This window comes from Delphinus delphis, chromosome 10, assembly GCF_949987515.2.
Source record: "Delphinus delphis chromosome 10, mDelDel1.2, whole genome shotgun sequence".
Taxonomy (NCBI): Eukaryota; Metazoa; Chordata; class Mammalia; order Artiodactyla; family Delphinidae; genus Delphinus; species Delphinus delphis.
In genome coordinates this window covers 6942936-7015024 of record NC_082692.2, presented here as the reverse complement: position 1 = coordinate 7015024, position 72089 = coordinate 6942936, and the positions used below count along the sequence as shown (strand labels likewise).

At 37.2% G+C, this 72089-nt stretch overlaps 1 long non-coding RNA gene across 1 annotated transcript; it reads left to right on the top strand.

The window, feature by feature from the left end:
* Window positions 1-24097: 24097 nt before the first annotated feature.
* On the top strand, window positions 24098-36744 carry LOC132431820 (uncharacterized). The gene is made up of 3 exons (XR_009520803.1): window positions 24098-24262; window positions 36149-36295; window positions 36383-36744. It is a non-coding gene; the product is annotated as an uncharacterized lncRNA (long non-coding RNA).
* The last annotated feature ends 35345 nt before the right edge of the window (window positions 36745-72089 follow it).

Sequence of the window (72089 nt, the reverse complement as noted above, 5' to 3'; positions counted from 1 at the left end):
ATGGTCCTCTTGAATAATCAAGATTGCAAAAATGGAAGCAAATCCAGATATGATCTGCTGTGAATTCATAAATCTCCCATTCCTATATTTCCTCACATGCCTTTTCCTGATGTCATTGCAGTTACCATGAATTCTTCAAGGTTACATTCACCACACAGTTGATATTGCTGGAAGCTGTGCTTTGAATGTGCAATTTTGGCTCATTAATGAAGGAGCATCTGCAGGTCATTGCCAGGGAGCAGTGAAACTAAAATATTACTAATAAGACGTCACAGAACTATGAACCTGCTTGAATTTTAAAAATCATTGAAAGTACCAAATATCCTTGACAGTGAATCTGGCATTTATCGAGCCACTGCTCTTTCCAAAATTGCAGTAAATAGCTTGGAGGATATAAAGACATATAAAGTATGTAGTAAAGAAGCTTACTAGCCAGGAGTGTGAGACAAAAATTAAACACATAAAACAATCATAGAGCTAAGAGTAGCAGTTATAATTAATTGCTCAATTGTTTGGTGTGGTTTAGAAGTGTATCTGTAACTCTTGAGGAAGTATGCATGCCCATGCAATAGGAGACATATCTACATATCAAAAACTTTCAGAGGTAATATCACTTTCCAAAGAGTCTGTTCATATCAGAGAATTTATTTACCTCCAAATGAATCAGTTTTATTATCACCTGAGGAACTGTTGGAAGCAAACAGTCCTTAGACTTGAGCTCACTAAAAAGAGTGCACTGATAAATTTTTTCTAGCCCTTTGGCATAGCTGTTCTGCCTGTACAACATGTGACCAACAGGATTCAAGACCGTACTCCAAATCACTCCCTTCCGCACTGACACTGGCAAACCCAGTGCAGGGGGTGGGTCTGTTCTCTGAAAGCTGTGAGGTTGCTTGTTTCACCCTAAAATTAAACATAATGGAAATAAAACACACATCTTGAAGGAAGTTTTCTTTTCATGAACTCTGTCCTTATTCACACAGCATACTTTGGTAATGTGCCTGGGCTGTAATACAATGCTCAATAAATATTATTTGAGACAGTGCATTCTAGGAAATGGTATCAGGTTATTTCTGATAATGCCTGCAAAGATGTAGATATCTTATGATTAGAAGAAAGGCACTGATAAAATGTAGCAACTTGGTTTTTAGAAAGTCATTACAATAAGGGAAATTGCTAATGGGGAAATATTATGAGCTGATAATTTGTAGAATTCCAACTTCTAAGTCAAAAGGGCAAAATTATGACTTCAAAATGGAAATAACAATTTATCACTTAACTGGAAAAACATCTTGGGGCAGTCCTCGGATCTCTCATTAGTCAGGGTTATGGATTGTGGAGAAAAGAATCCCCCTGGCTACTTTAAGAAGAAAGGAATGTGTAGAGGGACTTATAGCTGAAAGGGGGTCTGGGAAATACACTCTTAGATTTTTCTCTACCTGTAAAGGGTCTGGAGTGTATGTTGAGTGAGCCAGTCTGCAGGATCCAGCACAGAGCACCATGTAATATGCTTAGTTAACCTAAATTTAGGTTACTTAGAATCTTGATGTCTAAGAATCATTTATGTTCTTTTTAATCAGTTTTCTATAATGTTCAACTTTTGCTGATATATCCAATAGCAAAAATAAATGTATGAAATTTAGCTCCATTAAGCATTCATTGATCTGGAAATTATTAACAAATATGTCATTTTGTGATCTGAAGGGAAACAAAGAGGAATTGAATACCCTTTCTCCCTTTAAAATGCTTCCATAGAAGAAGTGTTGAGTTTTGAACATTTTGATAATTAGTCTCATGTAGCTTTGTAATTGACAGTTATAAACTTTATGGCATTCTATTCATATGTATATACTTTGGGATGTAGTAGAATTCTTCCCGTTGAACATACGATTTTGGGTGTGAAAGCTGGTGGAGATGTTTCGAAGGAAAAGCAAAAACCATTTTCCCGGGAAATAGGTAGTCAGACCATGATAACACTCGTTGAATGGTGAAGAACCAAGTCATTGTATAGTTTGTGGGTTGCTTGAATGAATTATTATTTATTAAATTTATTAATTACTAGATAATACATTTTACTAAATTTTCCAGTTATTATCCCCTGCTTGAATGTTAAAAAACAGATTAAAATTAAATCTGTCAAGTCTGGAAGTCAACTAATTTCTGTTCTTGACTTTAACTAAGATGATGTTCACCTTAAAGTAATCAGATTCAGAGTCTCTGGCCAACATTTAGTAGATTCTAGAACATATACTAAGTCACCTGGGCCATTCTGGGTGGCAGAATGCAGTAGAATAAAACTATAAGCAAAGGGCTTTGCCACACAGAGCGCTCAACTGTGGCATTTTTTCAGATTCTGTGACTCAGGCACCCGCCAAGCAGTAGATTTGTGATGAATAGCGCCCGTATTGATTTTTCCATAATGGAATGTAAAAGAAAAATGGACAGGTTTTGTTGCAGGTATTTTCATGGGGTACTAAATTGGAGGATTAGTTGCAAACAGCAGTACTGATAAAGTCTGCTGTCCATCTTTATGGTTGGGTCTTTCTATTAAAATGACACATAAATAACCTATTATATCCTCCACCCATGGAAATTCAAATGCACCTGTCAACTTGATAAAGCACTTGCCTGGAGGGAAGCATTGTTTACATTTTCACTCTATTCTTCAGAAAAAGTGAGATTCTAATTATTTCTCCCACTGTAAATTAACGCTGACTATGATGCTTGGCGTATCTCTACATTGTTACATCTTTTGGAAAGTTAAATGATGGAGCTGATCCATCATGTATGATGCAGCATGTGTTTTATGACAGTCTTCCCTGGGCTTTTTGATGCCCTCTCTAAATGCTTATTTCTTCTCTAACTTGTCTTCTCTCTGCATCTGTCTTTCTCTTTTCTAGCCCATGAGAAATCTTTGTTGATACCCAGTTAATTCCAAAATTTGAACTTCCACCCTCTTTAGCTTGCCTTGTTTATTTCCCTTATTGAAAAAACATGTTTATGATTTTCAACCCACAACTACTTGTTTTCAATGATCTCATGTCATTTTTAGTCTCCTCCTGGGATATTTCCCCCATTCGCTATATCATGTCTGAAGACATATCTTTGGTTATATTCAGAATTTCTACCTTGTAAGTAATTGGGTTGATTTTCCTCAGAAAAACTTCACCTTTTCCTTGTTCTTCTTGTTGTTATCTCTTGGTTTGAACTTGTGATAATAATTACATGAAATAATGCCTCTGATCCTAAGTTCTTACCGCTTTCCGCAACTTACTCCGCGTATTTCTCCGTCAGCTACTCCTTTTCACTCACCCTTGTCCACGCACCCTAATCTCTTCCAAAAAATAATTTCTTCATGTGCAGAAAACACATAGGAAAACATTGTCTCTATGAATTCCTATAGCAACCCAAAATGGTTATCTAAAGTAACCTTAGGTATAAGCTTACCTTATAATCCTGAATCCAGTGTTTTTTATTGTTTCCTATACATAGACACTCATTAATCTATTCACCTATTGAGTACTGTGTTCACTAAACTCTGTGTGTACATTAAGTGATCTTGGAATTAAAGCAGCAGAAAGTTAAAGATTCAAAAGATCAAGTGTAGCAGCCCATCTGAAGACCTCAGTACAGCCATTTCTAGAATTGTGGCTGAGACGGAATCCACCGCATGCACTGTGCACACAGCTTTCCCAGTTATTTTCTTAAAGTATCTCCAGGGGATGAATTGATTCCCTAGTTGCTCTTCTTCCCCAGTTTGTAAATCTCAAGCCAATTTCTAGCTTAATCTTCTCTAATGCCTATTTCTTCCACAAGTAAATTCCTGCCTGAGTTCGAGGTATTATACCGCAAAATCCCTAGGAACCTTAAATTGGGCATTTTCAACATAAATAATCTAAGAAATCTGTAAATATCCTCCAACTGAGCTAAGTTAACAGAAGCTAAATTAATGACAATATCTCTTAGCTAAAATAGTAAAGCAATTTAACAACACTGTTAGTTTTAACTGTTTTGAAATCAATTTTTAATAATTTATATGTCTTTAAAAACTTGTATCCGACTTTCTTATTGTTTGAGATACTAATACATTTATGATTTCCAAGGAGTTATACTAAATATTTTGAAAACCAGGTAGTATATTATGTCAGTTACTATTTTATTTACAATTCTTTTGTATTGTCTTGAAAATTATATTTGTTGTAATGAAAATGGGAACATGAGTTTTATTTCCTCTGTCTCATTTTTTTTTTTTTTTACAGAGGAAGTGGGTAGATTGTACTAGTTGATATTTTTGATTCTCTTAGTAAACTTAAGAGAAAAATAACAAACCTGAAAGAATTGACTGATAATCTGAGAACTGGACAAAAAAACTCTGAATTGTGAATTTGTGTCTAGCTGCTGATCAGGCTGTCGATAAAAACAAAGGGGTAGTTTTGACAGAGATAGTAATAGATTATTACTAAAAGTTTACTAAAAAGTGTTTACTGCAGCAAAAGCTTCTATCAGTCTGACATCACTTGAAACGTGAATTAGAGTATGCCTTCATTACCCAGAAAATGAAGGTGCTCTAGTGCACGTCTGTGTGCATATGCATGCTTGTGTGTGTGTTGTGAGAAAGACAGAGACCGAGAGAGAGAAGAGAGAGCACTGATATCCCACTTTTATCCAACTACTTATCTGTTTGTCACTCACTCTCATGTCAAGTAACTAAATGAATTCGAGAAACTAGACAATGCTCCATGTCATCATAAGTCACCTGAAATAAAAAACCCACAAGTCCGGGGCTTCCCTGGTGGCGCAGTGGTTGGGAGTCCGCCTGCCAATGCAGGGGACACGGGTTCGTGCCCTGGTCCGGGAAGATCCCACATGCCGTGGAGCGGCGGGGCCCGTGAGCCATGGCCGCTGAGCCTGCGCGTCCGGAGCCTGTGCTCCGTAGCAGGAGAGGCCACAGCAGTGAGAGGCCCGCGTACCGCAAAAAAAAAAAAAAAAATCCACAAATCCAACTAGTCCATTCTGTTTGTATACAGAGAGATGCTGACTCTAAGTGTACACCTAGTAGAACTCTACAGCAGAGGAGTTTCATGCTACTCAACAAAATTCTTTGAAGTATTTCTTATCTCTAGACTCCAAGTGAGAAGCATTTGGTATCATAATTCTGTCACTTGAGCCTTGATTTTCCGGCTTCTAAGATGGACACATTGATGGGTCACATTTATATATTTTGACCTTGTGCTCTTTCCGATTAGAACAGAGTTGAAGAGGAAAAGTTCTGTTAAAAATTGTGTATCATGGTTTGCTGATCTCTAGGAACCCAGAAGACTGGAAATATTGACTTACGTATGATTGTATCCCACAATCTTGGATTTCTTATGTATTCCCAACCTAGTGCATGTTCCTTACTGTATTTTATTACATTTCAGAGATTGAAATTCTTTTAGAAATCATTGTTCAATAACTCCATTTTACTATTTAGGAAAGTGGAAAATGAAGAACTTTGAGCAAATGGTAAGAATCCAGATCTAGAATTTATTTCTCATGACCACTGCGGAAGACTGCTTTCTAGAGATAAGAAAGGATGATAAGTCAAAAACACTGGCAAGAATCAATGGTGTGTTTATATTAATGTTAAAATAATATTTCCTCTGTTCACAGAATTTGTGATCACAGTGTGTATAATCAAACAATCCGATGTTTACATTTTATCAGTGTTTGGGGTTCGGCCTCGGTCTAAGAAAACAGCAGGAAGGAAATATTTGCTTGATATTGTCTCATTTGCTTTTTAAAAAATTTAACATAAGTTATATGCATTAAAGAACTAGATGTAGGGAACCCAATGAGAATAGCTTACAAATAAACATGTATAAAATTCTGCATTAATATAGGTAAACCTCTTAGAAGTCAAGAAATACCACATTATGAATTTCTGTTAACCACATCAATAATTCTAAATGCTTTTTTTTATAGTTACTAGGATGCCATTCATCCATTAGGTATATATTAATTTTTTAATAATTACATGCCCACTGCATGCCAGGTATCTTCGCATATGAAGAGGTTACAAATCTGATTTCATTATTCTTAAAATTTAGTTTTAGTAAAATAACAAATTTTATTTTACAGGATTTTTAATGGTTTTAGTCTCGTACATAAAACACTAACATAATGCTTGATTAATCTACCTTGAATAAATAATTTGTGCAGACACATTCTGCATGCAAGGAATTTCTGGAATGTTAGCACAGACAAGCCTCTTGTGGTATACATTTTCAATGAAAAAAATGCAGGAAAGCCTCGTAGAATTAAAACTAATTCACCTTTGTCATAGTAACGTTAAGTATAATTTCAAATTTCAGGAGGGTCTACAATACTGCCTGTTTTACTGGAAATTTCCACCAAGGGTAGATAAATCATCATCCTGCATCTTGAAAAATAAAATAGAATTGTCTTCCAAGTAACTTCAACCATGTACATATTCATTCATTTTCTTTTGCTTGTTATGCTAAATAATTCTAAATGTTCTGTGTTTTAGTACTGCTCTATGCAGTTGCAGAATGGGTGCACTAGTAAGCTCAGTTTCTACCACAGGGTTACTCTGCTGCTTCCTCACCTGCCCCACCATAAATTAGTAACTTAAAGAAGAAAGGGGGCTTATAAACCTCTCACGTGTCGCTCTGAGTTGCGTGCTCTTAGCTGGAGGATTGCTCTTGTCTGTCAGAACACACAGGAAGACCCTGTATTGTAAAGTCTTTGTCTTGAAGTTTATTTTCTCTGTGTAGGTTCATCATCTTTTTTTTTTTTTTTTTAACGATGGTTTCATTTCATTCACATGTAGTTGCCATGAAAAGGTTAACTCATTCATAAAAATATGTTTGCTATTCTAACATCCTTTATTTACAAATAAATCCCCACCACAGAGCAGAAATGTTAGAAGTTATATCACAAGTGAAGCACATTAAGTATTTTTAAAACCTTTAAAATATGGCTTATGAACAATTTTACACAGCAGGTTACCTGTTACCATGTTACATATTAAACAGATCTATGGTACCATTTTGGACAATCAGATTTCCTTGATATTAAAGATGGAGTTGGCATTTTTGTCAAAAAGGTATTTTAAACCTGTTAGGGAGTTTCTATAGTGTGGAATTTCACTTCTTTGTAAAGTGGCATCTTAAGTATATCATTTTAAAATCAAACAAGAAATTAGATCCATCTCTGGGAAAACACCAATTTTTATTGTATGCATCACGTAAACTCCTTGCTATTAGTGACTATACAGATGCTCTTAAATAAGGAAAAAAAAAACCCAGTGTGCATAATCAAACAATCAAAACATCATCTTTTTTTATGCTTATTGTTTACATGGTATTTTTCCCCATCTTCTTCCTTTGAATCTGCCTGTGTCTTCACATTCAAAATTCATTTCTTGAAAACAGCATTTGTTTGGGTCTTAATTTTTTAATCCAGTTTCACAATGTCTGCCTTTTCATTGGAGTTTTTAGTCTATTTACAAAAAATTATTGATATGCTTAGGTTTATGTCTACTGACTTTCTACTTTCTAAATATTTTCCATTTTTCCTTTCAGTTTTTCTATTCCTCTTTTTGTCCTTTATTGTCTTCTTTGGAGTTAATCAAATATTTGATTATATTGTGTTCCTTTACATTTCCTTTATTAGTGTTTGTGTTTTTCCTCCGGCTAACAGGATGCATCTTTAACTTTTGAGACTCTATTTAAAGTCAAGGTGTCAACATTTTCCCTCTTTATACTCCCGAGCTTGCATCTGACACGTCGTATGCCTACTTCCCTCTTCCCCATTCTCATTTCACACCTACCACATTTTACTTCCCACATTCTGCTTCACAAGTGTAGTAAACTTACAAAAGGGTAATTCCATTTACTTTCTCCCCTCACTCTTTATAAAATTATTGTTATAACTTTTATTTCTACATGTTATAATCTCACCTTTTTATTTGAACGGTTACTTGTCTTTCTTCTGTTGCTGAGCCCAGCCAATAAATTTTTTTTTGACATTAACAAAGAAGTCCCATGTTCAATATTAGTTATCTGTTTTATACATATTAGTGTATATATGTCAATCCTAATCTCCCAATTCATCCCACCACCACCACACCACCCACCCCCGCTTCCCCCCTAGGTGTCCACACATTTGTTCTCTACATCTGTGTCTCTATTTCTGCCTTACAAACTGGTTCATCTGTACCATTTTTCTAGATTCCACAGATATGCGTTAATATACGCTATTTGTTTTTCTCTTTCTGACTTACTTCACTCTGTATGACAGTCTCTAGGTCCATCCGTGTCTCTACAAATGACCAAATTTCATTCCTTTTTATGGCTGAGTAATATTCCATTGTATATATGTACCACATCTTCTCTATCCATTCATCTATCGATGGGCATTTAGGTTGCTTCCATGACCTGGCTATTGTAAATAGTGCTGCAATGAACATTGGGGTGCATGTGTCTTTTTGAATTATGGTCTTCTCCAGGTATATGCCCAGTAGTGGGATTGCTGGGTCATATGGTAATTCTATTTTTAGTTTTTTAAGGAACCTCCATACTGTTCTCCATAGTGGCTGTATCAATTTACATTTCCACCAACAGTACCAGAGGGTTCCCTTTTTTCCACACCCTCTCCAGCATTTGTTGTTTGTAGATTTTCTGATGATGCCCATTCTAACTGGTGTGAGGTAATACCTCATGTTGTTTTGATTTGCATTTCTCTAATAATTAGTGATGTTGAGCAGATTTTCATGTGCCTCTTGGGCATCTGTATGTCTTCTTTGTAGAAATGTCTATTTAGATCTTCTGCCCATTTTTGGATTGGGTTGTTTGTTTTTTTAATATTGAGCTGCATGAGTTTATATATTTTGGAGATTATTCCTTTGTCCATTGATTCGTTTGCAAATATTTTCTCCCATTCTGAGGGTTGTCTTGTTTATAGTTTCCTTTGCTATGCAAAAGCTTTTAAGTTTCATTAGATCCCACTTGTTTATTTTTGATTTTATTTCCATTACTCTAGGAGGTGGGTCAAAAGGACCTTGCTGTGCTTTATGTCAAAGAGTGTTCTGCCTATGTTTTCCTCTAAGAGTTTTACAGTGTCCTGTCTTACATTTAGGTCTTTAATCCATTTTGAGTTTATTTTTGTGTATGGTGTTAGGGAGTGTTCTAATTTCATTCTTTTACCTGTAGCTGTCCAGTTTTCCCAGCAGCACTTATTGAAGAGACTGTCTTTTCTCCATTGTATATCCTTGCCTCCTTTGTCATAGATTAGTTGACTATAGGTGTGTGGGTTTATTTCTGGGCTTTCTATCCTGTTCCATTGATCTATATTTCTGTTTTGGTGCCAGTACCATATTGTCTTGATTACTGTAAGTTTGTAGTATAGTCTAAAGTCAAGGAGTCTGATTCCTCCAGCTCCGTTTTTTTTCCTGAAGACTTCTTTGGCTATTCGGGGTCTTTTGTGTCTCCATACAAATTTTAAGATTTCTTTGTCCTCGTTCTGTAAAAAATGCCACTGGTAATTTGATAAGGATTGCATTGAATCTGTAAATTGCTTTGGGTATTATAGCCATTTTCACAATATTGGTTCTTCCAATCCAAGGACATGGTATATCTCTACATCTCTTTGTGTCATCTTTGATCTCTTTCATCAGTGTCTTATCGTTTTCTGAGTATAGGTCTTTTACCTCCTTCGGTAGGTTTATTCCTAGGTATTTTATTCTTTTTGTTGCAATGGTGAATGGGATTGTTTCCTTAATTTCTCTTTCTGATCTTTCATTGTTAGCGTATAGGAATGCAAGAGATTTCCATGCATTAATTTTGTATCCTGCTACTTTACCAAATTCATTGATTAGCTCCAGTAGTCTTCTGGTGACATCTTTAGGATTCTCTATGTATAGGATCATGTCATGAGCAAACAGTGACAGTTTTACTTCTTCTTTTCCAATTTGTATTCCTTTTATTTTTTTTTCCTTCTTTGATTATCATGGCTAGGACTTCCGAAACTATGTTGAATGATAGTGGCAAGAGTGGACATCCTTATCTTGTTTCTTGTCTTAGAGGAAATGCTTTCAGTTTTTCACCATTGAGAATGTTGTTTGCTGTGGGTTTGTCATATATGGCCTTTATTATGTTGAGGTAGTTTCCCTCTCTGCCTACTTTCTGGAGAGTTTTTATCATAAATCAGTGTTGAATTTTGTCAGAAGCTTTCTCTGCATCTATTGAGATGATCGTATGGTTTTTATTCTTCAATTTGTTAATATGGTGTATCACGTTGATGGATTTGAGTATATTGAAGAATCCTTGCATCCCTGGGATAAATCCCACTTGATCATGGTTTATGATACTTTTAATGTGTTGTTGGATTCTGTATGCTAGTATTTCGTTGAGGATTTTTGCATCTATATTAATCAGTGATATTGGTCTGTAATTTTCTTTTTTTGTAGTATCTCTGTCTGCTTTTGGGATTAGGGTGATGGTGGCTTCATAGAATGAGTTTAGGACTATTCCTTCCTATGAAATTTTTTGGAAGAGTTTGAGAAGGATGGGTGTTAGCTCTTCTCTAAATGTTTGATAAAATTCACCTGTGAAGCCATCTGGCCCTGGACTTTTGTTTGTTGGAAGATTTTTAATCACAGATTCAATTTCATTACTTGTGATTGGTCTGTTCATATTTTCTGTTTCTTCCTGGTTCAGTCTTGGAAGGTTATACCTTTCTAAAAATTTGTCCATTTTTCCCAGGTTGTCCATTTTATTGGCATAGAGTTGCTTGTAGTAGTCTCTTATGATGCTTTGTATTTCTGCGGTGTCCATTGTAACTTCTCTTTTTTCATTTCTAATTTTATTGATTTGGTGCTCTCCCTCTTTTTCTTGATGAGTCTGGCTAAAGGGTTATCAATTTTGTTTATCTCTTCAAAGAACCACGTTTTAGTTTTATTGATCCTTGCTATTGTTTTCTTTGTTTCTATTTCAATTATTTCTGCTCTGATCTTTATGATTTCTTTCCTCCTACTTACTTTGGGTTTTGTTTGTTCTTCTTTCTCTAGTTCCTTTAGGTGTAAGGTTACATTGTTTATTTGAGATTTTTCTTGTTTCTTAAGGTAGGATTATATTGTTAATAACTTCCCTCTTAGAACGGTTTTTGCTGCATCCCATAGGTTTTGGATCATTGTATTTTCATTGTCATTTGGACTTGGGTGGCTATTTCCTTTCCCATGTTAGGGAAGTTTTTGACTATAATCTCTTCAAATATTTTCTCGGTCCTTTCTCTCTCTCTTTTCCTTCTGGGACCCCTATAATGTGAATGTTGTTGCATTTAATGTTGTCTCAGAGGTCTCTTAATCTGCCTTCATTTCTTTTCATTCTTTTTTCTTTCTGTTCCATGGCAGTTAATTCCACCATTCTGTCTTCCAGGTCACTTATCTGCTCTTCTGCCTCAGTTATTCTGCTCTTGATTCCTTCTAGTGTATTTTTCATTTCAGTTATTGTATTGTTCATCTCTATCTGTTTGTTCTTTAATTCTTCTAGGGGTTTGTGTTTTAATTCTTCTAGGTCTTTGTTAAACATTTCTTGCATCTTCTCTATTTTTGCCTCCATTCTATTTCCGAGGTCCTGGATCATCTTCACTGTCATTATTCTGAATTCTTTTTCTGGAAGGTTGCCTATCTTCACTTCTTTTAGTTGTTTTTCTGGGGTTTTATCTTGTTCCTTCATCTGGTACATAGTCCTCTGCCTTTTCATTTTGTCTATCTCTGTGAATGTGATTTTCGTTCCACAGGCTGCAGAATTGTAGTTCTTCTTGCTTCTGCTGTCTGCCCTCTGGTGGATGAGGCTATCTAAGAGGCTTGTGCAGACTTCCTGATGGGAGGGACCAGTGGTGGGTAGAACTGGGTGTTGCTCTGGTGGGCAGAGCTCAGTAAAACTTTAATCTGCTTGTCTGCTGATGGGTGGGGCTGAGTTTCCTCCCTGTTGGTTGTTTGGCCTGAGGCAACCCAGCACTGGAGCCTACCTGGCTCTTTGGTGGGGCTAATGGCAGAGTCTGGGAGGGCTCACCCAAGGAACACTTCCCAGAACTTCTGCTGCCAGTGTTCTTGTCCCCGTGGTGAGCCACAGCCAACCCCTGCCTCTGCAGGAGACCCTTCAACACTAGCAGGTAGGTTTGGTTCAGTCTCCTATAGGGTCACTGCTTCCCCTGGGTCCTGATGCACACAGTACTTTGTGTGTGCCCTCCAAGAGTGGAGTCTCTGTTTCCCCCAGTTCTGTCAAAGTCCTGCAATCAAATCCCGCTGGCCTTCAAAATCTGATTCTCTAGGAATTCCTCTTCCTGTTGCTGGACTTCCAGGTTGGGAAGCCTGACTTGGGACTCATAACTTTCACTCCAGTGGGTGGACTTCTGTGGTATAAGTGTTCTCCAATTTGTGAGTCACCCACCCGGTGGTTATGGGGTTTGATTTTTTTTGTGATTGTGCCCCTCCTACCATCTCATTGCAGCTTCTCCTCTGTCTTTGGATGTGGGGCATCTTTTTTGGTGAGTTCCAGTGTCTTCCTGCCAATGATTGTTCAGCAGTTAGTTGTGATTCTGGTGCTCTCACAAGAGGGAGTGAGCTCATGTCCTTCTACTCTGCCATCTTGAACCAATCTCCTAAATTTTTCATTTTAGTTATCATACTTTTCATTTCCAGAATTTCCACTTAGGGGTTTTGTTTTTTTCTTTTAGTTTTCATTTCTTTGCTGAGATTCTTTATTAGTCCACTCATTAGACCATATTTTTCTTTAATTTTTAACTTTTTTTTTAGTTCTTTAAACATTGTTACAATAGAGGCTTTCAAGTCTTTGTTTTCTGAATCTAATATCTAGACCATCTCAAGGTTAGCTTTGATTGACTCTTGTTTTTCTTGATTCCATCTCTTTCTGTTTGTTTATTTTTTGATGTATTGTGTTTCAGATATTGTGTATTTTAAGTTGTAAGTTGCCTGTTAAGGGTTAAGAGTTAAGGGTTGCTATTACAAAGTTCCACAAACTGCGTGGTTTAAAAAAACAGAAACTCATCATATGACAATTCTGGATGCTCAAAGTCCAAGGTCAAGGTGTTGGCAGGGTTGATTCCTTCTGATGGCTATGCGGAAAAATCTGTTCCCTGATTCCCTCCTAGCTTCTTGTGGTCTGCTGGCAATCTTGGCTTTTAGAGGCATCACCCCAATCTCTGCCTTCATGTTCACATGGCATTCTCTTTGTGCATGTTTGTCTCCATGTCCAAATTTCCCCTTTTTCTACAGACACAGTCATACTGGATTAGGGTCACCCTATTGAGTCATCTTAACGTGACCAACTGCAAAGACTTTATTCCCAAATAAAGGTGAATTCATAGGAACTGGGAATTAAGCCTTCAATATCTTTCAGGGAGACACAATTCAAGCCATAACATTGTCCCCATCCCCAGTTTATCCCTCAACATCAGCCTGAGTGATTCCTTTAATAATGTCTTATATGTTACTCCTCTATTCAAAAATGTTCAGTGGTTTCCCAATTCATTCAGAGAAGAAGCCCTACTCCTCAGTGGTCAACACACCCTTCCATGCTCAGCTCCTCCCTCCAGTTGTCCCTGTTCTGATCTTTTCTATTTCTCCCCTTGCTCACTTTGTTTCAGTTCTTTTGGTCTCTTTGCTTTTTCTTGAACATAAGGCAAGTGGACTCCCCTGAAAGCCGTGGCCCTAGCTGTTCCCTCCTCTAATTGTGCTACTCTCCCCATTAGATACATGATTCATATCCTCACTTTATTCAGACATTTATTCAAATGTCTCCTTCTCTGAAAGGCTTTCCATGAATAAAATAAAAACTCTAAGTAAAATAGCAATGAAATAGCCCTTTATCCTCCCCAACTTCACCCACTGCCAATTGATCCCCTGCCCTGTTTCCTTTTTCTCCATAGCACTTATGATATATTTAGTTATTTGTTGTCTGCTTGCCAGCTTAAGCAGAGCAAGGGTTTTGTCTCTTTGGTTCCATTCTGTGTTTCCATAATCCTCTGGTGCGAAGTAGGATTTCAGTAAATAGGTTCTGAGTGAATGGTTGAATGAATGAACTAATGAATGAATGTGCTTTGAACAGAGCCTTTTACATAATGAGTCCTAAACAAGTATTATTTATAATTCTTATTCTTAATTAATCTTTCCCAAAATAGTTACTGCTGTGATCAATTTTCTATATGCTATTTTTCCTCTTTCTTTATTCTGCTCTGGAAATTTCAGGCTCAAAGGGAGAACCATATTCAAGAAAAGGGTAAGATCTAATGTTCAAATGTGACAATGAAATTGGGAAACTGAAATTAACGCTCTGGAAACCTAGACTCGCTGAAAGTCAACAAATTAGAATTTGGCTAAAAGATGAACACAAAATTCTCCCATCCTTTTATTTTTCAAATAAAAAATATCTATCTTCACATGTGTGGCCTTTTCTCACACTTCTAAGTCTCCGTGCAGGGGAGGCGTCCCACATGATCCATCTGTTCTCGTCACTCCCAGCCTTGATTTATCCCTCCTCAAACCCCTTACAGTTTTTACTTCCTCCTTGGGCATTTAAAACTTACTAGTTTTAAATTATAGTTAATTTCATCTGTTCTCACTCTTCCTACTAAATTGTAAGTTTCATAGAGGCCAAGAAAATATATTTTATCCTGTCTATCTCGCAGCATCTAGTTTGAATGAGTGACTCAAAAAGGTTTTGAATAATGAAAAAGAACCTAGTTTTAAAGCAAAAATGATACATACTGATTTTTTTATAGTCTTGAAAAATAACCAGGAAACAATCCCTGCTCCTATAAGAGGGAGGTATTAAATTAAATACAATCTTTTTTTTGCCATTAAACCATTAACAACCCTATCAACTCTTTGCCTGAAGACGGACTTGGACTTAGTTCATCTTTCCTTGTCTCTTCAGTACTCTTATAAAAGGTAGGGATGTAATTTTTATTTCCTTTATTTCACATTTATCATCTATAAAGTCAAAATAATACTTTCTTACTTGTAAGGCTGTTTAATGAGGCAGTTAATTATTGTATAATGCATTGTAACTCCTGGAGTAAAGGTTTTATATGTGTGCAAAGGGGTATTATTCCAGGAGAGTTATGACACGGGCAATCTTTGGCTTGTGGGTGGAGTAGGTGGAGTGATGCGATAAGATAGCAGCTGAACAAACTTCAGTAAATTAAGAAATAGGGAGTTCAAACTTGCATTGTGGAAAGTTGGTAGAGAGTTCACCTCCCTGATGCTTCTGAAGGAATGGCCTTATGTTGTTAGAAAACTGACATAGAAGAGCAGTTGTCTCACACATCAATTTTGCAGTTGGCAAAAATGAATCAATTTCAGTAGCTTCAAAGATACATGTGACAAAACCAAACCAAACCCAGATTGCCTTCAATATTGAATCCATTTATTTTTTTAAATTTGTATTTATTTATCTATTTTTAATTTTTTTTAACTTTTAATTTTATATTGGAGTATAGTCGATTAACAACGTTGTGTTAGTTTCAGGTGTACAGCAAAGTGATTCAGTTATACATATACATCTATTCCTTGATATTGAATCCATTTAAATCACATAATTCATTTATTTATTCTTTCAACAAATATCCATTTAGTGCCTCTTATGAGTCAGACCCTATTCCCTGTCCTCATGAAGCTTACATTTGTGTGCGGAAAGACAGACACAAACAAGGAAATATACAGTGTGTAGGGTTGGAAGTAACACTTATAGTGTTACCATGAAAATAAGGCACAGGGTATGGCTAAGGGTGGAGATACTATTCCACATTAGAGGGTCAAGAAAGACCCCATAGTTAAGGTGACACTTGAGTAGCACCTTAAAGGAAGGGAGTGAGCCCAATAGGTGGCGGTGGCTGGGAAGATTCACGCAAGTTCCACTGCGAAAGCCCGCGTAGGGCCATGCTCGATGTTTGTAAGTTCACTTTTGCTGTTACCAATTCTCCTTCTTAGATTTTCAGCCAATTTATACAACTTAACTTAGTTTTTGGAATAAATTTGTTTAGCGTGTAAAGACATTACAATTCACATAGTATTGTTCATTTTAGGTAACACAAAAATATTTGGGCAACAGAGTTTTGGGGTAATTTATCCTGAAAGTAAGGTCAAACACAAACACACATACATACACATAAAGACAACCATCCCCCCTCCCCAATTTTCTGCTTGTCTTACACTTTGTTATTTCTCTATCATTAGAGAAAATTAAAGCAAAGGATGAGCTAAGAACCAAGTATTAGTCACCAGCATGGTGGTGACTTTTAGGTGAAAAATCCTCTGACAGAAAGGAAACGTCTTCTGCTTCACTGCCTTTCACATCAAAGCAGAAGTAGAGGTGTGGCTGAATAATTTTTTTTAAAAAGTTCAAGTGATCTTTATATTGGTAGACATTTGAAGTTCCTTTTACTAGTGATTTAGTGGCTTACTGGCTTTAATGGATTTGAGTAGACTTTAGCCAGAGCTATGCACCACATTGCAAGCCCACTTACCTGTAAAAGAAAAAAAAATGTCAGATTTCATTCCTTCTGATAATTGGACTAAAACTTGTTGTCTGAACTAAGTCAGTCCAATTATTTTTCTTCAGTTCTGTCGGACCAGGAACTAAAATATTAGAGCAAATAGATAGATAACCTCCAAATTCATGGAGTTTTTTTGTTTTTGTTTTTTTTTCTTTTTTTTCTTTCTGGAATTCAGGAGAAGAAAGAGGCTCTTTTAAAAATCTGAGTATATTGTGAAATTCTCTGGTCTTGATTTCTACGTGTTACACAATCTGACTTTAAAATTAAAATTTTGTGTGTGTGTGTATAGAGTGGAGTGTATAAGTGGAAAATACTGCTGGCCACGTCATTATGACTATTTTACATTTAAACAATGAATTCACCACCTGTAGGACTTATCTCAAGGGGCAGTGGGTGGCTAGAGCAGAGAAGTCTTCCTTTCTTCCTTTTTCCTTTCTGTCATCTCAGATGTGTGGTGGAATGTTTCACCCTCGTGGTCCACTCTTCATGTGGGTAGCCCGTGCTTCCCAGGCAGGGTGACAAGACAGGGAGTGGCAGAGGCAGGGCGCTCTCTGCTTCCACTTACTCTGAAACATATCCGTAGCTTGTTCATATGTAGCTGTATTGCTAATAGTATTAACGTGTGCATACATGTCCACAAGCGAAAACCTCGGGGATACAGCTAAAGACCTGTGACTTTCTACTTACATAAAATAACCTACATCTTTTTCTTGCATTTATTTCTATTGCCAGGAGCTTTGAAAAGTGTCATAACGAGAAGTCAAGTTCTTTGCGGTTTCCTATTACGTTTCTTAAGAATTGTGCAGTGGTGATATGAAAAACACACATTTCTGGTAACAGATACAAGCTGTTGAGGTTCCCAAAATTAGAGATATTCAAGATAAGAAAACACTCTATATTGTGTATACAAACACATGTGGCTATAGATCAGCGTCCCCCAGATGGCATTATTTCTATCTGAATTAAGCACAGGTAATTTTGTTTGGAAGTATGGCTTTTTGGCAACGTAACATTTTATTACCTTCCTTCAAACTGGTTCAAATTTCCTTAAGTGCTTGTCCTATACTCCTAATGGCTACGTTAAAGAAAAAAACATCAAGGCATAATCGTTTTACCTGACTAATTTATCTGTTGGTAATCTTCTATTAATTTGTTGCCCTTTTATTTCAAGGCAACACACAAAGTAAAGAATTGTGCAGAATTGCTGACATGCATAGGCTGCCATGAAAATAAAAATATCTAGAGGAAAATTGAAAACACTATCAAGTATGTACACGCTTCCAAAGCTTCTGATGTTATCCACGGTTTTCATATCTAAGTCAAGGTCATAAGTTAGATTCTTATGTGAGCCAGCTATTCTTGGACCAAAAAGTAGAAACTATGGATAGGTCAGGGAAGAGGCTCCACTTTTACTATTTGGGAAACCAACTCCTGCTGTGTCTTTTCCTTCCTGGGAAGAGGAGTTACCATTTTTTACTAGACACAAATCTTTGAAATTTTGACTTTCTTAAAATTTACACTGGAATATGTGATATTGTAGAACTACAGACACAATCTTAGTCATACCTTTGCATTCATTAATTCTAAAGGAAGGCATTGTTTTCTAAGACAAAACACAGCATTTATGGGTAAGGTGCCCATTTTACCGAGACCCAGTTTTTTTAACGACGTGTTCTCTCCTAAAGAGCTGGTGAATAAAATCACGATCATCAACGTACAACTTATTTGGAGTTCTGAGCTTCAAATACACAGGAGACCAATTGGGTCACCCAGTATGACCTAATTTCCTGACCCTGGTTCCCCCTTGCAGACTTTCCACACTTGGAAATAAAGTGCAAATTCGAGTGAGGAAAGAAAAGAAATCCACCCAAGAGCTGTTAAAAAATGTATGTATGCAGTAAATCTATGTACCACTGTGTAATTATAATAACATAAACAAATCCACTATAAGGACATTCACATTAGACCTAATTTTATGCTGAACTATTATAATGCAGTTAAGAGCCGCATAGTCCTGATTTAATTAAGCTCTGTTGTGAAGCATGCAGCATTTGAACCTGTTCCGGCCTGTTTGACTACCATTGAATTAGCGCCCTTAACTTGTTTTTCTGCTGAACGATGAATCTCATTTAAGAATTCCTGTTTGCGGGTCTGGCATTCGGTGGGTTCTTCTGTGCGGTTGTGCCTCCAGACCCAGGTCAGCTAAGCTCCTCAGATTTGCCCCATATGTAGTCTCTCGACTCACTTGTCTCAAAAGATTTGTTAACTTACCCTGGGCTCTCATGGAAATGAAGGGACAGATTTGATTGGTTTAATGAAAGAGATTTCAGATGACAGGAGACTTCACTTGTGGAGCTAACTTCAGATTCTGTAGGGCACATTAAGCGTCTCCTGGCCTATCATTTTGCAGAAATACTTAGTGAACTCCAATTTTCCATGGATATTACCTAGGCTGCCAAGTAGTTTAACCGTTACTCATTAGGAAATGGAAGGCAAAGGCATGTTTAGAAAATGCACTTTCTAGAAAAATCACATCCTGCTTCCTTCTTTTTATCTCTCTCCTACTTTAGGCAAGAATGTCTAGTCGTCTAGTATTTGCCTGAACAAAACTTTCCCTTCCTCTATGCAGATTGCCTGAAATAAAATTAAACGGGAAATCTTACAGGTGAACATTTAGCTTGGTGATCAAATATCAGGCCAGTTTGCTGAGGAGCTTGTTACTCAACAACTCGTTTTAAAGAAACAGAGTTAAAAGTCAGGAGAACAGAGTTGCAGAGAATTATGTCCACCCACTTAGATTATTTAGAAATGAGCCAAAGGACTTAAGTAAAATCAAACAGTGATTTCTTCATCACGTCTCACCTCTGCATCCATCCTCTGATCTACCTCTCTTCAGGCTTAGTTCCTGTTATAAAACATCCATGTTCTGCTTCTTTTTTTTCTTTTTTTTTTTTTTTACCTTGCCCTACTTTCTTAACCCTAGGGAGGATTTTAAGAAGGTTTCAAAGCTAAGCATCCCCAATTGCTTCAGGCTGTCTTTGGTTGTAAGTCAGGATACAAAGCAATTACCCGGAGGGTGGGATGTGTTCGTGGCCAATGGGAGAACCTTCCCTAGATCAGCAGGTAACTGAAAATATTCTCTTACGGGTGAACATCTGGTGCAGATTCTTAACCATTTCTAGTGAGGTTTTATGGGTCACTCTTCCTTTTCCTTTTCCAAAAGGTGTGTACTCATAAAGCACAAATAATAGGGTTTAACTTGGTCCACATGCCTTGTGGACAGGTGTTTGATTATCTTATCTTAAGGACTGCTAGCTAGAAATTCTGGAAATGACCACAATTGCCTTAGTATTAGAACTTTATGGTCCAAAAAAAAGGGGGAGAAAAACATCAGTATTTTTTCTAGTTAATCTCCAATTCAAAGAAGATTGAGAACATTCCATGGGATATTAATAGAACTAAATGGCTGCAGTAATTTAGATGCGGCCTCTATTTTGGTTTTCTATGACAAATGACACTGTACCCCTTTTGAGTCAAGAAGGATGCTTGCAAGGTTCCTGCACAGACCAAGGACAGAAAACTCTTCCCGTAGATTCTTTCACATGAGCACTTCACAGAGGGAAAATTCAGCCTCTAGAGTCATGTTTAGACACAGTCCCATTCTGCAGCCACACACTAACACACAAAGATAGTAGTGTACTATGTGATCAGACACATTACTATGTGGTGTAATCAAAAGTACATTGGCTTTTGGGACTCGCTTGGCGGTCCAGTGGTTAAGACTTCACCTTCCAATGCAGGGGGTGTGGGTTCGATCCCTGGTCGGGGAGCTAAGATCCCACATGCCTTGGGGCCAAAAAACCAAAACATAAAACAGAAACAATATTGTAACATATTCAATAAAGGCTTTAAAAATGGTCCACATCAAAAAAATCTTAAAAAAAAAAAAGTACATTGGCTTTAGAGTCAGACCAATTTGGGTTCAAATATCAGAGCTGCCTGATTACTTTTGGGGTCTCAAGGTGCTACTATGATATATATGCCTCTTTGCCCCACCTGAGTGATTTGAGAAAAATTAAGTAAACATAGGAACCAGACTAAAGGAAATAAAAATATCAGCCTCGTGACTAGTAAAGCTGTTTGGACGATGTGTCATTGGATTAGCAGCCAAGTGGGCTTAACTCATCACCCCATAAGGAAGGAGCTGGAAGGCAAAGTCGTTCTCGGAAGAGGCCTGCTCTTGTTAAAACTTGACTATGGACCGGCAGAGGATGTGGGTGCTTCCTAGGGATGGCCTGGATATAAAAAAATGAGAGGGAAGGGGCAAAGGAGCTACTCTGATTTCTTGTTCCTAAATCACCAGGGAGGAGAGTAAGAAAAGCTTGTGGGGAAATCGGAGGTAGAGGAGCAGGATTATTTATTAGTAAATGATATAATCATGTAACTGCATCTTTGGGCAAGTTATTTAACATTTCCGAGCCTCAGTTTCCTTGTCTATAAAATGGGAATAGTAATACCAACCTGACAGAGTTGCAACATAAACAAACAAACAAAAAGCGCGTGTGTGCGTGTGTGTGTGTGTGTGTGTATGTGTGAACTGCCTACCTTCAGACCTGCCACTCAATAATGCTGACTTACTTTCTAGTCTACCCACCCCTTTTCTTCCTAGACCCTGGTCAGTCAAGGATGCCTCTGGGTAGAAGGCAATTCACTCCTCTCTTTCCTCAGATTAGAGATGGTTGAAAAGGAGAGGAAGAAGAACATGCATATCAAAGAAAGTAAGAATTATTTCTAAAAGTCTACTCTGCACAGTTTACTGCCCACATTTTCAAGGTCACTTACCTTCTAAAAGGAATCATCTTCCAAAGCAAGAGTTACTCCTTTTCAGGCCAATGTAGACATCTTCATAGTCCTTTAGCTTGCAGGTGTCCAGGGGTGCAAGATGGGTTTGTTTTATACTGAATTTCCAAGACAGAGAGGCTCCCATCCACCAAGGCTCCCAGCTGACTTTCACCCCACCAAACACTTCGTAGAATAAGCGGAAACCCCATGGCTCTCCAGGACATGGCATGCTTGTTCTCATCTCATTTCTTTTGCTCTGCTTTGCCTGAAGTTTATCCTTTTACATCCAAAGGCTGGGAGACATCAGAGACATGTGTAATACCTGGGCTGGAGCTGCGTGTGCAGCCAGGAGCCTTCAGTTCTGATCCTGGCTCCAAGCACAGACTTCTTGAGGGGCCCGAAGGAGCAGCCTGCCATCATCCACCTCCTGATTTTACCTGAGGATGTTGTGGTGTTGCTAAACAACCTCACCAGGCGATCATGCAGATTAAAAATTAATTATATAAATGGATTCATGTCCCCATCGTTGCTCCCACAGTTTTGACATAGCTTAATAAATTCTTTCTTTAGATGTAGTCAGTGCTGTCTTCAAACCTGTCCTGCCTGCTTGCTATGGTCTCATTGCAGTGGCATCCCTGTCCAGTGGGCTCTTGCACCTGTTGTCACCTTGAGGTGTCTCTATCACTCAAAGCTCACAGCTAGCAACCAAACTCTGATGATTCTATCTCAGAAAAAGAAATCATTGACTCTGTCTCCAGTCCAACTGTCACTGCCCAAATGCAGGGTCTCATCACCTACTTTTGGTGAGATGGTCTCCAATCTGTCATCCTCTGGTCTACCTGACATTCTGCCTTTAGCTCTACTACTCTAAAATACAAGTCAAATCAAGCCTGTCTTCTGCCCAGAAACCTCCAATAGCTTCTCCCCTTTATGGATTACATTACAAATACCTTAGTAGAGTATCCTGCATCTTCACAGTACAAATGATGTTTCTAGGCTGGACTGTGGATTGGCCCTTGAGCCCGCCATGCACTTTTGCATCTCAGTGCTGGACACACCCATGGCCCTTTTCATACCTGTTGAAATCCCGCTAAGGTTTTGAGACCCAAATCAAGCCTCCTTGTCTCCTCGGTTAAGTTGCTTCTGTGCACTCATCACAATCAAACTTGCTTTAAGTTAAATGTATGCCAATCTCTTATTGTGAATTCCTGGTAGGTGGTTAGTTCCCGAAGTTTATATTTTCTCAAAACCTAACGTAGAACGGATCCTCAATAAATGTCTGTTTTTTGTTTTTTTTTGCGGTACGCGGGGCTCTCACTGTTGTGGCCTCTCCCATTGCGGAGCACAGGCTCCGGACGCACAGGCTCAGCGGCCATGGCTCACGGGCCCAGCCGCTCCGCGGCATGTGGGATCCTCCCGGACCAGGGCACGAACCCGTGTCCCCTGCATCGGCAGGCGGACTTTCAACCACTGCGCCACCAGGGAAGCCCAATGTCTGTTTTTAATTGTATCCAACTTTAATCTTTTCTCTCATTCAAGCTATTTCAAGACATTTATTGCTTCTTTACCTGTTCATCCAGATTTTAATCTTACCTTTTTATTTTCAAAGAAAAAAAATCACTAGCTAGAATCTTGAAAGTTTGTCAATTATAGACTTGAATTAAATAATAATTGGCCAGAACTTTCTATCACATTATTGAAACTTTCCATATTATTGAGGATTCAACGTACTTGTAAATTATCTTAGAAGGAGTTAACTTTGGAGAATGTGTTTGACATGGACTTTCTGCCACAATAGATAAATGCCTCCCGACTCAGAGCCAGTGAAGAAAGAAATCAATTGAATACTTTCCTTTATTTACCTCTGAAATGACTGGAGTATGTGAATATGGAAACTGAAAATTTTAGAAAGCATTTCTGTAGCTCAGCAGTTGCAGGAAAAGATAAAAAAGATATCTGGAGACTAGAAGGTTTTTCAGCCTCAAAAAATCTTTACAGCGGTATAATCTAATCTTTCACTGCCAATATTTTAGACCAGCAATAGAACAGTGTTTTTTGAACTCATTCATATTTCAATTAATGTTACTGAAGTCCCCACAAGGTGTGTTGTATTGAACAATGGAATCGTCACAAAGAAAAAATAATAGGTAAACACATAAAGTATGCAAAAATCCTGCCCTGTGCACTTCGGTAAAATGTACCTTTAATTTATCTTGCCCCCCTAGCACACTGCGAACAAGCAAAAAAGAGCAAAGATTTATTTTGGATGGGAAAGCACAAACACTCATTCATAAAACCATTCGTAAGCATTTTTTTTTTAATCAACACTGTCATTGCCGCAGCCTGCTTGATCTTCCTACTCTGGGTTAATATGGGAGCCAATTACAGCTTCATCTGTGTAGAATTAACTTTTCGGAGCACACACCGGGGATTTGTCTTCCTTCACTATTTAGATATATGTCATAAAAATATGCATGGAATGGAGTACAGGCACTGCAGATGGCAGAGACTTTCAGATTTATTGCAGAATCATTTAAAATTGGTTATGCTCTTGCCAGAAGTTAATTAATTTTTTTCTCTTCTTTTCTGGGGCTGGGGGGTGGGGTGGGGGGCCTCCGTGTCTCACTAGGTGGCAGTGTATGATTATATCTGGAAAAGCCATGGCGGCGTCCAGTCCAGCATCTCCAGCTGTGACCTCCAACAGCAAAATGAAACTTCTGTGTCTGCACTTGGTCCAGGAGATGTTACTTCTCATATAGCAGTGTACACTGTTTATCCCAGTGGGTTCCAAGAGCTGTACCGCCATTTTCTTAGGCTCCCTAGTGGTGCAATTGTTGAGGTGAGTATATATGAAAATATTTTAATGCGAATGCTGTGTATGTCGTAGTGCGTGAATGTGAGTGTGTTTATACTTGATTTAAAAGGCGTCAAAACTACTTTGCAAACATATCATAACTGATGCTTCTAGTACTGTAGAGGACTTGAAGATGTATTTTAGTGTTTTCCTAAAGAAACGAAAGTACCGCATAAGAAAAAAAAAATGTTTCTGAGCTATTGGAAGAAAGGCAGGAAAAAAATCACGTGAAATAATTCAGGATTCTGCCTGCAATAACTTTGACTCAGTCAATATTTGGAAACATCAGCGGATTGATGAAGAAGAAATATCTCAGTCCATAGATACTTCGATGCCACAGGAAAGTACACAGCTCTTTGCTTAGATGATCTCACACAAAATGAACGAGATGGTGCAATTTCGTATTTCTTCCATGAGACAAATCTTAAAAAAATAAAGGAAAGCCTCCATTCTCTAAATCTTTAAAAACTTTTTAGAGTAGTATTTGGCAAAGATCCTAAAGTCATATTTCCTCCTAAAATGTCAGTCTTTAGGTGAGCTGAGTTTGTTAAAAAACATCTCTTATGTTGCCTCAAAGTCTCAGAATCCAAACTGCAGGGCATGTTGAAACCTGAGGCTCCCATTAGCATCAGAATTGCTGTTGAATAATGAAGTCAGAAAGAGTGTTATTTCCCTTTATTTGGAGAGAATGAAGGATGGAGGAGAAGGAGAATTCAGATGTGTATCACATTCGATTCCCTGGTCTTGGTGGCATGAAACTCACTTTGCAGTGGCACAATACTACGTTGTTAAGAATTTGCAGAGTAAGAACCTTTCTGTTCGCATCACACTTTCCCTATGGAATTTAGCTATTGCTGTTTCTGTTATGAAGTTGATGAAAGTGTGTCTTCATAAAAGGCCCTTTGAATAAACCTTGAAGAACTTTTTAATTGTTTAGAGCTCCGCCTTGCAGCTAGGGTGCTTCTCCTTTCTACAAAACCAGCCCATGACGGAGTTTGGTACTTGAGTGATTCTCGTGGGCTCGCTACTCAGAGAAACAGAGATGTGCTAGACAAGGGTCCGCATCATTTCACCTCCTTTTCCCTGATATAAGAGGGGATTGTGTATATTGTAGCAAGGCAGCAGGTAGGTGGATGAGAACTATATCCCACATAATTCTTTGCGGGCTTGGGTCCCGGGCTGGTATTGGCACTTCTGTGTATGATCTTTTTCAGACTTTGGCAACATCTGCTTTAGAAACCTCTTTGTGGGACAAAACTGCCAGGGCTTATTTTGTTTTTAAAATTTACACAAGCGTGTGCATAAAGATGTTTGCACACCATGAGCTGAACAAACTGGAGAAGCCAGGATGCCAGGGATATCTGCCCTTCTGCTGCAAAACATCTTGCAGCTTGTAGTCCTTGGGTCCGACTGGGAAGCTGAGGTTCAAGGTGACCTGTTCTCATAAGCAAAGCAATCATCAGGGCTTTAATTCACTCGCTCCTGCATGTGCGCTAGGACCTTGGTTTAGTCATTTCCCACTCCTCTGCCTATATCCTTATCTGTAAAACTGGGTTATAAATACTCATACTACCTGCCTCACAGGTATTTGGGACAGATGAACGAGATAACATTGGCAATATATTTTAGTTCTTTTTAAAAAGGGCACAATAAACAGTTCAGAGTATTGTGGATCACGCACAATTAAATTCATTCAACTTTTTTTCAAACGTAGTAACATTATGCTAAAGATTAAATAAAGTAGGTTCTAGAAGGATTGAGAGGTGGGGCAGGAGGTGTTATTGACCCATCTGGTTTTGGTTGCCTGTGTTTTCCACACTGTTGGATTATATGATGGTGGAAGTGTGTCTGGACCCCGCTAAGCCTGTTCCCAACAGAGATGCTAACAAATACTAAACCAGCGTTCCCCCTTTTTTCAGATCTCAGCAAAGGCACAGGGTCCCACTCCCTCTGCAGTCCGAGTCTAAAGCCTACCCACTTATTTCTTTGTGCTTTATGTTACCTGCTTTGTCCGCTATGAAATCCATTTTGAAGGGACCTAGCCTCTTTGCACCTTCTCTGACACTTTTTTAGGAGTACTAGATTTTATTCGTTAGCCTTTCTAAACTTGTTTCCAGTATTAAATTGCGTGTCCCAGAGGACAGGAACCGTCAAATCATCCCAGTCCCAGAGCATATTGAAGACTAGGCAGGTTTTCTTTCAGCCTACTCAACAATCTTCCTACTTTCTTTTATATCTCTCCTGACCCCTAACGGGCACATCTGATCTATCACTGGCTTTCTGAGCTATAAAATCTGAAATTGGAATGGATTTGAGACTGGTCTTTTGCAGCTTCAGTGAGAAGTGAAATTCATGTATTATCTTTCCCAAAGATGTATGCATGGTAAAGAAATTTCCAACCACAGCACCTAGATAGATTATACTTTCCGGACTGAAGAAACATCTATTAAACTTTGAAAATTGTAGTTTCTAAGTAGTCATCTACTTGGATTAGAGTTAACTCCTACCCTTGAAGTCCCTGTCTCTGTACTAGGCACAAAGCTGTTGCTCAGGGAAACCTATTAAGTTGCCTTGAATTTCTGGATGTCAAATTATGCTACTTGATGGTTAATTATGTACCATGAGACCTTTTCCACTAACGCCCATATTATGCGAATTGAGGGCACCTATGCTTAGGAAATGACTCAGATCCGTCTAGCGATACCTGTAAGATCCATGCTGTATTTTGATGGGCTATTCTGATAGGGGAAGAAACAGGTAGCTGCCTCTAGACCTAATTTAATATTTACAAATTAGATCCGGCAACAAACATGAAACAAAAATGGGTGAAATTCTGCTTCACCTTTATAACCTGAACTCTATTCTCAGAAGTTTTAGGGTGGTTGTAAAATAGAGTACCTAGTGTTCCGAGCTCCTTCTGCATCTAACACAGCTCTAGCTTGTGACGACAGTGATTTCTAAGTCTCTCCTAATTCTGATATGAAAGATAGGTCACGTGTTAACCTTTTCTTTCTTTTTTTTTCCTCAAGAAAACCTTAGCAATTTGAGTTTCGAAGCACGTTATCTTCAAGTTTTTCACTTTTTTGTGAAAAGCCATGGTTTTTGGAACAGTATGATTTCTGCACTGAAAAGGTCAGATTCCCTCAGATTGAAATAGAAGTTATATTATTACAAACTATCTTTCCTATGGATTTACGTTCACCACTTTTTTTTTCATCTGGGCCCGTGACGAAGGTGACACAGATCTTACAGTGTTCTACGTACTTAACTTAAAAAATAAAATCCCCTCCACGCTTGTCCGAGATGGTCATTGGTCTGTCAGGAGGTGAGGGCCTCTCTTGAATGATCTTTTTGTCAACCCCTCTGAGGCTGGGCAATGCCATGGACTCTCCGCAGAGGAATACTTTTTAAATTAATTCATGAATTAACTTTATATTGAAGTATAGTTGATTTACAGTATATCGTGTTAATTTCATGTACAGCAGTGATTCAGTTATATATATATACATACACATATCTATTCTTTTTCAGATTCTTTTCCCATATAGTTTATTACAAAATATCGAGTAGAGTTCCCCTGTGCTGTACAGTAGGTCCTTGTTGGTTATCTATTTTATATACGGTAGTGTGTACCTGTAATGCTTTGTCTCCGTTCCGTAGCTTGAGGTTTTTTTTTTTTTTCTTTTTAAGTACAAAGTTTTTCTAAAGTTTTTAGTGCCACAAAACCTAGAAACCCAGGCAAGACTGGTGCAGACTCATCAAATCACAAATAAGCTTCCCGATCCCAGGGTATCCATCGCAATTAAGAAAGCCCTTGGAGCATTCGTTGGGGCGGAATGGGAAAAGGGTTTCTCTGTCGTTAGAGGCGGTGTCGCCTGGTGGTCTGAGCAGAGGAATGGGAGTCAGGAGCTCAGCGATCTAACAGAGTCTCTGTGAGGCCCTGCCGAGCGGCTTCCGGCGAATCTCTCAGCCTCAGGAGGACGGGCTCACCTACTTTGAATCTCCCATCTGAAGAGCTCCTTACCCAGTGCCAGGAGATACACAGCAGGAGGCCTGATTCCTTGTCTGCAAAATGAGAATATTAATACTTGCCTAAATAACAGCTTAACCAATTAGTGATTTTATTAAGTGCTCTGCTGATGGAAAAAGCAGCAGGAGAAGAAAGGTGAAAACAAAACATGGAACCACAATTTATGATTAGATGGGTTTGACTCAACTCCGGATTCTTCTCCCACTCATGGAATTGAGTGACCACCGGAGGGGAGAGCAGGTGTAGAGGGGCCGAGCCTCACTTGTATGACCCTCGGCGAGAAGGCAGCAGAGGAAGCTTTATCTTGCAAGCCTGCATGAAGCTTTGAGTAAATGGAGGGAAGAATCGTATTCTGTCCTTGAATCAATGACTTGCACGGCAAAAACAGAATACAAATAACTGAGAGTTTTCAGTTTTAACTCTTCTATTGTAACATCTTCCAGAAAAGACTATTTATTGTTATTGGAAATTCCCATATCCATCTGTTACAATGACTAATTTGCTGTGTGTGTGTTTGAGAGAGAGAGAGAAATACACAAAAATGTGGAAGGGAAATCAATAGGAAAATACTGAAAACTCTGGGTCTACAGAAGTTATTCATTAAACATGTAAATTGTTGGGAATTCCTCCATCCAGTTTTTCCATTTGTTGAAAGTCATTGTTCATGGGAAGGGGCAAAGCCATCCCTGTGTTTCTCATTGTGCGTAGTTTAAACTGGCCTAAAGAAAATATTAAAATTAACTCATTTCTGCAAATAGAAGAAAGTCCCGTTTTCATTTCCCAAGTTTAGAAAACTTTATATTTTGTGCACAACACCTGCATGAGAAGGTGCAGTAAATCTTTGGGGCACATTTGGGGCACAATTGCTTACATGACACTATTGAAAATATACATTAACATGAAGTAGTAATAGCAGTACTTATGGCTTTGCATAAAATATTGTTAAAAATGTCAAGGACAGGATTGTCTTTTATTTTGGGTTTTCAAGTTCAAAGTTAACAGCTGTCACGTCAATTGATTTTTTAAAAATAAGTTCCTGGTATTATGTTGCCACCTCTTTTCCTGAAGAATGATTGACTGTTGCAGTAAACTGTAGAGGGACATCATTCTGTCGTATCTAAAACATAGACCCCATTTTAAACAACATTTTATAAAAAAACAGAATGCAAAAGCAAAGAAGAATTCAATTTTCAGGCTAAAATTAGAATATAATGGCACTTATGAGACATTCTCCTATCATACTACCATGAAAAGTCTTAAAATAGACACATTTACTAATCACTTAAATATATATTAAGTATATACAAGGATTTCTCTCTATTTTAAAATTACTTGACAAAATTATTATTCCCATATGCATGTGTCAAAATAAGTGATTTTATTTGTCTATAATAATTAGGTCAGTGTGACTTGCTATGACATGGTTTGCTTTTCACAAAACTAAGCTAGATGGTTCTCACGGCAGGCTTGCTTTATTATTTATATATATAATTGGTAACCTGTAAGAGGAAAATAGCATAGTTTTTAAAAAAATTAGCACACTATAATTTTAAAATAAATACAACAGATTTCAGACACATTTTCAGAAAATGTGCTATTTACTTCTAAAAAGCTATTTTCTTATTTGACCTATTTTCATGGGTCAAAAAATAACTGTTAGTGACTAAATTAATTTTAGTAAAACTATGTTTGGTTTCTTTAGAAAATTATGAAGAACTACTTTGATTGTACTTATTACGTATTAAGATGTGATTTTAGAAAACATTTTAAAGTTACTGCAGGTCTTTTCTAAAATAACTTCTTTTGTTCAATCTTGTAAATATTAAATTTCTCCGTACTTCATCTGTACTCATAATTTGAGACAATTATTCATTGGTAGTTCCTGTTTTTATAGACCATATATTTTTATTTGCATATGTAAGAAAAAGAATAATCACGTACATATTTTTGAAAATATTTACTCATAAAATAATTTTCAGCATCTTAGATTTCCTTTGACTCTCCAAATAATTGAACTTATGAAAGTTGTAGGAAAGATTTGTTCTATTATTGCATTTATATGTCTATCAGAAATAATACGTATTCATAGGATATATTGGAGAAGAAAAATGTCTTGGGATTCTAAGTCATAGGAAATGTTTTAAAAGGTATATTAAGTATAAAGAAGCAGTTTAAAAAATAAGCCTTGACATGCTAACTGAAACATATAGTTAAATATCTAATATAAAAATTATAGAGGTGAAAAATTAAATCTTTATTGCACAGTCAATAAAGAATGAATGTTTTACGCTGAGTAAAAATATGTTCACTTTTACTTCTGTATATTTTTTTCTTATTGAATTGGAATTTGGAAACCGTAACTTGACAGGTGACCCTCTAAATGTGAAAACTATTTTTATGCTTCTTTTTATTTCTTAATCTTAAGTTACTATAGACTTGGAAAATTTTTGAGTTTTTTGCTTTATAAATATATCTATTTTTTCCCGGTTTTATTAAGGAATGATTGACATACATCACTGCATAAACTTAAGGTATAAAAACATTAACGTAATAGGTTCAATGTTCATCATCTCATACAGATACAATAAAATGAAAATAACAAAATTCTCTTTGTGATGAGAGCTCTTAGGATCTACTCTCTTAACAACTGTCTTCTATGTCACACAGCAGTGTTAACTACAGTCATCGTGCTCTACATTTTCTCTCTAGTATTTATTTATCTTATAACTGGAAGTTTGTACCTTTCATCTGAAATATATTTTAAAGCCATGCATCCAACAGTCAGTGCTTGAGCATTTCAGAATATGCCATGATACTACTAATCAGTGATTTTTATCTTGATTCTATATGACAAGGCTGCCTAACACTGATTTCTTAAAAAGTCAAAGATAATTCACTCATGAACAAAGCAAAATAAGCCACAAAACCCTAAACATAATGAGTTTTCCTTCTACTTATGTACAGAAATACCATGAAAATATTTTGGTGCATTTTGTAATTGTGTCAATATTAAGAACTATCTACAAATGAATTGATTTCTTCTAAGAATCCATAGATACAGAAGTAGTTTTTTCCTTTTCAGTTTATGGAACAAGTTCTTCTATAATGACCTGAAATAATTATTTAATCATATGATTAAACAATGTAAAAACCAGTTGCTTAGTGTCAATTATTTTTACATATTTGTATCCTATAAATTATTTTAATCGCATTTACATTTACTAAAACACTGACATAAAAGCATATAAGTTTATTTTATGTGCAAAATCACATATAGTATATGCCGAGTGACACTTAAAAGGCATGAAAGAGTAACGCTAGCTTTTTTCTGAAACAATCTTGACTCTGATGCTAAATTACAACTCAGAAACATCTAGCGTTTTTACCTTTATGAGAAACGGCTTTTTACATAATTCCAGGGAAAATAAACTGGAATTATGTATAAAGATACATGCACTGTAACCAAAGGGCGTTTATATTCCCCTGTAGAATACTTAACGATGATTTCATAGCCATTTTGTGTCATTTTCAAAAGGATATAAAATGCAGCCAGCAAACAAACTAGACTTTAGATTTAAGGTGACAGCTGCTCCTTCAGAAGCAATATTCAGATATTTAATCTTAAGAACATTGAATATTCTTTATTTTACAACCAAGTAAAGTATATGAAAAAATGAAAGGACTGCGTACTTTGGCTTATTATTTTCACAGCAGTGGTGATCAACATGGCCACCACTGCCAACACGCCATCATCACTAAATCCCAGAGAATTCATCCAAATGTCAGCCCTTATTTAACTGTTTCAGGAAATTAACATCTGTGCTCTACTTTTTCAAAATGCAAAACTTCCTTTCTCTAAAATAATGCTGATTCAACCTATTATTTAGTCTGTCATATTATTTCTAGTTATATATATATATTTTTTTTTTTGAAATCTACAATTGTAATCTAATTTTAAGACTCTTTACCCCTAGTTTAGATTCCTGTAGTTCAGGTACAGAGATCTGAATTCTGTTGAAGAAAAAATTTATTTCGCTATGGAGCCATAATGAGTTTAACTAGGCCTCCAAATATTGCTGTCAGTGAATTAGTGCTGTGCATACGCGGGTCCTCTGTTAAGTTGGCAAATTAAAACAAAATCTGTCCGAATGTTGTATCTGCTTTATGATTCCTCCTCCGCAGCCTCCTTACCATCTTTATAACGGCCTCTCACTAAAACCTTATCAATGGGGGTGGGATGGGGGGGTGGGAGGGAGGGAGACGCAAGAGGGAAGAGATATGGGGACATATGTATATGTATAACTGATTCACTTTGTTATACAGCAGAAAGTAACACACCATTGTAAAGCAATTATACTCCAATAAAGATGTAAAAAAAATAAAAATAATCTGTTAGCTTGGGAAGTATTAGTAATAAAGATATACTTTAAAAAGAAACGAAAAAATAAGGTAATTATGAACTTAGAGGGAGAAAACATTCTATAAGAAGAAAAAAAGAAAAACCTTATCAATGTGTGTTTTGGGGAGCTGCGTATGACCCATTCTACCAGATAGACTGCAAATAAAGTCAACTCCGTTTTTCTAAATAGACACTTGAGGGTATATCTATCCTTATTAGCAGTCAATTAGCTATCTCTTTCTTAAGGCCTGTTTTAACACAATTTCTAAGAAATCCAGGGACTTCTTTATACCAGAGAAGGCCAGTCCTGCTTCAAGCACAAGGCAGAAAGAGCTCACATATGTTGACTCCATGGCCATGGGTGTTTCTGTTCACCACCAGCTCCATACATCCACACCGCATGAAAGACCCTTGTCTGTCTCTGCAGAAACCCTTTGCCGGTCACAGTGCCTAGCGATAGGCACAGAGACGTCCCAAGCTTGCACTCTATTCGTTCACATTCATACATCTGTAACACTGTGCTGGTGGGGACATGAGTGGCTAACCAAGTTCACGGTGGCTTTTGCCTCATCCATAGTGTCCTAGATCTAGTTTTCCCCCAAAAAAGTTGATCATGAGAGGTTTTTATTTTTTTTTACCATTTTTAAAATTTCTTTTATGAATGGGTAAACTTTGAAGTTTCTTTCTTGGCCATTTTCATTGACGTTCCTTATTATTTCTTAAAGCTAGATTCTGACAGTGGAATTACTAGGCCAAAGAATCTGAGAATTTAAAAGGATAGCATATTTCTTATACACAAAAATATATATCTCCAAATTGCCCTCCAGAAAAGGAGGACAAACAGAAAGCCACCACTGCAATGAATGGGAAGTTTGCCCAACATTTTGATAACCTTTTTGGCTATAGCTACACAAACTATGCTCTCTGTAACTTAAAGAGATAGGTTTGAAATATGAGGTCACATGGATATCATAGTTCACTGTCATTTTCTGCCTTTGGAAAATGCTGCAAGACTAGGTTGTGTTTTATTTTCAAAGCACGGGCACATTTAAATACAAGCTTGTTGTGAGATTTTAGTTGTTTGCAATATTTACTTTCTAGCAATGTTTATTCCCAGTAATCAGTGAAACTCATAAAATAAGAATGATTATAATATTATGAGCTTATTCTTCTAGCACAAATCACTTGAAATATGTGACTCTAAACAGACAGAGTAATTGGAAAGTGAATTGTCTTGCACAACAATTAACTAAGAAGTGACAAGTACGTTTCATTAGCGATTATGATTAAAGCTAGTTGTATTTTTAGTCCCTCTTTCCCAAACCTGTCAAGCTGAAGTATATTTGTTAATTTGATGTATATTCACATAGATGTACAGATCATTTTATACAAGTACATTTTTGACACATTATGGTGGCAGCTGTGATGGGGACAAGGGGAATAGTTTAAAATTTAGGAGCGATTTTTAAAAAACCAGTTCATCCCAGAAGGCGCCATGCTGTTAGTCCATGGCCCTGTGCATCAGGGTAAAGAAATGCTTCCAGGTAATTAGTCCAGGTGATAACTGGGGAAGTTCCTAGAATCCTGAGCAAATCAAACCACTCCTGCTCTCATGTCCCTTCTTGCTCACACCATACGGACATTTTAAGGAATTCCTGTTAATAAAGACATACTACTGAGTAAGGAAACATCCCAATAATCCATTTCCTAGAGGATAAAGTGGCGACTGAAGTTGTTATTCTGATTCAAATTCTCAATAACAAAGAAAGATTGTGAATGGCAGGACAACTTAGGGGAAAGTGACTGTCATTCTGGAATTCTTAATTCTGGTGAAGGCTGAATGCCACCCCACTTGATATTAGGAAGGTGCATTTCAGAAATTTCAAGAACAGTTGGCATGCTCCACCACATGAGGATCTAAATGGTAAGGTATCACAGAAGGCATGGACAAAGCTCTAGAATTGCAGCTCTGAGTTACACTTTCAGATAGTCTTGATAAGAAAGAAGACCGAATAAATTCTGTTGTGGTATAGAATGTTTCCCAATAAACTTAGGTTTTAAAAAGATCATATACTAAGAAAAGCAAAGAAAGGTGTATCATGAAATTACAAAAAAAAAGAGAGATGTTTAAGAACAATGACCGGGAGAGAATTCCCTGGCGGTCCAGTGGTTAAGATTCGGCTCTCTTACTGCCAGGGCCTGGGTTCCATCCCTGGTCGGGGAGCTAAGATCCTGCAAGTTTCATAGCCAAGCCAAAAAAAAAAAAAAAAGCTCTAATAAAAATAAAAGAAGAAGAAGAATGACAGGGAAGCAATAATGGAAAAGTACGACACAATTTTAGATAACAGTGGGTGGAGTGGACTCTAAGAAAACCTGATAAGAAAGATTCAACAAAAGGAGAAATCAAGGTGTCCAAAGACAGCTATTTTTCTCAACATTATTTAGTTGTATATGTCAAATATCTATTTCTGCTTAATCACAAAACGTTTTTTATTAACCCACATAAGTAGGAATTACAGTAGATGTCCTCTTTCTTATCCAGAGAAATGTATTCAGTTTGCCAGAGTGGATGTAGATGTGGGTCCCTGCCTTTCTCATTGGGGTGGCCTTCAGTTCAAGAGACTATAAGTTCTGGGGAAAACAGTCCTTCAGCAGAATTCTTGGAAATGTTGCGTACCTTCAAGATGTAGGAGAGCCAGATGAAGTCAGTGAAATTGATGATTCTTATAAACAGCCCAAAATAAACCCAAACTTTGTGTGACAAGTGAAACAGGATGTTGGTAGGGTTGCTAGTTGTGCGCTCAAAGATAATTAGTCTTGTATATACAGAAAGCTTCTCTTGGGACAATGAGTTCCTTCTAAAAGGAATGCTGTCCTATGTTTTCCCCTGATAGTTTTGTTTTCTATCCATTTCATCACACGAAAGTTATTAATTGCAAAAAAGAAAATCCCAGTCTTGTATTTTGTTTTGATATTTTTTGGTTTCTGTAAGATTAGGATAATTCACTTTTCACATGTGTTTAAATTGCTAATTATGACTCTGTGCTCTGTATTACTAAATATTATACAAATGCTTATTTATATTTTTGCTGTATTATTAAATTACTGTTAAAGTCAGAAAGAAATGGGAAATATATGTACACATATAGCTGATTCACTTTGTTATACAGCAGAAACTAACACATCATTGTAAAGCAATTATACTCCAATAAAGATGTAAAAAAAAAAAAAGAAGAAGAAGAACGAAATGGAACCAAACCATAAAACCTAAATTGAAAACTCCTGTTAAAATGTGGAATTAGGTTAACTATAATGGCATTTCAGGGCATTTCCAAGCTGTAATTTTTTTTCAGGGGAAAAATCACAGGTTTTGCTCATTCTGCCTAAATATTTCCTTGAAGTGTGGTAAGTTAACATGTGCCATTTTGTCATCACTTTTCAGGTGTTTGGTGATATCAGTGGCTTAAAGTTTATCCCCAGTGAAGTGGTCACGGCTATTCAGGAGCATCTAAGTGAAATGGACAGTGCACTGGAAGACTCCTCAGATATTAAATCAAGAGGATTGAAAAGAATCCATTAAAACAAAAAGGTATTTTCCCCCGGTTAAATATTTTACTCGTTGCTGTACCTGAGTGCCTCAACTTAGAAGTGCTTCTTCCTTCTTGCTTTCTTAAAGGTCCACAGTGGTGCCCAAGTCATGGTGAGAAGACTAAGTTCAACTTCCTTTTCAATCTACGGCCTTATAATATGTCCTTTACCAGAAGTCAGTAACCAGTACTGGAAACAACAGCTGGATGTCGTGATTGTCCCAAATATGTTTTCAGAGAACATAGACTCATCTTCGTTGGCTTAGAAAGAGCTACTTGGCTCCTGTGAAGTATGAAGAGAGATAGAATATCATTTTTCACACTCTCCCACAGCAGTACTCTTTCCTTTGGAGGGAATAAGGGGAATGGCTAGAAGATGATATAACCAAGCCTAAATAAATCCCCTTTCCCCTTCACTTAGCATAAAATTTCACATTTTTTTTCTAGAAGAAATTTCAAGGAAAAACATGGAAAAATTACATAATAAAAAAAATCAAGTCACTTAAATCAGTTGTTTTACAGCACAAATGCTTTGTATTCTAAGATATCAACAAACAGCCCCAAACTGGCTGGCTCCCATTCGGGCTCCCCTCATCCACCTTAGCTCTTTCTAAAAGGACCAAAGTAGCAAAGCCCTCTTGCCAGTTCTTTAGACTATTCCTTTTTGTCTTTACTCCCTTGCTTTCCTTTTTTCAACTGAAGCTTTGGAATAGGACTTAGGATCACAAGAGGACAAGGAACTGTCAGAGGGTTGATGGGTTATAAAAAAATCCTGCCTCTTTAAGAATCATTTGTCCTCATTATAGAGCAATAAATACAGAGGCTATCTAGGCCCTCTGGTCCTCCTCTGCGTTTTTAAGGAAGGGTAAGCAGGTGTTTTAACAGTCACCTCTCTCAAACAAAAAGCAGTGTTTATTAGAGAGGTCAAATTTGATACCTATAACTGGGAAACATAAACACATCCCATCCTGGTGATTTTTCAGTCCTCATCTTTAATTATTGTCTAACTATAAGGATATCTTCAGTCTTACATAAGACATTGAATTACACGAGATGTTCCCTCTATTGGCAGAAATTAGCATATGCATATACTGTCTATCTTTTTCATCCTCTATAGCTCTTATTGAAGGCAGATCAACATTTATTAACATCTCTGACAACAGATCTCAACTTCACAGAAACTAGTGAACATTCTAAATAGGGTTTAATGGCTTAAATTCTTGCACCTGCACACCTCAGGAAACTAGACTCTTCCTTCAAAATGATATGGGACTGTCAGTGTCAATGACTTCTTGCATTCCTCCCCTCCACACTTGCAAGTATAATTACCTGGTCGTAGCTCTGGTCATCAGGTACTCACCTCCACTTTCACCGAATAGCTTTCTATTCTAACTACATGCTCTGCCTTCCCCATTGGAGCATGAATTACCTGTGTGGAGAATTTTTCAAATGTATCTTCTTATTAACAGAGCTTAGAACGATTCTTGGCCCTATGCAGGGGCCCAATAAACATTTCCTGTTGGGAAGATGGTGTGAAGGAGAGGTGGGGGAAGGGATTAGGGCCAGGTGTGATCATTTATAGTATAAATAAGAAGCCCATCCCTCCCCCTGAAAAAGTGGGGCTGGATACAGTAAAGTAAGTTCTATGATAGACCTGTATCAATACAAAATAGACTGAGAAGGATAAATGTATACATATAAGTAGATTTCTGCCTCCTAAACAGTATTTCATTAGATTATTAGGGCAAGTTGATAAAGCAAATGTAGTTGAACAAGTGATTTGGTAAGTTTTTCACTGAACCATCATTTGCTTAACTGAGTTAATAAAAACACCTATTGATTTTGTAGGTCTGTCACTTTTTTTTTGGCTGCACCGTGCGGCATGAAGGATCTTCCTTCCCCGACCAGGGATCGAACTCCCTCGCACTCCCTGCAGTGGAAGCACAGAGTCCTAATCACTGGACAGCCAGGGAACTCCCCTGTCACTTTTATTATTTATGCTTTTCTCACTAAAATGTAAGCTCTTCGAGGGCAGGGATCACTGTCTGCTTTAATTAGTGGTACCTGCCCCAGTCCTCAGTACTGCTCTTTGAACTAGTAAGTGTTCTGTCAATTTTCATTGGATGAAAGCATAAACTGATAAGCCAGGTTTCACTTCACTTGATATTTAGTGTGTTGTACAGCAGTGAATTGAATGAACCATGCAGAGGTCAGCAATCAGTTGATACTTTTCTTTTTTGTGTGTTTCCTTTAGGGACTGGTGGTCCCAATGAAAGCATTGGTATAATTCAGAAAAACAATATTTTCTTGCCCCTAAAGGATGCCCATGGCCATAGTGTATTTCCTAATCCAAAAAGTCTCCTGCCACATTACTGCAAAGCAGGAGTTGTTCAGTATTTTAAAATCAAGTCTACAGAACGTTTTGTTGCTCTAGTTGTTTTATAGTTGTTTTCCTTGCCATTGGACTGATCTTACAGAGCTTCAACATAGGAGTCTAACACTTTCATTAACATATTGTGTGTTTGTGTGTGTGTGTGTGTGTGTGTGTGTGTGTGTGTAGTGTGTAGTGTGGTGGATAGAGATTTACTAACATGTTCTTTCAAGAGTTCTTTCCTGTTGAGAAGGCCCATTCTAATGTTCACAGACTCAGTGCAGTAACTTAGTCCAATGTTGAAATAAGATTTGGGTACTATCTTATCTCTGAAGTAAATACCACATTTGCATTGGCATTGAAACAAACTATTTGATTTAGATTTTTTTTGGATGTACATGTAGGGTTAGTTTCTTAATAGAAAAATAAATGGAGGAAAAAAGGACCTTTTATTCTTATAATCAATTCCTCTCATTTCTGTGGCCCTTTATGAATTGCAAACAATAATCCCATGGATAAGGAGGGATGGGGATGGCCTTTGTTAGTAGATGCTCTGCAAGAACAGAGTTCTAACGAACATCTTCAGTATAATATTCCATTAGCAGTGTACACATATTCATATACCGTGCAAAGTGTTATTTCAAAATTCAAGATAGGTTTATAGGGGACTATATAGCTCTGTAAATTCAGTTATTTTTTCTCAGTATATTGAGGATAATTACAATACTAATAATTATTTTTCAAGAATCTACTAGTAAAATAAGCTTTCCTTTATCTATAAACTCATGCATTTTTTTGATTATTTCACTGATAACTTCTTTTCTAGTATTGTAGTTTCTCACTGACTTGTATCATTCACATTGATATTTTTCCTCACATAGAGATAATACACAATACAAACTATGGTTATAATTGAAAACAGTAAAAAAAAAAATACTTTTAATAGATCATTTTTGCTAGTACCTACTGTGCTTTTATTGTCCAAATAGATTATCCATTTGAAATTAAAATTTATTAAGGAATAAAAATATAAATAAGAAGGAATTAAACATTTAAATGCTTGCTGTAAATTTAAAAATGAGATCTATTCAATTTTCCTTGTACTAAGCTCAGTGACAATAGATAGATTACACTGTCAGTTAAGCAAGTAGATGACAAATGAGTGATTTTCATCCTTCAGTTAAATATGGTGCTAAGTGGTATGTGCTGGCATTAAAAGCAAATTACTTACCACTTCAACAATCACAGCATGAGAGCATTCTATTGGAGGCTGTATTTCCAGTCTTTCTTGGTCCTCAGTTTTATTAAATAAATCAACTGATAATGGTTGGATAAGCAAAGGAAAAAACCTGGATGGCATTATGACATTTCCATTTTATAAGTACCTATTCAAGACATCTCTAAAATGGTCTTTTGTAGTCACTGAGAATTCACACTCACATCTCCGTACACACATACACACACTATATTTATATATAATTTCATCTGGTCCCATTACCTATGTGAAGCACAAATTCCAGCTGGCCATCTCGCTCAATCTTAAACACCTCTAGGCGTGGGAAAATCACCCCTGCAAGTGAGAACTCTCATTACTATCACCACTAGGAATTCCTTCCAGTAGCTTGAAAATAGCCCTTACTGGGTTTGAGGTCCTTGCAAGAACCTGCCAATTATAACAGCTCAGAGCCTTGGCCAATGAGAAGGCTTAACTAAATAGTAGTTGACTGAGTGAAATCAAGTAAGCCTCATCTCTTTTTTTTAATATAAATTCTTTTATTTTGAATACAGTGCATTTACACATATTTTCCTTTTTGTGACTGGGGAGGTGTTGGGGAGAGGGGTGCGGACATACTCAAGGGTGAGGAAGGTAACCCTGGGTACTCCGTTCAGAGATTCAGGAAAAGTTCCACTAACCCACACAAACAATTATTGTTTTGCCTACTCTAGCAATGCCTACAATGTTTTAAATAGGATCAAATATTTGTATTACATAGTGAGACACTGGTGTTGTAGCATGAACACAGAGATCTGGTGGGCAGAGGGTCTGCTTGATCTTGAACAATGAGGACATTTGCAGGACCAGGAGAGAGTGGAATTTAGAGACTCTTCCATTATTGATTTTCTTAATCTGTTTAAACCCTGGGATGAGCAGGAAATCTTTTCTAAAATTTTCTAAAATCTTTTCTAAAATCTTTTCTAAAATGGTATAAGTTCCTTAAAAATAACCTCTCCAATATTTGAGTCATGATAAGAACTCAGTAATTGTATGATCAATGGATGAATGAATGAATGAATGAATAAATAAGTACATACATACATATGTACATATGTATGAGATAGTACAGTATAATGATTAAGAGCTGGGGCTCTGAAGTTAGATCCAGGTTGAAGCCCTTCTCTATAACTTATTAACTATGTGATGTTGGACAAGTTACACACTCTCACTGAGAGCTGGCAAACATTATTTGCTAATTCAGTGACATATTTGGTACATGCGGTTTTGAGATTACATGACTGGAGAGAATATCTCAATTTCTGAATATCTGATGCACTCTGTCCACCCCAGTGGCAGGAAAAGGCTACCTCACAAAAGACCTCACCTGATCCAAAGCTGACCACATGGGATGTGAGAGCTGCCTGGTCAGGAAGGGAGCTTAAAAGGGTACCGGCTGAGCTCCAAGAGACAGATGATTATCAGCTAATGTACCAAAGATTCTTTTTCTTCCAAAGCTGACTATGTATTTTCAATCCAGCCTTTCTCTGAATGGCCTTGATTGCCCTGCTTCAGTTATTCAACCGATTCTATGCTTGACGTGAGTGTGTAGCATGGTCTTCTTGACCATCTCCTCATGAAGGCATCAAAAGTAGTTCTAACTGACTTCTTATATGGGGTTTTATCAGTGTCCGCTTCACAGGATTGTTGTGAGGAATAACAGGGAGGATGAAGGGAACGTATTAGCTATTGTGATTGGCTAAGCAAATTAATGAGAGACAGGAAAAAAGAAGGGAGAGGGAAAGAAAAAATGATGGAAGAATGGAAGGGAATAAGAAGGAATGAAAGGAAAGAAATAACTTTCTTGAAGTAAGATTATCATATCAATGGGTAGCCCACTTTAATTTTTAATACATATTAATTTTATTTCAGGAATCTTGTACTAGTTTCCATTTCAAGCACAAATGGTAATTGAAGTAAACTCTTTCTCCAGACTACTGCTAGTAATGGACGTTAATGGTAAAAATACTTTCTTACTGAAAAGGTGAAAAACATTTCATTAGTAATGTGATTTATTTTGCACGATTAATGAAAATTTATAGTTTTACTATTGGAAGTCACACTTTCTTATTGACTTATAATAGCTTTTTGTATATTGAGTGCAATGAATCTTACAATGAAACTGTCACCAAAATGTACCAAGGTTGCAAGTTGTTTAGGTTGCTTTAATATATATTTTGGCATACAAATTCTATGTTTTTTGTAGTTTAATCTGTAAAGTTTTTTCTTTGTTGTCTTAACATGGTATATTAAATAGTTTATCGTGTCTCATATTTTGAAATGCCAGTCTTATTATATATAATAATAAGCACAGACAAGTTACATATTTCTTTTTCCTGGAAAGTGTTGTTGTTGCATTGATTTATTGTCTATTTTCATGTTGGTATCAGACTCCATTAACTAATGTAGCTCATAGGTCTATGTTAATCAGGGACACCCTATGATTAAATTGCACACTACTAAGAAAGACTTACTGGCAACAGAGGAAGAATGAGAATTTAGAGAAAAGAATACAACGTGAAGAGGAATATTGGATCTACGTAATGGATATTTAGGGAGTACATTAGATACTTTTTTTTTTAACTTTTGAGTATGTTTGAAATCTTTCACAATAATAAATTAAGATGAGTGATGATGCACAATAGGAAGAGGTGATACCAGGTGTGCTATTAGGAGTGAACATAGCTCTACTTGATGGAGAAACCTATAAACACTAACATAAGTTATTAAGTACCCCATGCACCGAATATATGGTGGTGGAGCAGAGACTGAGTCAACGTAGCTATTTTGATTCAAAAAGGATGTACTTTAAAAATTGTGAATCACTATGTTGTTGTATACCTAAAACACATAATATGGTAAAGCAACTATACGTCAATTAAAAAAAAAAAGGGGGGGAGAAGACAATCACTGGTCCAGAGCCATTCTGAGAGCCCACAGGCAGTCGGGAAGGTCTACACCTTTGGTTGTAGGAAATGTATTGATTGGCCCTCGATTCTGCCTTGTGGGGTAGGTTCCCCCAGCTCACTCGTCTCTGGGACTGGTGGCTCCACCTTCTGAGAACTCCTGCCTCTGACGTTACCGTCTTTAGTTACTTCCGAAGGGAGCTTTAGAGCATCCTCCCTTCCTGGAGTCTAAGCGGTTTGTCAGACTGCTTCCTGATCCTTGGTGCCTCAAGGTTATTTAAAGCCTCAATCACAGTTTTGTTTTTTCTTTAATTTTAATTCTTTTTCTTTTTTTTTTTTTTTGAGTTTAGTTTAGTGCTATTTTTGGAAGTACGACTGTCTCGAAAGCTTTGGCAGCCTTCTTATTTATTTGATTCCAGTCAGTTTCATGTGCCAATAGCCATACTTACAGTTCTTTTTGAGACATGACTTAATTGCAGATGCCCTGAGTTTATTAAGCACTGGTGGGAAAGCTGCATTTTTTTCCTGAGACATTTTCTGCTAAATTAATTGTATACCCTCATAATCCATCCAGAGGTAGTAACAGTGGGATTGAGGGGCTTACTGCTGATTTTATCCTTGCCAAAAGGCTTTCTTTGCTCAAAGACATTCTCACGTTTACGTACTGGTAGGTGGTAAAAAGCAGTTACCTCTTCTAACCCTAAAAATCACCAAATTCTTCCACTCCCTTCATCCCCTTTCATTTCTGTTTGCTAGTCGGCAAATTCTTTTTAAGCTCATCTCTTTCTGTAGAACATTGTCAGATGCAGCCAGTAGTCTCCAACACATGCTACTAATACTTTACATTTTTACATCTTTTCGGATCTTAGAATATAAGCTCATTAGTTACATTGTAATTTGCAAGTTATTGCTGGAAACAGTTGATAGTTTAAAAAGGAAGGGTTATTTCTTTCACCTGCTGTACATCTATCACAGGTCCCCCCACAAGCTGCACAATATTGGCATCAACCTCACTCTGTGCCCAGGCTGATCAAGGAACCGCTCGCTAGAACGCTGCTGGTTGTGACAGCAGAAGAAAAGGAATATGAAGCAGCATGACAGGCTCTTAAAGCTTCCAGGAGGATGTGAGCCGTGTCCCTTCCACTCACAGGATCAAAGCAAGTAACATGGTCACAGAAAGGTGGGGAGGCAGCCCATGGGGGCCGAGTCAGATATAAGGAGCTACGCTGACTTTACAGCTCCTTGTGGGTCCATATCGATATTCAGTACCTCTATTGGATATACTTTGAAAATCAACCCAGAATCTGGCTCGTTATCGCCTGATTCTCTACCACAGCCCCAATGTGAGCACTATTATTGCTCTCTTGGATTTCCACAGTAGAGTCTCCTGCTGATTTCCCTACCTTTAGTCCCACCCCACTTGGGTCCATTTTCAATGCATTAACTAATGTGATCCTTTAAAAATAAGTCAGGTCATATGACTCCTTTGCTCAAACTCTCCATCTGGTCAGCAGAAAAGGCAAAGTTCTCAGGATGACCTCAAGTCATTCCCTCCTTGCCTCAATCATACATACACTTGCCTGTACTCACTATGCTCTGTCATTCTGGCTTTTTCCTGTTTCCCAAGCATCCCTGTTTTCTCAGCCTGGAAGATGATTCCAGGCTTTCTGTTACAGCTGATATCCACACTGCTAATTCCCCCACAGGTTCACGAGGATAACTCTTTTGTCTCTATCTTCTCTTTGCTCAAATTGCACCTTCTCACTGGAAGGAAACAATGACCCCTCTATTAAAAAACTGCATCTCACAACTGCCCACTAGAAAGCCTTCTAGAGCTGATGAACTTTCCCCCCATAATCCTAAATCTTGTGTCATTTCTTATGCAGATCATTTTAACTCTTATTTATCACAACTTTAGGCTTTCACGCATGCATGGCTGTTGGAGGACCAACCACTAAATAAGCTTTGAAAAATGTTTGCTCTCTAAAAATCCTCCTTAGGAGAAATTCTTATATCAGCTGCTGGGGAAAATATGTACAAGTGAAGTAGAGGAAAAACAAAACAAAAACAAACAAATGAGCAAAACCCAACTTCATTATGAGCCATGAGGCAAGCTTTTAACAAATAATCCTGGAAGCAATCCTTAGGTACTTTGATTTAGGAAAGGCATGTGTGGTTCTTGGAAATTTGTATTTTAAAAAGCATTGAATGTTATTATGACAAACTTCCGGGTACCCACTAATATAGATAACATGAACAATACAACAAATCAGGATAATTTATATAGAAGAATGTTAAAGTTTTATAATGTCAACATACAATCATGTTTTCCTGTGCTCATGGCACATTTATAAGAATATATCATATAATAAGATTCCCCAACAAGAGTGAAAAATAATGGCTAAATCACATAAAACAGAAGTTGTAAAATACATATTCAGATAATAATGCACAAAAACAATTTAACAATGATCCAAGTTTCTATTAAAAGGATATGTGGTGAAATACTTTTTAAACTACTTGTGGGCCAAAGAAGAAATAAAAATTGCAATCATAAGTTATTAAGAAATTCATGATGATGAAATAATTAGAACACTATTCATGAAAACTTACGAGATGTGGCCAAAGCTATATTCAGACGGAAATACTTTTAATATTTAAATACATAAAATCAAGAAGTTAGAAAAAATATAAAAAAGAACAAATCTTCCAAAGCCGAAAGTCATTCAGAAAATAGGAACATAAATTAATATTAACTTTTTAAGTGACAAAGCCCAATAGTGTTTTTCTCTTCTGGCAAGACTGAGAAAAAATAGAAAAATTGCAAACATACAATATTAGGAATCAGAGAAGTGTGATATAACCACAGATATAGAAGAGGTTAAAATATAAGCATTTAATATACATAGCTCTGTGGTGATAAATAAAAATTTTTCAATAGGATAAATAATATTTTTAAGTATCAAATTTGTCTTTGAGAGATTGAATTCCCAAATTAATAAACATAGAAAACATTTTTAAAGGATTTTTGACATCTTTCAGAAAAATCACTTAGGCTCGATGGATTTCTGGTTGATTGAAATAAAATCATTAAGGAACTGATAAATTCCAAGCATTTAAATTATTTTAAATAAGAATATGAGTTATTAACCATTTTAAGTCTATATAAATTGTATACATATTTGTAAGACTGATGGCTACTCAACAATAATATGAGTACACACACAGACATACATACAAGCACAGGAACTACAGACCTGAGTCAAATATTAGCAAGTTTTGTGTAGCACTAAACTAAGAAAAATATCCTGTCCCTAAATAAGATTTACTTAATCACTGAACAATGACTTACCATTAGAAAGTAAATTAGGGGCTTCCCTGGTGGCGCAGTGGTTGAGAGTCCACCTGCCGATGCAGGGAACACGGGTTCGTGCCCCGGTCTGGGAAGATCCCACATGCCGCGGAGCGGCTGGGCCCATGAGCCATGGCCGCTGAGCCTGGTGTGCCGCTAAAAAAGAAAAAAAGAGAAAGTAAATTAGTACAATGCCTAACACTAGTAAAATAAAAATGATCTTATTGATAGAATTTATTATCAATTCCCAATTTTCAGTAAGGAAAGAATGATTCAATAAATTGTGTTGGGAGGCTTTAGAGAAGTGGTATCAGCAAAAAGGTGATCTAGGACTTTTCTACCATCTTTGCCCCAAAGAACACCAATTTTGACAATCACCCACGGATGATAATAGCTCGTGGAACTCCTGGAGTCCAGTAGAGAAGTTCCAGCGCCACACTGGATCCAAAAATTCCAAGACTGGATACATTTAAGAGGGTTAAGAGGAACAGCTTCACTTTACATACATCATCCCTTCACCAAGGCAGCACAGCTCAGTGTCAGGAGAGACCCTTTTGGCCGGGGACTTCGCCCACGGTGAAAGTGGGAGCATGTGAGTGAGCACCCAGCTTCCCCAGCTGTGTATGATGCTGCCAAAAAGGCCCACTTCCCTCTTGCCCCGGCCAGAATACTGAGATGTACTGCACAACTGAGGGGTGGGGAAGCGTGGGGAGAACAGCAGCTAAGGCTTAGAGACAATCAGAGGAACACAGATTCTACTAATTGCCTCACAGTCTCCATCAGAAGTCTTATCTGTGAATCACTGGGGACACCTCACCTGCGAATCTCCCCAGCTAGCCCCTGGGCACCTCTACGTTCACTGGTCTTACCCACACACCTCCACCTCACGGTCGGCTCCCCGTGTGCTCTCGCAAGAGAGGTGAGTGCGAACCTTTGCAGATGGCTAGTGATGCAGAAAGCTGATCCACCTCTGTAGGATCTGGTAAAAGCAAACTGGAGAGCATCCAGCACCACACTAGGGAGAGGCTCTCAGAACCTGGCCTGGCTTTGCTGAGTCAGACAAGTCATGCAGTCTTGATAATTCCCCCACCAAGAGCGAAGGAGAAGTATGGAGCAGGGGTATCCTTGGAAAAAGTCCAAGAAAGCCTGAGAATCCCTAGCAAGGCTGACAGAAAGTATTTCTCTCCCGAAGTCAACGAGTAAAAATTGGAGGAGGTGACTAGTTCAAATGCAAAGATAGCAATTCAAGATTTAAGGAACACGAAAAAGCAAGGGAACACAACGCCATCAAAGGAACACAATAATTTCCCAGTAACTGATACCAAAGAATTAGAGATCTGTGATTTGCTTAATAAAAACTCAAAATAGTTGTGCTGAGGAAGCTCACTAACCTACAGGGACTCAGAGAGCCCTTCCAAGGAAATCAGGAAAAAAACACATGAACAAAACAAGAAGATGGACAGAGACAGAATCATAAAAAGAACCAAACAGAAAACTTGTTGCTGAAGAATATAATGAACGCGATTAAAAATGCAACAGAGAACATCAACAGCAGAATTGATCAAGCAATTGATGTAGAAGACAGGTCACTGGGAATTGTCCAGTCAAAGAAGAACAAAGAAAAAAGAAAGAAAAAGAATGAAGAAAGCTTATGTGAATTGTGAGATGCCATCAAGTAAAAATATCTATGCATATTGTAGTCCTAGAAGGAGAAGAGAGGGACAGAAAGCTTATTTACAGAATGAATGGCTGAGAACTTCCCAAACCTGGAAAAAGTTTGAATATCCGAGTTCATAAAGCTCATAGTTCCCACAAAAGATTCAACCCAAAGATACCTTCTCCAAGACACATTATATTAAAACTGTCTAAAATCAAAAACAGAGAGAGAATTTTGAAAGCAGCAAGAAAAAAATGTTCTCAAGAAACAGGGGACACCCACCCATAAGGCTATCAGCAGATTTCTCAGCAGAAACTCGGCAGGCCAGAAGAGAGTGCTGAAAGAAAATAAACTGCCAGCCAAGAATATTTGACCTGGAAAAGCTGTCCTTCAGAAATGAAGGAGAGAGAAAGATTTTCCCAAACAAAAGCCGAGGGAGTTCATCACCACTAGACTTGCCTTACAAGAAATGCCAAAAGACGTTCTTCGAGCTGAGACAAAAGGATGATAATTAGTAACAAGAAAACATACAAAAATATAAAATATGCTGGTAAAGATCAGTATGTATATTCAAATACACACCCTAACTATGTGAGGTGGTGGATGAGTTAATTAACCTGATAGTGGTAATCATTTTATAAGATATATGTATGTCAAACCATACACTTTAAATATATACAATTTTATTTGTTAACTATACTTCAATAAAGCTAAACAAAATAATGATGCAATATCCTCAAAAAATAGTGTTGGGATAATTGGGTCATCATTTTTCACAGAAAAAATTAAAAATCCCAAATAAATTACTACCAGATAGCTTAAAATGTAAGCCCTTTAACCAAACAATTTCATTATGGTGTAATTATCTTAAGGAAGAGTTGAATAAATACAGAAATAAAATCTAATACTTTTCACATTGAATTATTTATAAGCAAAACATTAGCAATAATGTAAATATTCAATCAGCAGGAAAGGATTGGTGAACTAAATTAGGGTTACATTCTTGTAATGGAATTCTCTATAGTCTTAAAAAATACAGATGAGTGTTAAATCCTCAATAGCATATACAAAAGGATATTTCTCACAAACTCAAAGGCCTGTTTCTCGAATCTGTCTCATCTGATATCACTGAAATGGAAGAAAAGGAAGTTGGAGGCTTTCGCAAGCATTCTTATGTCAAGACCTGGATGTCGTTATCAATTCCACTCACGTCCCATTGGCCAGAATTCAGTCATATGGTCCCAAGCACACTGCACAGTAGAATGTAGTCTTCCTAAGAAAAACTGGTTTATTGTAGGGGTCTATATTCTATTTGTAAAGGACCAGATATATCTTTCAGGCTTTGCAGGCCATGTGGTCTCCATTACAACTATTCAACTCTCTTGTCAGGGCACAAAATCAGCTCCAGGTAACATGTAAAGGAATGTATTCTGATAAGACCTTGTTTACAAAAACAGATGTTGAGCTGGATTTAAATTGTGAGCCATGGTTTCTCAATTTCTTGTTTAGTGAGTACAAAGCATTATTTTTGCTACCGTGTAATAACTGACTTGGAAGTACATCTGTGATGTTTCTTAAAGAAAGTGTATAGATTATTATTTGTGTTTGGATACATTTTATAAAGTTTTATCTATCTATCTATGTACATACAGGTATAAGTTTATGTTTGCATTAAATTATAGAAGCATATATGCCAAAATGTTAACACTGGTTATCCATTGGCATTGGTGTTTCAGATAGTTTTCTTTTCTGTATATCTACGCTTTCTAGTATTTTTGCAATAAACATAGAGGACATATATAATTAATAAATAGAAGAAGAAGAATGAAGAGAAGGAAAGAAGAATGAAGGAGACCTGGGCAAACAAAATTTTAAATGTATTTAAAAACTGAATTAATTATCAAAATTCTTTACTGGCCCAGATATAAGCAGAAAATTAAGTTACACTGAATAGAAAGCCTAAAAGAGACATGAGCGAAATATAAGAATTTGATGTTTGGTCAGGGGGTTTTGTCTGGATAAATATACACATGATTATATCTCTATATGTAGACACTCGTGTGCCAGGTATTTTATCAGATACATGTATAAAATCATCTATATCTATGTATACCTATGTCTGGTACACAATGAGTATTGAATAAATATCTATTCAATGGTTAAACTGAGTTATTGATTAATTCAAATATTTATACTAAGGATAACACACATCATTTTTTAGGGTATTAGTGGTTATATTTTTTGTAGAGAGTTTTTATTGTACATACAAACAGACCAGTTTTTTCCTCTGTCTGGTCCCATTCTCTACACTAAAAGCGTTGCCAATCATGAGATCATGTTCTTCCCTCATTGTTCCATGGTTTTATTTTTTAGAATTAACACTTTAATTCGTGGAGGATTTACCTTATGGAAGAAAGACTGAGCTTCATTTTCTTTTCACTTAACCAATTGTCCCCAGATCATTAATTCCTTAACACTTCCTTTCCCAACCAAACTGAAGTAAAGGGGAATTTAATCTTGTTTCCGACTACCTAAACCAACCACGGGGGCCGCCCTCTATGGGTTTATGAGGATAAAAACCTTAACCCCTCAGGTCAGATAATCAGATGTATGATAATTAACTGTATGAGTAATTATTGTGTTATGCAAATAAACAATGCAGATGAGTCATTTCATTAAACAAGCACCATGGGGTCATTAGGTTTTGATCTCTGTCTTAGTCTTTTGGGGGAAAATACTATCCATGAACCTGTCTCCTGAACTGGCAATAAAACATCACTGGTAGGCTCACATGAGGCTGGATAATATGCAGACTGCTTGATTTGTACTGAGTCTGTGTCTGGTGGTTGGGGCCCATTGTAATGAACTAGCCCACAAATCACAGCTTAATGGGAATCTACTTTTACATATTGCTTAATTAAAAGTTGTGAGCTTATTAACATGTGTCTTTGGCACTGAGCTTTGGGGATGTAATCTCTGTGCAAAGAAGAATAGGTTGTAAAAGTTTTATAGATTGACGATGATATTATAGTCCATACGTTAATAACCCACCCTTTCCCCAAAGGATTTTTCATATCTTACATTCCTTATCCAGCTTCTTTTGTTTATGTTTTTCAATGTGTAGGGCCTACTGCAATATGTACTGGTACCAAAAAAGGGTTATATCTTAAATATTTCATCTGAACGCCCTTTCATTATTTAATCTTATTAGCAAAGTTATCTGGAAGCAAGTCTCAGAGCTCGCCTTTCATTAGAGGGGCTCCAGGTAGTATAGATCTATTAGGTATGGGTTTCTAGAATTTCCATTATAAATCTCTATTTTCAGGGATTTATAATTCAGCTATAAAAATTTTGCCCTAGGCTTCAACTTGGAATACAAGGTCTTAGCCTGAGAGAGTACATTGTTAACACATAAAAAAAAATCATGTTGTTGTTTTCATCTCACCAAAGTGAAAAAAGTAATGGCATGTAACCATTTTCAAATACTTTCTGATCTGCCACTGTAAGATGGTGTATGGGGCTTTTTGTTTTGTTTTGTTTTGTTTTGACATGACGTTTTACAGTATGTTTGTATGTAATTTTACCTGAGCCACTTGGTGGCTTTTTTAAATGTCAAAATGAAAGACGTCTTCCTCATGCCAGACACTACAGTCCTTGGACTGGACTTCTCTCATCTTCTTTGGTGGACCCTTTGGTACAAAGCATTTCTGGCATTCTAGCATTGAAGTATCTCAGTTTACTAACACCTATCAATGTTTAGAGAAAAAAATTCCATTGTTCTAAACAACTGAACCCTATTATTATTGGTCTGGGCAATTGGAGATCCATTTTAATTAAAAATTGAAGCTGACAACCCAGGATGAGAAAACATCAGTGGCCATGGCATCATGGAAAGACTTGTGGGGAAGCATCTGTCTCAGACTCTGCTTGGAAATGTCTGTGTGACCTTGGGAGACCTACTTGGATGCTCTGAACCTGTTTCTACATCTGTCAAACTCCACTTAACACTGTCTGAAGTTATGACAGTGTTCCATACGATGGTAAGAACAATTAAGCAACAGCTGCTGACAATATGATCTGGGCCCTTGGTTGATAAAAACCAGGGTGCAGGGGAAGGACTTGCCCTACACTATCAAGCAGCTCAGAGTAGATATAGACCAGGTCAGCCCTGCGGTCTTAAAGTTTCCATTTACGATTCACTATGTTTCAGATAGGCACCTTCTCTCCCTAGATTCATCTTCTTCCCTTTTAGTCTTTTTGTTCTGGTTGTTTACCTATTGCTGAGGCCAGTTATTTCCGTAAGGGAGAAATGCCTTAAAAAAAAAAAAAAATATATATATATATATATATATATATAGTAAATTTTAGCAACTTTATGTATTACACCTTTCCATAGTTATTACAGTTTGTAAAGAAAAAAAAAATAGGGCTTCCCTGGTGGCGCAGTGGTTGAGAGTCTGCCTGCCGATGCAGGTGACACGGGTTCGTGCCCCGGTCCAGGAAGATCCCACATGCCGCGGAGCAGCTGGGCCCGTGAGCCATGGCCGCTGAGCCTGCGCGTCCGGAGCCTGTGCTCCGCAACGGGAGAGGCCACAGCAGTGAGAGGCCTGCGTACCGCAAAAAAAAAAAAAGGGGGGGGGTACAGTTTGACAAAAATAAAAGATTCTTTAACAGTGGGATTTTGAACCATGAAGTTCGGATGGAATGGAGATTCTGAGGTCATGGTAGCCTTCTCCAAACTGCTCAAATCACATCAAGTAGATAAGTAAGAATCTATATCAATTTTTATTTCTTAATTGAGAAATCCTATGCCTTTAGGAAACTGGATGTACCCAGAACGTTGCAGGGAACAAAGCTCCCCAGTTTCTTGGCTCTGTCTAGACCCTCTTCTAAGGTTTCAGGGCTGGGTTTAAATCAAGGTGGATTTCACTGACTGTGGCATGGAAAATGTCATAGACTAAGAAAACGGAAAAATACTTCTATTTCCTACACATGCACATAAATGATATCATTAAAATTTTCTAGCTCATACCTCATGAGAATTTGACAAATATTATGGTGGGGGGACTCCACAACTGAAATGTGGAGTAAAGTGACCCATGAGTTTCTTTCCATCTTTGGATTCCATTAATCTAACATTTCTTTTTATAACACGTAGATAACATTTCTCCTTCAAGAGGGGATTCATTTAGCACCTACATCACTGCAAGGAGTAAATATGATTGATTCTGTTGACCTGAACAAGGAAAATCCTGTAGAATGGCCTGGAAGGCCATGACCATTGAAGCATGGTGCCGTAGCAACATTAAAGGAATTGTAAAGGAGGTGTTACTGGTCCTTAGACCAGGTGACTACCTGGAAATCTATTCATATCTGAAAATCATTTGAATCCATTTTCTTTTTCAACAGATCTCCTTCAAATGAGGCAAGGAATGCCGACTTATGGCAAATGAACAGAAAAAACTTTATTCCAACGTCTCAGGCTAGGTTTTTTTCCAGTTGTATGCATAGAGTTTTAACATGAAAACCATAATTTTCATGATGCTAAAAGAAAAAAATCTTCTATTTTAGTAAAAAGACTGGGCAAAATGACAACTAGTCACTGCCCATCTTATGTCACAGTTTCCATTTATGTTAGTCTTGGTTTCTTTGAAGAAAAAAATTTTAGGATAAAAAAATTGTTTCAAATCTACTCCTAGTGTGAAATAGAGATACTGAACAGGTTTAATCTTCATTATATTAACTTTATTTAATTATCCTCATCTAAAACTGGTTGGACCCCTCTGCAATTACTCCATACAGAAGCATCAACTAATGTTATGGTTGTGGTTATTTTGGTGAACTATTTAAACTCACATTATTTGTAAACCACATATCACACCCCAAGAATGTTAGTGTGGAATTACAAATATGTGTAAGACAAGATTTCTATTTTGAAGTAGTTAGAATCTATTTAAGGAGTCGAGATATATGAAGAAACAATTCATATTAATAGATATGCTGAATAGTATTTATAAATTATAGCAGCTAAATTCTAATGGTTGTCAATTCATCAGTGAAGAATGGATAGAAATGTTTTCTGTGAGGCTGATCCCATGGATGTATCAAAACAGAAAACAACCTAAGGCAATTATTTGGTAAGTTTGGCATTGGATAAGAAGATATCAATATCAAGCAAATAATGTAGCATTTCCTTCCCTTGTCTTTTTGCTCTCTGTCCTTAACTCAAATGACTAAGCGCAAATTGGTTTTGAGCAGGCTCAAATTTACTGAATTAATTGGTATAGTGCTAATCATAGGTTAGGCACAGGTTCAAGTAAGCAGACTTTGAATTGAATGTGGCTTCATCTTGGAGAGTCAAGCTTGATCTTCAGCTTACCTTGTAGGTAGAAGTACAGATGAATCTACTACCTATAGGTAGCAGACGAGCTAGCACGTTATTAGTGATGGGGCAAGGGACCACTGCAGAGCCACAGCCACTATTACTGGAGCTCTTAGCTTAGGGACCTAGGGAGGGAAGAGCCATCAAATACTTATATTACACAAATCCTTCTCACTATTTGCTTGCATGTGTCTCATCACCACACAGAGCATCCTGTGAATGTGTAATGAAAATTACGTCTGAAATGTATCTGAAAACTTCCCTGAAGGCCCATCCCCAAAAGGATGCTATTGTTGAAATACACATGCCAAATGTGTGCTTAGAATGCTTATTAAGGAAACATTTCCTAGCCTATTGACATGAACACTGGGAAACGTGTGCTTCAGTTACTGTCACTTTACACCACATTGCTTTTGCTTTTCCCTCCTTCCTTTCCATTCCATTTTTCTTATCCAAACTCCCTTTAAAAATTACAAATCTTAATGATGTCCCCGATGACTTAGAATATATGTACCTGACTCTAACATAAAAGCTATTTCTAGGACTGTAACAATAGAAGAGGGTCATATTTATTTGATGAACCTGTCTCACTGATGTTTGACAATGTGTCGTTTTGGTGCGTAATACCAATATTAGTTCACCCGACTTTTGAATATGCGTGAGATTGCATATGCTTTTGATTCTAGTCAGGGACATCATACAAATACATTTTTTGATTAATTGATATTCATATGAAATGTTCCCATTTTAATGGAGTCTGTAGTTGATCTTCAGGGAGAAATCAGCTTTTTTATGTGAAATTAGGTGTATATTGCTTAATCAAGGTTTTTTCAATTCAATTTACTCACAGTAAGTATTCATGAGGGTTCACTTTCCAGAGACCCTTGTTTTCATTATAGCTAATAATTTTTGATGCAGTTATAGCTAATTATCAAAGAAAAACTAATGAGGTTTCTCATGGCATAGTAGGATAACTACTTCTGTTAAGTAACTTAACTTTTTTTGGTATAGCATTTTCAGGAAAAAAAAATTAATATTTTTAAAAATATAGAAAGTACATACCTGTTTGACAGGTGAACTCAAAGCTGTATTTTCTGAACCTCATTTTGACCTCATTTTTGAACTTTAATATTTACTGTGTACAACATTTCCTCCTGTTAAATATGAAATGGGAAAAATTACAAATATCAGTCTTGCTACTCTGTTACATTTAAGCTTTCAATGTGTATTATAGATGAAATTTTACCGCTGAATCACCAGAGTCACTACATAAAGATATATGAGCATATCCAGAATGCATTTGAAAAAGGTAATTAGACATTAACAGTTACCTCTTGTTTTCTGAAATATACTTGGGCAGTAGTATTTTCTTCTTTTCAAAGTTATACTTTTTCCTGTATAGATAAAAAGTTAAAATTATATGCAACCTGCAACCACGTGGCAATCAAATTATAGACAAGATACACTGTATCACTACTACTCATGATAAGTGAAATGTATATAGATGTCTTATGAATGCATGGCCTAGTTTAATACTTAAATACTCCAGTGCAATGGGTGTTGTGTTTTACCATTAAGGAAACTTAGAATGACTTAGAATGAAGTAACCTGACCAAATTCACAAGGTTAGAGAGTGGGGCAGTGTTATATGTTGAATTGTGTTTCCCCAAATTCATGTTGAAGTTCTAACCTCTAGTACCATAAAAGGTAACCTTATTTGGAAATAGGGTCATTCACATGCAATTAGTTAAGATGGAGTTATGCTGTAGTAGGATGGGCCCCTAATCCAATAGGACTGATATCCTTATGAAAAGGGGAACTTTAGAGACACACACACACACAAGGAGATGCCACATGTGAATATAATCACAAAGATGGGAGTGATGCTTCTACAAGCCAAAGAATGCCAAGTATGGGCAGCAAATGACCAGAAGCTAGGAGAGAGGGATGGAACAGATTTTTCTCCCATGGCTTCTAGAAGGAACTGAAGATGTAAACACCTTGATTTCAGACTTCTGGCCTCCTGAACTGTGGGACAGTAAATTTCTGTTTTTTATATCACCTAGGTTGTGGTATTTTGTTGTGACTCTTATACCAAACAGGCCATCAAGACTACAATGTGTGTCAGTGCTAGGACATTTACTGCTCCTTTCATTCTAACACCTGCTAGTAGCTGAGCCACTCCTCCACTGCCTAACCTCTATCCTAAAAAAGGAAGTTCAGTTCATACCTACGAGGGTCTAAATCATTGGTTGAAAGACATCTGTTGGACTGAAAGCGGCATTTATCCAGGGGAAATATATAAATTTTATGTACATGAGAAACAAGCATAATTTTTAATTCAAGCTTTTGTTTAGATTGTACGTTTTCATTATAAATATGTTTTAACAATACTTAAAATAGCATTTTCCTTTGATACTTGAAACATTGAATAAAATCCATTGACTAGAAAATAAAATGTATATCTTACTTAAAGAGTTATTGATCATTTAGGGTAAATATGGGTAGCATTTCATGAATGGTTAAGTACTTCTAAAATGAAAAAAAAAACTTTCTTAAGCTTGGCATAGCCAAAAAGAAAATGAATCATATTATCATATTGAACTTTAAGCTGTTACAAATTACAAATTTCTAGACTCCTTGAGCTTGGCTACTAGAAACGTTAATGGTGGAGGATTTGGGTATTTATTTTCCATGGTATGACTTTGGTAAGGAAGTTTTCAGAGGCAGGTCCCAGGTGATGGTTAAGTCTAATTCTGTCAGATTTATAGCCCCACAAGCACTAACTCAACTATGACAGATCTTGATACTCTACTAGCACTCAGAAACTTAATTCCTCCTCAAGTAAGTCACCTGGTTAAACGTCTCAAATGTTTTGCCATCAAAACCCTTTGGTGTCTATTATGACTAATGGCCCATATTTCTTACCAAATGTTGATTTCAACCAACTTCTCAAAATAATTCTTTCTGAATTGAAAACAAAGTCTACCAATTGCAATGCTGCAATAATTTCTTCAATATTTTAGAAAATAGTTTCTGCGATGACTATTAAAGTTAATGTCTGCTAATGGCTTACATAATTTAGATTTTGCGGGTCATTTTAATGATTCCATTATTAATCACTTAAAACTCCCCCTATGTCATTAGAATTTTCTTAAAACTAGTTAAACCCCTCTGAGACTTTCGTTACCTTTTCACTGATTTTTGGATCTGTGGATAGAAACCTGAAATGAACCAAGCTATTTGGGCTCAACAGAGATGCATCTGGGCACTGAGAACCACACACATTTTGGATTTTTAGTATTTTTAATTCACCAGGATGGATGGAACTGTTTCCTTAAAAATCAAACAATAATCTCAACCAGTTTAAAATTGTGATCTATATCCCTTTTCCTTTAAACTTATCTGCTAATTACTTGAACTCACTTTAGGTAAACTGAATACTTGACAGGTAAATAAATTATTTTAGGTTTCCTTTGGAAATGGGCATCAAGATTAAGTCCATATATCTAGATTGTCTTTCCACAGCACTCTATGAAAATAATAATTTAAATTTAAAAGTATGGAAAAGGGTCTCTGATACACTGACACTTGCTAAGGTAACAGCACATGCTGAGGAATTTCTGTAAAAATATAATGGGGGTGAGGCAAGCAGGAAAGAACTTTCTTCAAAAAAACCCAGTCTCAAGGGTTGAGGGTAAAATTGGGTCGAGGGTCGTTTGATTTCCTTCACCACCTCACAGAAGAGCCCAAGGCAGCAACAGCCACCCAAACAGGGATCTCACTCTATCAGTTTGGAAGGAATACCATGCCAACAAGAAGTAGAGTCATTACTACAGCTGTCCCTTAAAGGGACAGTTAAATCAGGCAAAGAACATAGACCATGTCCTGGGTAACGTCTGGCTGCCACATCCTATATGACGAAGAAACTCCTCCTGTAAGTACAGCACTCCTTGGGCTGCATGCGACTGTGACTCTTGCTTACTTCCAACAGTTTCTTGAATTCGTGACCAAGGTAAAATCAACTGTATGAAAACATTGGTTTAGTATTATTAAAATTTTCCCTGAAAAGTTAGAGCCACTAACTCTGAGATAATCCATTTCATCTCCCATGAAGTATGTAACACAGGTCTTCCTACACATGTACAGCAATTTGAGAAAAAAGGCCAGGCATTTGGAAAGAGACTACAGTCCCAAGGAAGAAGATTTATCTAATAAATAAGAGGAAGGGTTTTAAGAAAATAAAATGACTGCTGGAAGTAAGCAAAAAATCTAAGAAAATCAATAGTTGACCCTTGAACAAAGTGGGTTTGAACTGCATGGGTCCACTTATTAGTGAATTTTTTTTCAATAGCAAATATAGTACTACATGATTTGTGGATGGTTGAATCTGCAGATGCAGAACTGGGCAAAAGGAGGGCTGACTATAAGTTATACATGGATTTTCAATTGGGTGGAGAGTTGGCACATGTAACTCCCTTGTTGTTCAAGGGTCAAATGTAGAATTACTGGCTCCATGAAACAAAAATAGGCAACTATAAAGATAGACAAATTTGAGAGGCAAACATCGTTTCCAATTTAACTAATTGCAACAAAGACAATGAACCAGATTTTGACTACTGTCAAAATTTGAAGTGACAGTAATTTTCTCAAAAATTATAGAAAAAAGAAAAAGATGAATCAATTAGAGAAAAGTTAAGAAACATGAAGGACTATGTAGGAAGACTAGTATAAGAATCCTGCAAATTGCAGAAACAGAGAACACAGTGGATAGAGCAGAATAAATAATTTTTAAAAACTAATAATGTAGGAAAAAAATTTTTCTGGGCTGATCGCATCTCACATTTGCATATTTTAAGGGCTTGTACAATATTTAACATAACAGAGATCAAGACCCAGTTATATCCTGGAGAAAAATCTCAAATTTCAAAGCACAAGATGTCTACACGCAGTCAAGAAGAAAAATCAGAATGCCAAAGATGAGAGAAAATTCGAGTTGGCCTAAGGCTTCTCTTCTATAACATTAAATATGGCAGTGGAATATATCTTTATAGTTCTGTGGGGCAGCCTTAGACCTAGAGATTTCTACACCCGAAGAGGGGTCATCTCTATGTAAAGGGGACAGAAAGGCATTCTTTTATATGCAATGGTACATCTGTCCCCAAAAGGATTACTCAACAATGTAAAAGATTGATCAAAATATAGTACAACAAATGAGGAAGCTACTGCATCAAGTAATTATGGTAACTGGTGGGCATGCTAAAATAGATAAAATCAAAATAAATGATGCACATGTCAGAAAAATTGCTAGTTTTGAAAGTGCATAATACAAAAAATAATTTAGTAATAATTGGATCTAAAATATGAGATTATAGCAATGAAACTGAAAGTGGATAGTGGTAGAAGGCGTCTGGATAAATACGAAGGGGTTAGACTTAAGTATATACCACATCTATCTATAGTAATCCCACTAAGTGAAAGTAAATATATATTTGAAGATATAAACACACAAAATAAATAAGAGAAAAAATATTAATAGCAGAACTTGGTAAACTAGAAAGGAAATGGTGGAGTGACAAGTTACTGATCAATCAAGAGAAAGATAAAACTTTAATCTGCCAGTAAGAGAAGGCCAGAATTATGCTGACTCATCTTGCAAATCACATAGTTATTAGGAAACTGAGATACTTTTGAAAGTAAAAGCTGAAAGTCTTTATACAAAGCAGTTAAAACCCCACATGCTCTACCTTACTTTATGTAATTAATAGAATAAACTTTCTCCAACCACTGGTTTGTGCTCTGAGATAAATGATCCTGAACCAGAAACTATGGATTTTGAGGACATCAGACAAACCAAGTGTGGACAGTATCATTTATCAGACAGGTAAATAAAAGAAACTTAATATTGAATGGTGAAATCTTTGAGATTGTTTCTAATATTTGGCTCTGAGAAAACTACCAGCCTGCCATACTCCAGATACAAAATTGGTTAAAAAAAAAAAAAGCAGGCCTTCCCTGGTGGTGCAGTGGTTGAGAGTCTGCCTGCCGATGCCAGGGACACGGGTTCGTGCCCCGGTCCGGGAAGATCCCACATGCCGCGGAGGGGCTGGGCCTGTGAGCCATGGCCACCGGGCCTGCGCGTCTGGAGCCTGTGCTCCGCAACGGGAGAGGCCACAACAGTGAGAGGCCCGCGTACCGCAAAAAAAAAAAAAAAGCAAGACATAGAAAATAAGCATTGGCTTCTCCCTAGTTAATTGTCTCAAGCAGATCATTCTGTAGTGAAGCTATCAGTTTGAAAGCCCTGTCTATGCACACAATCCTTTCTAGTAGCCAAGCCACCCTTGACCAAGGGTGGAATAAGAGTCCATGGTAAATGCTTCCTATACATTGTTTGAACCAAAGTGGGCCGTTCCATGACACACTTAGTAAGACCCTTCAGAAGGTTCTAGTGGATGAAGCGTCATTGCCATTAACATTAGCTGGCCAGCTTGATAAGTCACTCTGGCACTGGTTTATTCCCCCTGGCCCACATTTCTGCTCCCTGGAATACCACTGCCCCTAAAACTACCTGCACCTTCATTTTCACTCATCTTTTAGGGAAACTCAGGGTCAAAGAATACGTATCTAAATTGGTCCTAGAAAGCAGAACTTTAGGATGGGATTTCGGAGCTGAGTGATTCCCCAGTCAGATGTGAATAACTCCTTTACTGCTGGTAAGTGAGTACTGATCACACCAGGCATACACACCATCCTAAATACTAAGATCTTCATATATGTGGACTGGAATGAGGTATAAGTAGAAGGTGAAATACTGGGTTATGAGGTAGTTGTGACATTTGAAATATATGAGCGCAATTATAATTTAGAAGATTGTAGCATCAACAAGTTTTTCTTTATTTTGGAAGCTTAAAAAGAAAAGAAAGAAAGATAAGCCAAGGGAGGGAACCAAAGAGTGCAAGGTCCTCTCACCATTACTTCCAGTGACTCCCTTATGGAATTTGTGCTTTCCAGCTCCACAACCTTAGCCTTCTTAGGCAAAAGCATCTTGTTTTTAGGGATGGAATGAGTTTATCAGGACACAGACCCAAATTGCTGAATGTCTGGGTCATCCCACCAAGAAGAAATGTAGACTGCTTAAAATTCTGACATGGTCAGGGAAAACTGAAAGGAACAGTGGAAGGGGAAGATGGTAACTATTATTGTGTCAGAGCCAGCTGCAGCAGCTAGGACTATCCTATTTCCACTTATTCTCTTTGTCTTAAGCCCTTGCAGAGATTAGAATGGACGTCCCCTTACAAGGGTGTCTGTGACTGACTGGACTTCATATGAGTTGACCTCAGTGAACAAGAGGTAGACTATCTTCTGATAGCTTTCCTGTGCCATGTCAGTATCCCCTCAGCCTCAGCTCACTCCTGCCACTGTGGAGTGACTTTCCACAGAGACTTCAACCAGCTTTGTACAGGGAAAACGGGATCGACCATCACTACGAAGTAGCACCATGGATCTCTCACTCCCTTCCTTGGGTCTTTGTGCCATGGTGAAGGTCCCTCACTGGAACCAGCTAGGCACGCATGCACATGGAGGCTACAGGTGTTGACAGTTAATATACAGGAGCCACTCTTGAACAAGAGCAGGTGGGACATAATGGATAAATGCTTCCTTCTGTCATCTCCCAAACAGGCAGTTGTGAGACACATCTTGAGCCTCTTCAGTAGGTCCTGGCAGCATTAAGCTCCAGTCCCTTGCAGCAGTTGTCAACTTTTTGATACAACTCTGTAGTGGTTTTTCCTTACTTTCCCATTTCATTCCCCCGTTTTGCACGTCTGCCCACTGGAATTATATCCTAGACTTGTCAAAGGATCAGCATTCAGGTGAATGGAGCCTATAATGATTGGGATGACACTAAAGGGGAGAAAATAACAGAACTGATGATACTGTTGGATCCAGATTAATCATGCAGGCAGAAGGAGGATCTGTGACCTGCTTTCTAATTACATAACTGCCCTAAAGATGTGCTGATACATTTCAACCCAGCTTCAAAAATTCGAAGACTGTTAGGACCTAATAAATTCTTGATTGTCTTTACAACATACTGATTTTTCTACTAATTTAAGAAAGACAGAAACTGTAACTTGTTTGAATTTCTTCCGTGAGGAAGAACTGGTGAGTGACATAAAGGAACTGGGAATCATTGGGGGAAAGTAATTATTCATTTCTGGAGTAGAAAATAATAAATAGATTTCATGGTGGATTGAGCAAACTGGATTCCCAAATTTCTGAAAGTAGATTTCAAAATTCTCAGATTAAGAACAAGTAAAGTCCTATTTACAGAAACCCTGAAAGGGATGAAATTCAAAAGTGATGAAAATCTTTTAAAAAATACAATATTTCTACAACTTGGAATACATCTAATGACCTAGAATAGGAGAGACTATTAAAATCAATCTAAGTACATGTGAAAAGAGTTGATGAGTTTAGATGTTAAAAGACATTTATAGAATATATAAAGATACAACACCAAGAGTCATAAAGCAACAGAATGATGCAAGCTTCTAAGAATTATGTCAGCATCACTAAAGCCCAGAGCAAGCAAACGTTCATAAACAATGTCTAACCAGAAAAAACAGAATTATTTAAAATCTATTCTTGGAGAAAGAAAATGAGGAAGGAAAGGATGGGGCTTCTGTCTGGAAAATATAAGCGAAATAAATAGATGACAGCACGCTAGGAATGAATGATAACATATTCAGAAACTAAAGACAACTAAGCTTAACCAATATGGCAGGGGAAATAAACTTGCAAAATCACTTCTGGATATACGTCATTTCCAAAGATGGATCATCTTTTTAGCTTCTTCTGGATGATTTCTCTATCAAGCTGTTTCTGTATAAAAATATTTGATTGTGTGTGTAAAATCCAAGACTTAGGAAATTCAAACACATTTATGAAATAAAAATATCATTCATTTTCCAAGATTCTGGAATTGAGTAGCAATATTGTATTTAACTCACAGAGGAATCCAGGTACTCTATGTGTAGACATATAGAAAACAGGAACACGAGTGTATATTAACACAAGTTAGTATACTTTAGGTCATACGTAAGTATGGTTTATATGTAGGAGACTAGGAGAGGCAATTTATTGGGGGCAGACAGAAAAGAGAGCCATGGGATTTCCAAGCCCAGACGGAGGGGTGTGGGAAAAGGTGTCAGGCTTCTCTGAACCATCCAGGAAGTCTTTGTGAGGCAGACAACTTAAGGAATGTTAAAATGTCTACAGATGTGTAAACCTAGTCATTTCAAGCATATATTTATCCCTGAAATTGAACCCATGTGTGTCAAGTCACTGACTATAGATTTCAAAGGGAAACAAGACTGAACATTTCTGCTCCAAGCAGGTTTTTTTGGAGTAGCAGCTGCATTGATTTTAAGATAAGGGCTTCTTTATCCAGGCAGATGCAGCAGTCATCAGAAGCTAATTTGCTGGGATATTCACATATGCAAATCATGTCACAATGCTGAAATGCAACCACGTAATGACTGGAAAATGTTATACTCATAAATCATACCACCACGACCATCAAAATTTCCACTCAGCCAGGACAAATTCAACAGCATTTATGACCTTCCAGCTTTTAGCCCATAAAAACTCTGTGTTTTGGAGAGTGTGTTACACTGGTGATCTTAAAACTCCCAAGTCTGTTATAATGAGTCCTCAAGTGCGTTATAACTTACCAGTAATTACATTTCAACATATCTGCTTTCAGCAGTTAGTGTTTTATTCATAAACATTTAAACACTGAATTAGGCATAAAATAAAAATGTTAGCAACAAGCCGGCTTAATTTCATTAACTATTAGGTAAACTTAGTATTTCTTCTTCAAATAATCCTTGGTTTTGAATGCTAAAGATGTAATGAACTTCATGGTTCACAGCACCTGACATTGCTTAATTAATGGGTGCATTTATAGTACATGGGCCTTGGTAATTGATTTATATGCATGATTTGCACATACAGCTGTTAGTTCCTGTAGGAAAGTCATAATTCAAATGTGTGCATATTTTTCAGATGTGGGAAAAAGAAAAAAATTTGAACTTGACAAGTTCCCCCAAAACATGATAGCAAATTAATAGCTCAGAAGCAAACCTACGGGATGAAGCATTAAAGTTATAGTCTTGAATTTTAACATGTGCATTTCAAAATATTGAGAAACTGCTTTTGTTTCTTTTGAAATATTTAGTTCACAAGAAACAAGAATTCATTTGCATACCCTTCCATTCAAATCTATACATTGGATGGAAAATGGGGTTAGATTATCTGTTGACTAAGTCAACTTCATTAAAAGGTATCAAAAACTTAAAAGACATTCACCTACCTAATTAATAACTGGTCCTTTCATTGGTATGTGGGTCAAATGACTGAATAAGAATTGAAATGTGTTATTCTCTAGATAGGAAAGGTCTACATCATTCATAACATTTGAGGTTTGCATAACATCTCTCCTAGAAGTAATGATAGATAGTCATTTGCATTCTTTTAGCTAGTTTTCTAAGTTAACAATAGTAATAATTTACAAGCAAGCTGCCCTTATAAGTGAAGGCATGCTTATGGTAAATAGGGAGAAACTCATAAATCTACTGAGTAAAAGTGACTGCTCCCTTAAACAACGAGTGGTATGTGCGGTATTGTGTGTACTGTATCTATATTTTCTCCATCAACGCAGGGACCTATACTATCAGGAAGAAATTATGATTTCTCTCTATTCAGGGTCTTGGGTTAAGTCTTCTCTAAATGTAAAACAAACATTTTATGGGCAGGCATGGGAATGCCTTTTTTTTTTTTTTTTTTACGTTGTCCAACATTATTCTGGAAGGCTCAAGTTGCAAATTGAGGGGTCAAAACTGAAGACTAACTGGGCTCTAAGGGCAAAAGTCTTCTGGGGGCAGTTAAGAAGGTTGAGGCAGAGAAACAATTGTTTCTGGATTCCGCATTACCCCGCAGGGGGAGCAGCGTCCTCCAGATCTGCTCGCGTTCTGTGTTGCGACCCCACGCTGCACCCCACGACTTTCACATACTGTGCTATTTGCCAGAGTCATTTAGCACCTTTCCCCACATCATTGATGACGACTAACCCTTTCCCCTTTGTTAGCTGCTGGTGGTATTTCAGTGAGGCCTTCAGGAAACACTTGCAAACATTACCAGTTGGGTTTTGTTTTTTTTTTAAAGGCAGCTATCAAAGTGCTTTATTGTACATTAAAACATTCACAGCCCAGGCAACTTGATGGTTTTCACCATGCTGGCCCCATTTCCTGGTGCTCCAAGGCAGTGCTTAGCTTTTCACTCTCTAGCCCCGAACCCTACATCTGCTATTCTAATGCCTTCATTCATCAGAAGACCCGCAGCTGTAAATTGTTCCAAAGCCCTTCCCACACATGTGCACGCACAGGCTCACACGCGTGCGCACACAGACAGACACAGAAGCATGTACATGCGAGTAAAGGCTTGTACCTTCTCTAGTACCATCTGCACTGAATGGAGAAGAGAGGCTGCGCACAGCGGATCTATTTGATTTGCTAATCTGTTGATGCCCTTTTAAATCTTTCAGTGGTTATTTGATGCTTTTGCTGCTCTTTGAAGATCTGGAAAGTAAAATAAGTATCCTGTCTCGGTGGAGAATTCATTGGTTCACTCTAGCAAGGCACTCCGTTTGAGAGAATGCATGTTCCAGTCTGAGGGTTGTAACAATTTGTAGCCTATGTAAGATCATCTTCCATCACCAGGGTTAACATGATGAAAGGTAGAAGCTGATCTGAGTTCCTGTGGCTTCTTCTGCTCGGGTAGTTAGTTTTCAAGACGTTGGCATTTACGGACAATCCTTATCCACACACCCTGCCCCATACTGTTTTCCATTTCCAAACTCTTGCACTGCCAGGGCTGGAGATGATTAAATAATAACAAATGAAATCCACTCATGCTTTCTTTGAAGGAAACCCTAGGTTTGCAACTCATTTCTGAAATTTTGCTTGGTCCAAGTTTTTGAGTTTTAGAATTAATTCCAAGCTCTTTTCTCTGACCGTCATTAATGATTGTGATGATACAGTTAATCAAGAGACCAGAAAGGAAACTTGGGTGAGATGTTAATACAAATAATGACATTAGATCAGTGTCCCAGAGTCTAACGAATGGTAATTATTTATGTAATTCTGCAGAGACAAGGTTAATCCTTACACATAGCCTTGAGTCACCATGTGGAGCTTTGGGAAATGATGGACACCTCTTCATATGTATAGCACTCCCATTTAAGAACTACTTCCCCAAGTATTATCATATTTGAGTCTCAAAATAATCTATGGCACAGGTAGTAATATATTATAGCAGTATCTATTCTCTATAATCATCAGAACTGGGGTTGAAAAGGGTAAAGTAAGTGGAGCTAGTACACACAATAAAATTGTTTAAATTTCAAATGTATCACATTTTTCTTATGCCTAACATCTGTTATCATCTCTGGATCTAAAATTTTAATGATAATAAGTGTTTAATTATACATATTTATAAATTTTAATCCTTAGCCTCTTAAACCTCAAAACTAAAATTTAGTTCTCTTCCCTGTAAAGTAATGTGAGATGAAAGCTTTGAAGTTGTTGCCAGCTCCCATGATTACGAACACTTACACGAGAGAAGATAAACTCTACAGTAGAGTGGATCTATGATCTCACACAAGCATTTGAAAAGATTATCCATCCATTCATGTGTTTATTCTTCTTTCTTTCTTTTCTTTCTGTTTCCTTCCCTCCTTCCCTTTTTTCATTTAAAAATCTTAATCGAACACTTAATCTATGTGCCACTGGCACTTAAAGGGGTAACTAAAATAGTGATACTCTGAGGTCACACTGGTGAAAGTTTGTTCAAGATACCAGCAGAGAACTGGCGGAAAGAGCATCTCTGTGAATCAGGAAAGTTATGTTCTAGTAAGACAAGTGCCACATTTCTCTGAGGTTATTTGTTTATTTGTTTAATTTTAACCTGAGAAATGAATGGATTAGATTAGATAATGCCCAAGAATTCTGCAGTTCCAACATTTTATTAAATTGAATTTTTCCGAACAAGTTCAGCCTTAAAAAGAGCTAAATATAGTGTCTGGGTCTTAATGTCGTAATAAATGTTCAGTAAAGTACTGAATGAGCCACTGATAGGAACCTAAGAAACTCTACAAACCAGCTCAACAACATAAGCCAGTTATGATGACTCGACATGGTAAAGATTTTCTACAGAAAAGGATTTTTATTTCAATTTTTCTAAAATTCATCATTTTTTTAACATCTTTATTGGAGTATAATTGCTTTACAATGGTGTATTAGTTGCTGCTGTATAGCAAAGTGAATCAGCTATACCTATACATATATCCCCATATCCCCTCCCTTTTGCATCTCCCTCCCACCCTCTCTATCCCACCCCTCTAGGTGGTCACAAAGCACCAATCTGATCTCCCTGTGCTATGTGGCTGCTTCCCACTAGCTATCTATTTTACATTTGGTAGTGTATATATGTCCATGCCACTCTCCCACTTCGTTCCAGCTTACCCTTCCCCCTCCCTGTGTGCTCAAGTCCATTCTCTACATCTGCTTCTTTTTTCTGTCCTGCCCCTAGTTTCTTCAGAACCCTTTTTTTTTTAGATTCCATATATATGGGTTAGCATACGGTATTTGTTTTTCTCTTTCTGACTTATTTCACTCTGTATGACAGTCTCTAGGTCCATCTACCTCACTACAGAAAACTCAATTTCGTTTCTTTTTATGGCTGAGTAATATTCCATTGTATATATGTACCACATCTCCTTTATCCATTCATCTATCAGTGGACACTTAGATTGCTTCCATGTCCTGGCTATTATAAATAGAGCTGCAATGAACATTGTGGCATGACTCATTTTGAATTATGGTTTTCTCAGGTTATATGCCCAGTAGTGGGACAGCTGGGTCGTATGGTAGTTCTATTTTTAGTTTTTTAAGGAACCTCCATACTGTTCTCCATAGTGACTGTATCAATTTACATTCCCACCAACAGTGCAAAAGGGTTCCCTTTTCTCCACACCCTCTCCAGCATTTATTGTTTGTAGATTTTTTGATGATGGCCACTCTGACCTTTGTGAGATGATACCTCATTGTAGTTTTGATTTGCATTTCTCTAATGCTTAGTGATGTTGAGCATCCTTTCATGTGTTTGTTGGCAATCTGTAGATCTTCTTTGGAGAGATGTCTATTTAGGTCTTCTGCCCATTTTGGAACTGGGCTGTTTGTTTTTTGGATATTGAATTGCATGAACTGCTTGTATATTTTGGAGATTAATCCTTTGTCAGTTGCTTCGTTTGCAAATATTTTCTCCCATTCTGAGGGTTGTCTTTTTGTCTTCTTTATGGTTTCCTTTGCTGTGCAAAAGCTTTGAAGTTTCATTAGGTCCCATTTGTTTATTTTTGTTTTTATTTCCATTTCTCTAGGAGGGGGGTCAAAAAGGGTCTTGCTGTGATTTATGTCATAAGTGTTTTGCCATAAAGTGTTTTTCCTCTAAGAGTTTATAGAGTCTGGCCTTACATTTAGGTCTTTAATCCATTTTGAGTTTATTTTTGTGTATGGTGTTAGGGAGTGTTCTAATTTCATTCTTTTACTGTAGCTGTCCAGTTTTCCCAGCACCACTTATTGAAGAGGCTGTCTTTTCTCCATTGTGTATTCTTGTCTCCTTTATCAACGATAAGGTGACCATATGTATGTGGGTTTATCTCTGAGCTTTCTATCCTGTTCCATTGATCTATATTTCTGTTTTTGTGCCAGTACCATACTGTCCTGATTACTGTAGCTTTCTAGTATAGTCTGAAGTCAGGGAGCCTGATTCCCCCAGTTCCGTTTTTCTTTCTCAAGATTGCTTTGGTTATTCAGGGTCTTTTTTGTTTCCACACAAATTGTGAAATTTTTTGTTCTACTTCTGTGAAAAATGCCATTGGCAGTTTGATAGGGATTGCATTCAATCTGTAGATTCCTTTGGGTAGTATAATCATTTTCACAATGTTGATTCTCCCAATCCAAGAACATGGTATATCTCTCCATCTGTTTGTATCATCTTTAATTTCTTTCATCAGTGTCTTATAGTTTTCTGCATTCAGGTTTTTTCCTCCCTGGGTAGGTTTATTCCTAGGTATTTTATTCTTTGTGTTGCAGTGGCAAATGGGAGTGTTTCCTTAATTTCTCTTTCAGATTTTTCATCATTAGTGTATAGGAATGCAAGAGATTTCTGTTCATTAATTTTGTATCCTGCTACTTTACCAAATTCATTGATTAGCTCTAGTAGTTTTCTGGTAGCATCTTTAGGGTTCTCTATGTATAGTATCATGTCATCTGCAAACAGTGACAGTTTTACTTCTTCTTTTCTTTTATTTCTTTTTCTTCTCTGATTGCTGTGGCTAAAACTTCCAAAACTATGTTGTATAATAGTGGTGACAGTGGGCAACCTTGTCTTGTTCCTGATCTTAGTGAAAATGGTTTCAATTTTTCACTATTGAGAACGATGTTGGCTGTGGGTTTGTCATATATGGCCTTTATTATGTTGAGGAAAGTTCCCTCTATGCCTACTTTCTGGAGGGTTTTTATCATAAATGTGTGTTGAATTTTGTCGAAAGATTTTTCTGCATCTGTTGAGATGATGATATGGTCTTGATTCTTCAACTTGTTAATATGGTTTATCACATTGGTTGATTTGCTTATTTTGAAGAATCCTTGTATTCCTGGGATAAACCCCACTTGATCATAGTGTATGATCCTTTTAATGTATTGTTGGATTCTCTTTGCTAGTATTTGTTGAGAAAATTTGCATATATGTTCATCAGTGGTATTGGTCTGTAGTTTTCTTTTTTGGGGACATCTTTGCCTGGTTTTGGTATCAGGGTGATGGTGGCCTCATAGAATGAGTTGGGGAGTGTTCCTCCCTCTGCTATATTTTGGAAGAGTTTAAGAAGGATAGGTGTTAACTCTTCTCTAAAAGTTTGATAGAATTCGCCTGTGAAGCCATCTTGTCCTGGGCTTTTGTTTGTTGGAAGGTATTTAATCACAGTTTCAATTTCAGTGTTTGTGATTGGTTTGTTTATATTTTCTATTTCTTTCTGGTTCAGTCTCAGAGGTTCTGCTTTTCTAAGAATTTGTCCATTTCTTTTAGGTTGTCCATTTTATTGGCATGTAGTTGCTTGTAGTAATCTCTCATGATCCTTTGTGTTACTGCAGTTCAGTTGTTACTTCTCCTTTTTCATTTCTAATTCTATTGATTTGAGTCTTCTCCCTTTTTTCTTGATGAGTCTGGCTAATGGTTTATCAGTTTTGTTTATCTTCTCAAAGAACCAGCTTTTAGTTTGATTGATCGTTCCTTCATTTCTTTTTCATTTATTTCTGGTGTGATCTTTATGATTTCTTTCCTTCTGCTAACTTTGGGGGGGGGGGTTTGTTCTTCTTTCTCTGACTGCTTTAGGTGTAAGATTAGGTTGTTTATTTCAGATTTTTCTTGTTTGTTGAGGTAGGGTTGTATTGCTATAAACTTCCCTCTTAGAACTGCTTTTGCTGCATCCCATATGTTTTGGGTCATTGTCTTTTCATTGTCATTTGTTTCTAGGTTTTTTTTTTTGCGGTACGCGGGCCTCTCACTGTTGTGGCCTCTCCCGTTGCGGAGCACAGGCTCCGGATGTGCAGGCTCAGCAGCCATGGCTCACGGGCCTAGCCGCTCTGCGGCATGTGGGATCTTCCCAGACCGGGGCACGAACCCGTGTCCCCTGCATCAGCAGGTGGACTCTCAACCACTGTGCCACCAGGTAAGCCCTCTAGGTATTTTTGGATTTCCTCTTTGATTTCTTCAGTGATCTCTTGGTTATTAAGTAGTGTATTGTTTAGCTTCCGCGTGTTTGTATTTTTTACAGATTTTTTCCTCTAATTGATATCTAGTCTCATAGCATTGTATTTGGAAAAGATATTTGATACGATTTCAATTTTCTTAAATTTACCAAGGCTTGACTTGTGAACCAAGATATGATCTATCCTGGAGAATGTTCCATGAGCACTTGAGAAGAAAGTGTATTCTGCTGTTTTTGGATGGAATGTTCTATAAATATCAATTAAGTCCATCTTGTTAATGTATCATTTAAAGCTTGTGTTTCCTTATTTATTTTCATTTTGGATGATATGTCCATTGGTGAAAGTGGGATGTTAAAGTCCCCTACTATGATTTTGTTACTGTCAATTTCCCCTTTTATGGCTGTTAGTATTTGCCTTATGTATTGAGGTGCTCCTATGTTGGGTGCATAAATATTTACAATTGTTATATCTTCTTCTTGGATTGATCCCTTCATCATTATGTAGTGTCCTTCTTTGTCTCTTGTAATAGTCTTTATTATAAAGTCTATTTTCTCTGATATGGGAATTGCTACTCCAGCTTTCTTTTGATTTCCATTTGCATGGAATATCTTTTTCCATCCCCTCACTTTCAGTCTGTATGTGTCCCTAGGTCTGAAGTGGGTCTCTTGTAGACAGCATATATATGGGTCTTGTTTTTGTATCCATTCAGCCAGCCTATGTCTTTTGGCTGGAGCATTTCATCCATTTACCTTTAAGATAATTATCAACACGTATGTTGCTATTACTATTTTCTTAACTGTTTTGGGTTTGTTATTGTAGGTCTTTTCCTTCTCTTGTGTTTCCTGCCTAGAGAAGTTCCTTTAGCATTTGTTGTAAAGCTGGTTTGGTGGTGTTGAATTCTCTTAGCTGTTGCTTCTCTGTAAAGGTTTTAATTTCTCTATCGAATCTGAATGAGATCCTTCCTGGGTA